General features: G+C 36.8%; 1 long non-coding RNA gene and 1 pseudogene across 1 annotated transcript; one reads left to right on the top strand and one right to left on the bottom strand.

The window, feature by feature from the left end:
• The first annotated feature begins 28,127 nt into the window (after window positions 1-28,127).
• Window positions 28,128-35,224, top strand: LOC132488156 (ethanolaminephosphotransferase 1-like; annotated as a pseudogene).
• A 13,916-nt stretch (window positions 35,225-49,140) lies between these two features.
• Window positions 49,141-65,250, bottom strand: LOC132479812 (uncharacterized). The gene is made up of 3 exons (XR_009530578.1): window positions 65,032-65,250; window positions 50,901-50,990; window positions 49,141-49,610 (listed from the first exon to the last, which is right to left on the bottom strand). It is a non-coding gene; the product is annotated as an uncharacterized LOC132479812 (long non-coding RNA).
• Between the last annotated feature and the right edge of the window lie 6,839 nt (window positions 65,251-72,089).

Here is a 72,089-nt window from a genome sequence, read left to right as displayed (position 1 = left end):
TTTTTTTTATTAGTATACTATCAGCGCTTATTACAATAGGTGGATTTGTTTTTTTTCATTTGGTTGTTCTCTCATTCTTTCTTTTTTTCTTTTTTATTTTGAAAGAAAATATTTTTTGCTTTTTATTTTAATCACTTTAAAAAATCTTATTTTATGTTATTTTATTTTATCTTTTTTCTTTCTTCCTTTTGTCCTCCCTTTTATTCTGAGCCGTGTGGATGACAGGCTCTTGGTGCTACAGCCAGGCATCAGGGCTATGCCTCTGAGGTGGGAGAGCCAAGTTCAGGACATTGGCCTACCAGAGACACCCCAGCTCCAAGTAATATCAAATGAGGAAAATCTCCCAGAGATCTCCATCTCAACGCCAAGACCCAGTTCCACTCAACGACCAGCAAGCTACAGTGCTGGTCACCCTATGCCAAACAACTGGCAAGAAAGGAACACAATCCCACCCATTAGCAGAAAGGCTACCTAAACTCATAAGGCTACATAAACTCAAGGTGACAGACACCCCAAAACACACCATCAGACGTGGACCTGCCCACCAGAAAGACAAGATCCAGCCTCATCCACCAGAGCACAGGCACTAGTCCCCACCACCAGGAGGCCTACACAACCCACTGAACCAACATTAGCCACTGGGGGCAGACACCAAAAACAATGGGAACAACGAAACTGCAGCCTGCTAAAAGGAGACCCCAAACACAGTAAGATAAGCAAAATGAGAAGACAGAAAAACATAGCTGATGAAGGAGAAAGGTAAAAAAGCAAACCTAACAAATGAAGAGGAAATAGGCAGTCTACCTGGAAAAGAATTCAGAATAATGATAGTAAAGATATCCAACATCTTGGAAATAGAATGGAGAAAATACAAGAAACTTTTAACAAGGACATAGAAGAACTAAAGAGCACACAAACAATGATGAACAGTACAATAAATGAAATTAAAAATTCTCTAGATGGAATCAACAGAAGAATAACTGGCAGAAGGATGGATAAGTGACCAGGAACATAAAATAGTGGAAATAACTACCACAGAGCACAATAAGAAAGAAGAATGAAAAGAACTGAAGACAGTCTCAGAGACCTCTGGGACAACATTAACTGCACCAATATTCTAATTATAGGGGTCCCAGAAGAAGAAGAGAAAAAGAAAGTGACTGAGAAAATATTTGAAGAGATTACATATGAAAACTTTCCTAATGTGGGAAAGGAAATAGTTAATCAAGTCCAGGAAGCACAGAGAGTCCCATACAGGATAAATCCAAGGAGAAACATGCCAGGACACATATTAATCAAACTATCAAAAACTAAATACAAAGAAAAAATACTAAAAACAATGAGGGAAAAACAACAAACAACATACAAGGGAATCCCCATAAGGTTAACAGCTGATATTTCAGCAGAAAATCTGCAAGCCAGAAGTGAGTGGCAGGACATATTTAAACTGATGAAAGAGAAAAACCAACAGCCAAGATTACTGTATCCAGCAAGGATCTCATTCAGTTTTGACAGAGAAATTAAAAACTTTACAGACAAGCAAAAGCTAAGAGAATTCAGCACCACCAAACCAGCTTTACAACAAATGCTAAAGGACCTTTTCTAGGCAGGAAACACAAGGGAAGGAAAAGACTTACAATAACAAACCCAAAACAATTAAGAAAATGGTAATAGGAACATACATATTGATAACTACCTTAAATATAAATGGATGAAATGCTCCAACAAAAAGACATAGACTGGCTGAATGTATACAAAACCAACACCCATCTATATGCTGTCTACAAGAGACCCACTTCAGACCTAGGGACACATACAGACTGAAAGTAAGGGGATGGAAAAATATATTCCATGCAAATGGAAATCAAAAGAAAACTGGAGTACAAATTCTCATATCAGACAAACTAGACTTAAAAACAAAGATTATTACAAGAGACAAAGAAGGACACGAAATAATGATCAAGGGCTCAATCCAAGAAGAAGCTATAACAATTGTGAATATTTATGTACCCAACATTGGAGCATCACAATACATAAGGCAAATTCTAACAGCCATAAAACTGGAAATCGACAGTAACACAATCATAGTAGGGGGCTTTAACACCTCACTTTCAACAATGGACAGATCACCCAAAATGAAAATAAATAAGGAAACACAAGCTTTACATGATACATTAAATAAGATGGACTTAATTGATATTTATAGGACATTCCAGCCAAAAACAACAGAATACATATTCTTCTCAAGTGCTCATGGAGAATTCTCCAGGATAGATCATATTTTGGGTTACAAGTCAAGCCTTGGTAAATTTAAGAAAATTGAAATCATATCATGTATCCTTTCTGACCACAACACTATGAGACTAGATATCAATTACAGGAAAAAATCTGTAAAAAATACAAACACATGGAGGCTAAACAATATACTACTTAAAAACTAAGAGATCACTAAAGAAATCAAAGAGGAAATCAAAAAATAACTAGAAAAAAATTACAATGAAAACACGACGACGCAAATCCTATGCTATTCAACAAAAGCAGTTCTAAAAAGGAAGATTACAGCAAAACAATCCTGCCTTAAGAAACAAGAAGCATCTCAAATAAACAATCTAACCTTGGGGGTTTCCCTGGTGGGGCATTAGTTGAGAATCTGCCTGCTAACGCAGGGGACATGGGTTCAAGCCCTGTTCTTGGAAGATCCCACATGCCGCAGAGTACCTGGGCCCATGAGCCACAACTGCTGAGCCTGCGCGTCTGGAGACTGTGCTCTGCAACAAGAGAGGCCGCAATAGTGAGAGGCCCGTGCACTGTGTTGAAGAGTGGCCACAACTTGCCGCAACTAGAGAGAGCCCCTGCACAGAGATGAAGACCCAACACAGCTAAAAATAAATAAATTAATTAATTAATAATAAAACACAACCTAGCCTTACACCTAAAGCAATTAGGGAAGAAGAACAAAGAAAACCCCAAAGTTAGCAGAAGGAAAGAAATCATAAAGATCAGATCACAAATAAATGAAAAAGAAATGAAGGAAACTATAGCAAAGATCGATAGAACTAAAAGCTGGTTCTTTGAGAAAATAAACAAAATTGATAAACTATTAACCAGATTCATCAAGAAAAAAAGGGAGAAGACTCAAATCAATAGAATTAGAAATGAAAAAGAGGAAGAAACAACTGACACTGTAGAAATACAAAGGATCATGAGAGATTACTACAAGTAACAGTAGGCCAATAAAATGGACAATCTGGAAGAAATGGACAAATTCTTAGAAATGCACAACCTTCCAAGACTGAACCAGGAATAAATAGAAAACACAAACTGACCAATCACAAGCACTGAAATTGAAATTGTGATTAAAAATCTTCCAACAAACAAAAGCCCAGGACCAGATGGCTTCACAGGTCAATTCTATCATAAATTTAGAGAAGGACTGACATCTATCCTTCTCAAACTCTTCCAATATAAAACAGAGGGAAGAACACTTCCAAACTCATTCTACGAGGCCACCTTCATCCTGATAGCAAAACCAGACAACGATGTCACAAAGAAAGAAAACTACAGGCTAATATCACTGATGAACAGAGATGCAAAAATCCTCAACAAAATACTAGCAAACAGAATCCAACAGCACATTAAAAGGATAAGACAGCATGATCAACTGGGGTTTATCCCAGGAATGCAAGGATTCTTCAATATATGCAAATTAACCAATCTGATACACCATATTAACAAATTGAAAGAGAAAAATCATATGATCTTCCCAATAGATCCAGAGAAAGGTTTGGACAAAATTCAACACCCATTTATAATAAAAAGTCTCCAGAAAGTAGGCATAGAGGGAACTTTCCTCAACATAATAAAGGCCACATATGACAAACCCACAGCCAATATTATCCTCAATGGTGAAAAACTGAAACCATTTCCACTAAGATCAAGAAAAAGACAAGGTTGCCCACTCTCACCTAAACTATTATTCAACATAGTTTTGGAAGTTTTAGCCACAGCAATCAGAGATGAAAAAGAAATAAAAGGAATCCAAATTGGAAAAGAAGAAGTTAAGCAGTCACTGTTTGCAGATGAGATGATACTATACATAGAGAATCCTAAAGATGCTACCAGAAAACTACTAGAGCTAATCAATGCATTCAGTAAATTAGCAGGATACAAAGTTAATGCACAGAAATCTCTTGCATTCCTATACACTAATGATGAAAAATATGAAAGTGTAATTAAGAAAACACTCCCATTTACCATTCCAACAAAGAGAATAAAACACCTAGGAATAAACCTACCTAAGGAGACAGACCTGTATGCAGAAAATTATGACACTGATGAAAGAAATTAAAGATGATACAAATAGATAGAGATATATACTATGTTCTTGGATTGGATGTATCAACTTTGTGAAAATGATTCTACTACCCAAAGCAATCTACAGATTCAATGCAATCCCTATCAAACTACCACTGGCATTTTTCACAAAACTAGAACACAAAATTTTACAATTTGCATGGAAACACAAAAGACCCTGAATAGGAAAAGCAATCTTGAGAAAGAAAAATGGAGCTGGAAGAGTCAGGCTTCTGGACACCAGACTATACTACAAAGCCACAGTAACCAAGACAGTACGTCATTGTCACAAAAACAGAAATATAGATCAATGGAACAGGAGAGAAAGAACAGAGATAAACCCACACACATATGGTCACCTTATCTTTGATAAAGGAGGCAAGAATATACAATGGAGAAAAGACAGCCTCTTCAATAAGTGGTGCTGGGAAAACTGGACAGCTACATGTAAAAAAGTGAAATTAGAACACTTCCTAACACCATACACAAAAATAAGCTCAAAATGGATTAAAGACCTAAATGTAAGGCCAGACACTATCAAACTCTTAGAGGAAAACATAGGCAGACCACGCTATGACATAAATCACAGCAAGATCCTTTTTGACCCACCTCCTAGAGAAATAGAAATAAAAACAAAAATAAATAAATTGGACTTAATGAAACTTAAAATGTTTCACGCAGCAAAGGAAATCATAAACAAGATGAAAAGACAACCCTCAGAATGGGAGAAAATACTTGTAAATGAAGCTACTGACAGAGGATTAATCTCCAAAATTTACAAGCAGCTCATTCAGCTCAATATCAAAAAAACAAATCCACAAATGGGCAGAAGATCTAAATAGACATTTCTACAAAGAAGATATACAGATTGCCAACAAACACATCAAAGAATGCTCAACATCATTAATCATTAGAGCAATGTAAATCAAAACTAAAATGCGATATCATCTCAAACCGCTGAGAATGGCCATCATCAAAAAATCTACAAACAATAAATGCTGGAGAGGGTGTGGTAAAAAGGGAACCCTCATACACTGTTGGTGGGAATGTAAATTGATACAGCCACTATGGAGACCAGTATGGAGCTTCCTTAAAAAACTAAAAATAGAACTACCATACAACACAGCAATCCCACTACTGGGCATATACCTTGAGAAAACCATAATTCAAAAAGAGTCGTGGACCGCAATGTTCATTGCAGCTCTATTTACAATAGCCAGGGCATGGAAGCAACCTAAGTGTCCATCAACAGATGAATGGATAAAGAAGATGTGGCACATATATATAATCAAATATTACTCAGCCATAAAAATGAACAAAATTTATTTATTCGTAGTGAGGTGGATGGACCTAGTGTCTGTCATACAGAGTGAAGTTAGTCAGAAAGAGAAAAACAAATACCGTATGCTAACACATATATATGGAACCCCCTCCCCCCAAAAAATAAAATGGTCGTGAAGAACCTAGAGGTAAGATGAGAATAGAGATGCAGACCTACTAGAGAATGGACTCGAGGACACGGGGAGGAGGAAGGGTAAGCTGGGACAAAGTGAGAGAGTGGTAATGTATATACGGACGTATATACAGTACCAAATGTAAAATAGATAGCTAGTGGGAAGCAGTCACATAGCAGAGGGAGATCAGCTCAGTGCTTTGTGACCAGCTAGAAGAGTGAGAGGGAGGGACACGCAAGCGGGAAGAGATATGGGGATATATGTATATGTATAACTGATTCACTTTGTTATAAAGCAGAAAATAATACACCATTGTAAAGCAATTATACTCTAATAAAAACGTTAAAAAATAAATAAAATTGATAACCAAGAAGGACCTACTCTATAGCACAGGGAACTCTACTCAATACTCTGTAATAATCAAAATGGGAAAAGAGGGGCTTCCCTGGTGGCGCAGTGGTTGAGAGTCCGCCTGCCGATGCAGGGGACACAGGTTCGTGCCCCGGTCCGGGAAGACCCCACATGCCGCAGAGCGGCTGGGCCCGTGAGCCATGGCCGCTGAGCCTGTGCGTCCGGAGCCTGTGCTCCGCAACGGGAGAGGCCACAATGGTGAGAGGCCCGCGTACCGCAAAAAAAAAAAAAAAATGGGAAAAGAATTTCAAAAAGAATAGTACATGTATATGTATAACTGAATTACTTTGTTGTGCACCTAAAACTAACACAACGTTGTTAATCAACTGTACTCCAATATAAAATAAAAGTTAAAAGAAAGATATCATAAAGTGTCTTTCACATGACATCTACTAAATAAACATGACTTTTTTTTTTTTTTTGCAGTATGCGGGTCTCTCACTGTTGTGGCCTCTCCTGTTGCAGAGCACAGGCTCCGGATGCGCAGGCTCAATGGCCATGGCTCATGGGCCCAGCCGCTCTGCAGCATGTGGGATCTTCCCGGACCGGCGCACGAACCCATGTCCCCTGCATCAGCAGGCGGACTCTCAACCACTACGCCACCAGGGAAGCCCTAAACATGACTTTTTTATGAAAAAGAAAGAAAAGGGAACACTCTTGCACTGTTGATGGGAATGCAAATTGATACAGCCACTATGGAGAACAGTATGGAGCTTCCTTAAAAAACTAAAAATAGAACTACCATACGACCCAGCAATCCCACTACTGGGCATATACCCTGAGAAAACCATAATTCAAAAAGAGTCATGTACCACAATGTTCATTGCAGCTCTATTTACAATAACCAGGAAACAGAAGCAACCTATGTGTCCATCAACAGATGAATGGATAAAGAAGATGTGCCACATATATACAATGGAATATTACTGAGCCATAAAAGGAAATGAAATTGAGTTATTTGTAGTGAGGTGGATGGACCTAGAGTCTGTCATACAGAGTGAAGTAAGTCAGAAAGAGAAAAACAAATACTGTATGCTAATACATATATATGGAAGCTAAGAAAAAATTAAAAAAAAGGTCATGAAGAACCTAGGGGTAAGACGGGAATAAAGACACAGACCTACTAGAGAATGGACTTGAGGATATGGGGGGTGAAGGGTAAGCTGGGACAAAGTGAGAGAGTGGCATGGACATATATACACTACCAAACATAAAATAGCTAGTGGGAAGCAGCTGCATAGTCCAGGGAGATCAGCTCAGTGCTTTGTGACCACCTAGAGGGGTGGGATAGGGAGGGTGGGAGGGAGGGAGATGTAAGAGGGAAGAGATATGGGAACATATGTGTATGTATAACTGATTCAGTTTGTTATAAAGCAGAAAGTAACACACCATTGTAAAGCAATTATACTCCGATAAAGATGTTAAAAAAAAAGAAAAGAAAAGAAAAGAAATTGAAGCGAAGTTTCAGGCTTTATTTAGCTCCCACACACAAAAATATGTAATATCCTTGATGATGATGTAGCATTATTATCTTTGAAAGGAGCGATATTTTTATGATAGAGGCTCCAAAATGTATGAAGTAATTGCCGTATATTGATATATTGAAATGAGTCCTTGGTGCTTTTGTCTTGGTGTCTGTTGAAACAGTTTATTATCTGAGTTCTAATTGCATTCTTTCTGGGTAAATGAACTTTTGCAGATGACCTACATGCCTAGAAAAGTAATGATGGTATGAAGTCGGATTTCTTTCTTGCCCAGGTATATGTAGCCTCATAACACTGTGCTTATACCCATGTAACATTCTTACTCTTGCTTAGAATCTGAAATTCAGTTGCTCAACAGTTAAAATTCACAGTACAAGGTCAATCACTATGGATGATACTAGCTTGGAGCTAAGCCTCCTTCTTGTCTTTGTTTGTATGTCAGTGGGATTTCACTGTGAGCGCAAACCCTATCAATATCCATCCAAGGAAACTAGCTTGAAGAATAATTGAGAGTGCATGCAGGCAATGATCAAACAAAGGTTTTTGTACTTTCAGAATAAATTTCAGGGAATGCAAAGTAAATATCCCATTTCAGCAACTAAATGCAAATGTTTATATAGTAGGGTAGACTACAAATATGGACTCTTTCATCAAATGTCAGTAACGGTGGTTATAATAGCTGTCGTTCCCCAGGAGAAGCAATATAGTATAGTTGTTATAAGCATAGGTAGCTCAGTGGTTTCTCTCACAATTCTGCCTCTGCTATTTTTTTTTGGGGGGGGGCAAGTTTTCTTAACCTCTTTCTGACTCAGTTTACTTTCCTAATGAATGCAGATGATGAAAATCATGCATGATCGTAATGAGACTTAAATATGAAAATGGATTTAAATGTCTTAGCCACAGTGAACAGAATATATTGAGTTCTCAGTAAATATTAAGTTTAAATCTTATCCTGTAATGCATTGTAAAATGCAGTTTTCTAGCAGATCTGAAATATAGCATAGAGGTCAAGTAATATTCTGGACTCCTTGTATTGAACACCAAGTTTCACATTATCCTGAGTCTTATTACAAGAGTCCTGAGTTTTACTTCATTCATATGTTATTGCCATGAATGGAAATTTCCCCCAGGGGCATTACAGTTGGGCAACATTTGAGCATCCACAGCACAGAAAAGCAGGGGAGATATGCTTTTCCACAGGTTCCATTCCATTTATCATTTTCATTAATTTACAAGAAACAATGGTTCCATTTATCATTTTCATTAATTTACAAGAAAATTATTTGGCATATTTTCTATTTGCTCTTTTTTCCTTTACCAATCTTACATATAGACAGCTGTTTGAAAAAGAAATAAAAAATTAGTTCTTGTTAATTATTGTCAAATTATCACAGATGTGTTCAATACTATGATGACATCTTAATAGTATCTAAGTGAGATGCGCTTTTGACTTAAAAAATGGTGCCCAACAATTAATAATAATAATAATAATAATGAGAGAGAGAAGCAGACAGAGAGTGGAAGAAAAGGAGGAAGGGGAGGAAAAGAAGAAGAAGGAGAAAACGTGGGAGAAGAGGTGGAGGACGTGGGGAAGAAGAAGAAGAACAACCAGAAAGAGGAAGAGAAAAGGATGGGAAGAGAGATAAGAGAAGATAAATGCCCCAAGTCTGATATTTGGAAGTTCAAAGTAAGAATATGTTTAAACATCTTTTCCTCTCACCTGGAATTTGATTTGGTGAAAGTCAAATCATCATCTTCTTCAGGAAGCTATTATGTTAAAAATGCTTATATAATTAGAAAAGATTCAATTAAATTCCATTCTTCAGATAATTAATGAAACATGTATTCAATTTCCTGTGAGATTTAAAGAAAAATTGTATTTTTGTTTATCGTAAAATTAAAGTAAAGTGGGTTTTGAGTCACATTTAGGTTCAAATCCCAGCTCCAACATATGTGACTTGCCCTTGGGAAAGTAACTCTCTGTTTCTTCTTGTACATAATGGAGGTAAAGTATTCTATTTTAAAAACTTGTTTTAAAGAAAAGTCAAACGATGTACTTGAAGTACTGAGAAGACCAAATACACACCAGATTTGTAATGTATTTTAGTTTTCTGTCTGCCTGCCTTCAAGAAACTTGTATTTTCCTTGATGTGATACAGCATGAGCATCTGATACTTTTAATCCACTACCAGGTTGTATGTGGTTATGGAGCTAGATAAGCCACTCAGTAAGGTATGCAGAGAACATAGGAAAAGGACCATGCTGGAGCCTCAGGGACCAGAAGGGTTGGTGGCTGAAAGGAAAAGAGGGGGAGTCTTTGCAGAAAAGGAGATTGGTGTTTAAGCAGGGCAGTGAAATCAGAGGCAGCTAGGAAAGATGAAGCAGAGGCTAACATTTCTTAATCTCCTGTGGCTGAAAAGCATCATACATAACTTCTTTGGCAGAATTTTTGGTTCAGATGATGACAAGATGACAATGCTCCTCTGATGCAGTAAAATCACCAAATACGAACCTAGGAAAACAATGTCATTGTTAATAGCTCCTGCAGGAGGCTTTCTTCCTGGGACCAGATTATGACATCTATAATTGGGGAATCTGGAAAAAGGGCAAAGGAAGCTATGTTAATTTTCCTTTTAAGACAATGAACAGTATTCATAACCATTTATTGAGTGTTTCTATTTTTCAGCCATGGTACTGAGCACATCACAGAATTTACCATTAATTCTTACATTTTTAATTAATTGTTAATTAAAGAGAGAAAACTGAAGCTATAAGAGTTTAAGCAACTTGATCAAGGACCACTGTTGTAAGTGGAGTGACCAAGTCTTGAATCATGACTCTTTTTCCCCCACGAGTATTAAAATTTTATTTTTTAAGTATGATAGTGCAGTAAAATTGACTTTTTCACTTTTATAAAATTAATTGACTATACATTTTTAAAGATGTACAGATTTGTGTGACTACCACTATAAACAAGATTCAGAATAATTCCATCACCCTCAAAATTTCACTTGACCTACATCCTTATAGTAATCCACTAGTCCTACTCCTAACCTCTGGTACAAAATCATACAGTAAATAACTGTTTGATACTGGTTTCTTTTACTACATACGGTTCCTTTGTGACTCACACAAATTGTTGTGTGTATCAACAGTTTGTCCTTTTTTGTTACTGAATGGTATTCCAAAGTATGGATATACCACTGTTTTTTTTTTTTAATCCAGTCACTCACTGAGCAGCATGAATTCAGATTTATTTGATATTTTCTATCACAAATCTAAGGGGACTTTTCTATAAGCCTTTAGGAAAATTTTTATCTCATTAATAATTCAGAATGTTGATTTTTCTTAATCTTACTTCCTTTGATAGCACTCTATCTCTTCTTTCTCATCTTAACGTACATAAGTCAGTAATAGTGTAGTGGTTGGAAGTATATATCCTCTAGCCAGAATTCTCATGTTTAAATATGTGCTCTGCAATTTACTTGCTATGCAACATTGGTAAGTTAATTAATCTTTATTGGCCTCAGTTTCTCTATCTGTAATTTAGGAATAATAATGCCTACGTCATCAGTGTCTTGTTAAGATTAAAAGAAATAATACACACAAAATTCTTTGAAAAATGCCTGCCACAAAGTTATTACTGTAAAATATCAGCTGTCTCCAGACACCTATACTTGGGTGTAGTGAAAATATTACACCATCAAATTTTAAAAGTGTTTTATATGTGTATGCATATAGGGAATCAACAGGTTTAAGTTGAATTTCTAATGTTAAGTACTGACCATGAGGTTAAAAAAATTAGACATGATACCATATATCAAGCTTTTAAAGTAGGTAGAGTATATGACAATTCATCAACACTACCTATGTCTTTTGAAGAACAGCTCTGAAAACTGAAAGTGAGAAATGGATCAGATTTTATGATTGAATTATGTTTCTACATTCAACTGCTTTTCAAGCAGCAAAATAAATGTGCTGTTCTTTGCTGCAGGTTGACAAAATGGCATTGACTCTACTTCCATTTCTTATGTTATCCCCATTCCTTAATTTCTTAAAAGAGAATAGCAAAGAGAGAAGATTGTAAAAGCAAAGACCTCCTTTTTTTTTTTGCTCTTTGTTGTAAAAAAATATTTTTTGGCATCGATCTTTTAAAAGTGTTTATATTTCCTTTCTTCCTAATTCAGAAGGCTAAAAGTGGGCTTGTGTTTTGTATACAAAGAATATTCACTTTTTGTATTTCACTAAAGCTTATATAAATCTATTTGGATCAGTAATATATCGTAATTACATTGAAAATCTGTTAAAATATCGATTTTCCTTGAAAGTTCAAGTGCCTCTGGTTTACAAATAAAGCCAAAACATTTAACCTGAACACTTTTGGACTAGGACAGAACATGACAAATTTACTTTCCTCATGAAAAAAAACAAAACCAAAAGTATCTTTCATCATATCCATAAAGAAAGAAAATAAATACAGATAAAAAATAGAGTGACACATGCTTACAACACAAAAATCATAATCCATGCTGGTTCTTCCCCATAAAGGGAAATGTATATATGTTCTTTTCTCCTTTATCCATTAATTACTAAAACCATTTACATAGCACTTTTCATATACTTTTACAAATTCCTCATTTCTGAAAAAATCTCCATTTATCTGTCCCTGACTATAGAACACTTGACATTGTCTTTATGTCTAACTTCATAAACTATAACCATGTTTTCCAAATAATATGACTCTTTGACATTTGACATTTGACTTTGTCTTCTTTGAAGTTTTCTTTGATTTACACATTTTTTTTCTGCCATCCATTCTGAAACTACTCTTAAGAAGGCGAGATTTATCTTATAAATGGATTCTAATTATAGTCTTTCAGTAATCTTCCTGTTTTTAATGTCTCCTGTTTGCTTATCCTACTTACAGTCCCAAATACATTCCTAAATCTCTCCTTTCTCACCTCTCTCTTCAAAAGCTTATTCTTTCCCCATGCTTCCTCAAACTATAGTCACCCAACAATTCATTTGATAGCAATTCTCACCCACCTCTCTATTGTTTGGGTCAAACATTGTGTAGTCATACTTAATTTTTGCTTTTTCTCAATTTCACTTGCACATCAATCACTGAGATGATCCATTATGCTCTCATCAACTGTATTGAGACTCCAAACTATTCTCTCTCCTCTACTGCTACTTCCTTATGGATTAAGCAATAGCTTACACTTTATTTATCTATAACTTCATAGATTGCTCCAAATTACTTCAAAACTTTTTTGTGATTTAAAGCAATATTTTACTTTTCTCCATTGTTCTCTGGGTTGAGTGGGCTCAGCAGAGTGATTCTCACTTGAGGTCTTTCATGCATTCACAGCCGGATAACACATAAAGACTGGATATCCAAGACAGTTTACTCACTTGCCAGGCTGTAGATCCTGGCTATTGACTAGAGCTCATCTGGGTCTGTCAACTGGATGATCTACATATGGATTTCCCATGTAGTTTGTGTTTCTCACAGCATGGAGACTAAGTTCTAAGCTGGAGCTTCTCGACAGTGAGATTTAAGAAAATTATTTCAAAGCTGTGGGACTTATGAAGACCTTCTACTACTCCCATATCATTTAATTACTCAGACAAGTCATTAAGTCAGCCCCAGATTCAAGAGAAGGGGGATGAATGAGCCTCCAGCTCTTAAAGTTGAGAAGCAGCAAGTGCATAAATCAGGGAGGGGAGGAATTAATCTAGATTACCTTGGGGACTCCTGATCATAGCTTCTTACTTGTCTTTGTTTCCATCTTTGCCCCCCTTCACTTAATGGTTGCTGAATCATCAAGAGTAGTTCTAAATGTTTGTCAGAACATACTAGTCCTCTGCTCAAAACCCTGTAATGGTTCCCAATATAAGTCAGAGTAAAAGCCAAAGTCCTTACAATGACCAACAAAACCCTACACATTGGCTCTCTGTTACCTCTTTAAACTTAGATTCTATAACCATTCTATTGCTACTTTTCTTTAGTCACACTGGTTTCCTTATAGTTTTTCTTAAACACTCCAGGCATTTTCCTGACTTAGGGCATTTGCACTGGCTATTCCCACTGCCTAAAATATTCTTCACTCACATACCTACATGGTTACAACCCTCGTGTGTTTCCAATCTTCGTTTAAACCTCAGTTTCTCAGTGAGGTCTAAAGTGAATATCTAATTTAGAATTACAGCTGCATCCCAGTTTAGGGCTCCTCAGTAAGGTAAGTGTCTTCATTAATTTCTGTTTTGATAGAGATCTTGATTTGTTAAACAGTTTGGTGCACTCTTACTTCTATACAATCTATAGGAAATGAGTTTTGGAGAACATTTTTCTTATTTGGAAGTATATATACCTGGTATGTATCTCCAAGTATCTATACATGTCTTAGACGTGCTGCATCAGCATTACCACATTTGAAGAGGCCTGGGTCTTCTAGAACAAGTACTTTAGTTAAATACTTTCTTTTCTACCTTAGTCAAGTACTTTATTTTCTCCATTCATTTTCTCTTTCTTTTCCTGGTATAAGAAATGTCTTTGACCATTTTCAGCAATTTACTCATTGTCAAATATCAGCTTCTAACCCTGCTTGACCTCTTCCATGTATATCCATGCTCCAAATTCTTATTGTAAACATAGTTATTTTCAGGAGAATATCTTTTAATTCGATGGTTTTCAAAGCATGGTCCCTGGTGGTTTCTGAAGCTCTTTCAAGAGGTCTTTTGGATCAAAACACTTCAAAATAAAACTAAAATCTTATTTGTCTGATTCATCCTCTTGCTCTGCAATAAAGCAGCATTAAACCCATACCTATTGATGAATTAGTTTCTGCAATACAGCTCAGAATATCATATCCTGTGGCTTTAAATGGGTAGAAAAAAGAAAAAAAAACACATCCATGTTTTCCAAATAGAATGAGCAGAAGAAGAAAAAGTGTAATTGTAAAACTGGGTTAAAAAAGTGCAATTTCAAAGTCAGATAAAAATGTAAATTGACACAGCCACTATGGAGAACAGCATGGAGGTTCCTTAAAAAACAAAAAATAGAACTACCATACGACCCAGCAATCCCACTACTGGGCATTTACCCTGAGAAAACCATAATTCAAAAAGAGTCGTGGACCGCAATGTTCATTGCAGCTCTATTTACAATAGCCAGGGCATGGAAGCAACCTAAGTGTCCATCAACAGATGAATGGATAAAGAAGATGTGGCACATATATACAATGGAATATTACTCAGCCATAAAAAGAAATGAAACTGAGTTATTTGTAGTGAGGTGGATGGACTTAGAGTCTGTCATACAGAGTAAAGTAAGTCAGAAAGAGAAAAACAAATACTGTATGCTAACACATATATATGGAATCTTAAAAAAAAATGGTCATGAAGAACCTAGGGACAAGACAGGAATAAAGACACAGACCTACTAGAGAATGGACTTGAGGATACAGGGAGGGGGAAGGGTAAGCTGGGACAAAGTGAGAGAGTGGCATGAACATATATATACTACCAAACATAAAATAGATAGCTAGTGGGAAGCAGCAGCATAGCACAGGGAGATCAGCTTGGTGCTTTGTGACCACCTAGAGGTGTGGGATAGGGAGAGTGGGAGGGAGGGAGACGCAAGAGGGAAGAGACATGGGGACATATGTATATGTATAACTGATTCACTTTGTTGTAAAGCAGAAACTAACACACCATTGTAAAGCAATTATACTCCAATAAAGATGTTTAAAAAAAAGTCAGATAAAAAAAGATCTAGTGTAAAACTTTGAGAAATAGATTACCAAAATGTTTGTTTCAGTCAGAGGAGTTCCTGTCCTAATTATTAACACCTAATCGTGATACTTCTGTCTTTGACTATGTTTCCTGATTGCCCCATTGTCAATGATACATGGGGTGTTAGAATGAGAACAAAGTTAAGGCAAGGTGTCAACTACCTCATCTGGAATGGATTGTACCCATCTTCTACCCCTATTGTTAGCACCCTCTTTACACCTTTCTTTTGTTACTGCTTAGGCCAGAAAGGGGTAAATTGGTGGACAGGTAAGACTGTACAGCTGGAAGTCCTTGTCTATTGTATGTATAACCTTCTTGATGGGAAGAATTATTCTATACTATGGATAGAATTGATTCCTGCTTCTGTGGACAGTTTCATCTACTTAATTGTCAGCCCACTCTCCTTTGCCACATGTATCCCCAAATAATTCAATGGGACAACTGAATCAAATAAAATACATTGAGTCCCTGTTTTATAGATAAAATGAGAGATCTTATATCAAAAAATATATTGAGAGATTAAACAAACACAGGGACTAGATTTTGAACAGCTTTCCAGAAAGATAATGGGATTATACTGAGTCACATTTTCTTTTAAAGTTCTCCTTATACATCACCTGTTCATACTTGCAAGGCAGCTTGAGTGGTGTAAGAGGGAGACTGTAATCTAAAAAGAAAAAAAAAAAAAAACCTCCACTCACACCAAGGATGTACTTAGGATTCCAGCTGTGCTGGTCCAGAGCTGTAAAAAATGTAACATTAAGGGACTATGGAGAGAGCCTTGTTTCTATGGGTACTGAGAGCCAGCAGATATAAGTTGTCCCAGTCATGACATTTACCAGGCAAAAGTGCTCCTTCATTTCTGTAGGTGCCTTTTTCTTTGAGTATAAAGTAAGAAGGATTCTAAGCTCCTATGCTGATCTGAAAATCCTATAACCATAAGTAAGTATGTACTTTTAAGCCCATGGATATGGTGGAAATGCCAGCTACAGGCACTTGTCTTCTGAAGCACATCAGTCTGTGATGATGGGTCTGTTTTGAGCTAAGCTGTCACTCTGATTTCTGTCTCCCAGTCCCTGTCCCTGCAGCCACTCAAAGGACTGACCCACTCAACTGTGCAACATAAACCAAAGAGAAGTGACAGTCATGCAGAGGTCTCAGCCACCAACACGTGTCTTGCAGGACATTGCCATAAGCATTCAACCCTTGGAGCCACAAGGGCAATAAACTAAGTCAAAAGAGGCAAATGCATCTACTTAATAATATGGCTGGATGACACTTTATCGTGTATCTTGAAAGAAAAGGAGAAATTCAGTGATCTAAAATGATGGCAAAATGGATACCTAAAAGATCATATATTCTTTGGATACTTTTGGTTTCACCATAGGACAATAGTATTTCCAAATAAGAGGAATATAATTGATATTTACTTCCTTTGTCATTCAGAGGTTTCATATTAATCAAATAAATTCTTCAGAATACATTGTGACATAACCCGACTCCATAGAAACTTTATTGCAACTTAGCCTTCTTTTAAATGTTTGCATGCAATATGTGACTGATATTTTTAATCAAAACCACATTCATTTGTGTACCCTAAATCCCCTACAGCCCTCATTAAAAATGAAAAGTCTTCTGTCTTATAACTCCTGAGGTCATTGAATTTTGCAAACTCACCCTTACCCCTTCCTGAATTTTATTTTACTACTTGGTCAACAGGAACTGTTTGCTGTGTTTGGAGATTTTAGGTCTTATTTGTCCAGTGTAAAAGTTGGCACTGAATCCTAAACTAGATTTGCCACATGGGCTTTATGGGGAGATTCTAGGTGAAATGTAATATTTTGCAAAGCTAATAATACTCTCATAGTCTCCATGTAGTAAATTGTCAAGTGTAGTGACAGTCTTTAATAGAATTTGCTCCTTTCAGTTTTTTAGCAGTGAGCAATAAATTTTTTCTCCTTCTCCCAGCACACACGTAAGTTGACCATTATTTTCTGATGAGAGGGATTTGTTTTGCTTAGACACATAAAGCCTTTTAAAAATAAATATATATATATACACACACACACAAGGCATATGAAAAGGCATATCTCTATGTGATGGTATAAATTGGCTGACTACTTTAATCGTCTGTATTTTCCAATTTTCTCTTATTATACATTATTTACAAAGTTCCTCTAGAGAAGATTCTTCAGATGTTGTACACATTTATAAACATCTATTGCTGAAAATTTCTCCCAATAACAATGGACGATGCTAGGATATTTTTGCTTGTTGGTGTAGATCTTCACAAGAAGCTGAGAGTGGATGGAAGAATTTGGGATTCAGAGGTAAAAGTATTGGCATCTAAAAGCAACACAGAGGATGTTTTCTTAGATGCCCATGATTAGGAATACTTTCTCCCTTCCTTTACCTTCCAAATCATAGCAGGTTAATGACATTGCCTCCATAGGGAAACATGTGCCTGCCATCTCAACAGTTGGAAGAATTAACTTGATTTCCAAGGGAAGCTGAACAGTAGTACCAAGCAATAAAGAGCCTGGAGCCCAGGAATGAGAAACAATTAGACATCACTTTATTAATGCTTAATGATGCAGAGCAGGCATACAGCAGAGCTGATTTGTGTTCTGTCTTGGCCAATGATTCCCACATAATGCCAGTGTGCTATTATAAATGTCTCTGCTCTGTTGGCTATGGATCAAAGAAACCAGGAGATGAAATTATCTGGGGAACCTTAGTATGACATATTGGAGAAAAACCAGAAAATGAGCAGTGTGGATCCCACTGTCGATCTCAGTGCAGGTTGGGGAGATGTTATATACTTTTTATATTTGGCTTCCTAAGCCTAATTCTTAATAGGTATGGTTAAATCCCACTGAGAATTCCTGTTCCTAATAATGCATTAAACATCTCAGTTGGAAGTTTCCATAAAACATTTTCCCCTCCTTTTTTCCCTATCATACTGCAGTGAAAAAGGATTAAGAATATACTGCACAGGTGCAAGTTGCAGCTGTTGAGGGTAAACTCTGTTCTACTATATTAATTCATATCCCACCAGGGGAAATGGAGAATAGTTTAGTTCCCATAAAAAGAAAAAAAAGTTGTCTTCATCAAGAAAGAAAGAAATTTCCTATCCAGAGTATAACACTCTTTGTGGCCAGAGGGGTCCTTATAAATACAATTTCCTAACCCAGTCAAACAATCATAGAAATAAAAACTCCTTGGTTTTGGTTAAAAATTATTTATTTAAAGTTATATATGTGTGTGTGTGTGTGTGTGTATGGGTGTATGTGTACACATATACAGTATGCTGTACATATATGGTATACTGACACATACACACAAAACCTCAAGAAGCTACATTTTAATAAAATGTTTAGTGATCAAGGCCAAGTAAGCAGAATCACATAATCAGAGCCTTTTATTGTGCTTAATTCCTGGGACAAAAAAAAAAAAAGATCAATGACAAAATATACATTTACATTACATATTCATTTACAAAGTAGATTATATATCAAGGCATCCTTTCCATAAAAATATGGTTCCATCTTCTTTATTTCCTGTAGTCTCATGTATAACTGTGTATGTTTATTGCTTGTGTTCACAGCCATGACCTCCAATGTATAAGCTTTGAACTATTAAATGAAGGTTCACATATGCTCAGTCTGGTAGTAAAGAAAGAAAGAGAAAGAGAGGGGGAAGGAGGAGAGAAGGAAGGAAGGAAGGAAGGGAGAAAGGAAGGAAGGAAAGGAAAGGAAATAAAGGGAAAAAGAGAAGAGGAAGAGGAGGAGGGAGGGGGAGGGGAAACGGAAATGGAGAGGTCTTGCAGCACATTCTCCTTCCCAGACTCGCTGGCTCCAGGGTGATTTTTAACTTCTAGGAGCCTCAGTTACTTCAGACTTGATAATAGTTCCTGACCTGCTTGTCTTCCAGAATAGTCATAAGAATCCAACAAAATCATGATCAAAGATCTACTGTAATCTATAAAGATGTATATAATCATATTATGCACTTTGCAACCCATATCATCCTGTGCTGTGATATTTTCATAAAGTCTTCTTGGCTTTCCTATCATGTTTCAGAAGAATACATTGCCTCTCCAAGATTTGTGTAAATTTTACGTTTTTATGGTCACTTTCAGCTCTGTTTTCCTCACAACTATTCTAAACTCTCTAACCTACGGGAGCCATTTTATCTCGTGGCCATTCTCTTCTCTCACCTGACTCAGATTTTAGTTGAAATCCCTTGAGTTCATGAAACAGCAGTCACACAGGGCAGGTTTGCCACAGAAGTTGACATTCAGTGTCTGTACATCCTTTGACCTTCTCTGTCAGTGACAGTTCTTACACTTCATATTTCTTTGTCCATCTCCCCTGAGTCACCTTCCATTCCCCCTCTCTTTCACTTTTCTCCTTTCTCATCTTTCAACAACTCCCAAGTTCATGTTTATTTTTATAGAGCCATATATCTGCCACTGATTTCTTATCTCATCTAAATAAGGACATGTGAGAAGATGAAGGGCATCCCAATTTTAGCACCCAACATAGCAAATAGAAAAAAGACCATGCATTCTAGAAAGAAAGGGTAACAGTCCATTTTGGATATGAAAACTGATTTAAAGAACTGTTTTATAAAATGTTTTATTTTATTTTCATATTTTATATTCCCAAGTCTAAAAATCACAAGTATGTGGTGCATATGTCCTCATTTCCTCTCTACTAAACCCACAGCAGATGTTCCTAAACAAACATGACCTTCTGTCTAGAATTCAGAAATGACATTAGAATTCTTGTGAATAGAGAGCTTCTGACCAACTCTGGTACTCTATAGATTGTACCTCTTTTCCATCCATACCTTAGAACATCTGTACCAAGGCAGGAATGAGAAGCACTGCATTAATTCTTTCAATAAGTATATACTTATATGTTGGGTACTTTGATAATTGCTCAGAATACACAGGTAATGTTTTCACAAAGATGATAGTCTAGTGGAGGAAACACCAATGCCAATAAATAAGTGGCAGGAAATTTAACAGATGATATGATTGAAGTATGGTTGAGGCCTTGTAAAGGCACACAAGAAGGGGTGAACAGTGTACAACTGAGATTAGGAAAAAACTCACAATGGAAGAAGTACTTTATATCTGCCTTGAGAGTAAATGGAAGTTTAAAAGATGAATAGGTTAAGAGACCAGGAAAGACATTCTGGGAAAGATAAATAATATGAAAAGTGTACACACACACACACACATACACAAACACACACACATATATGCATATTACCTCTACATATATAAACAAATGCAATGATAGTGATTTTAAAAATAGATATTTTACAAATAAAACTCGAACAGTATTTTTGCTATTCAATATTTTAATTAAATTATATGGTAAGTATGCTCACACCATATTCTTCTCAATGATAGTGATTTTTTTTTTTTTTTTTTTTTTTTTTTTTTTTTTTTTTTTTGCTGTGCACGGCCTTCTCACTGTTTTGGCCTCTCCCGTTGCGGAGCACAGGCTCTGGACGCGCAGGCTCAGCTGCCATGGCTCACAGGTCCAGCCACTCTGCGGCACGTGGGATCTTCTCGGACCAGGGCACGAACCCGTGTCCACTGCATCGGCAGGCGGACTCTCAACCACTGTGCCACCAGGGAAGCCCGATAGTGATTTTTTAATATTGTGTACCAATGCATCTTTAACATCAAAAAGAGTAATTGGTACAGAGAGGGTGCTTAATAAATATCTGATTAATTTAATTGAGAGATATATGAAGAAATGTCCTCTTTCTTTGTAGGCTCTACTTACCTAGTTCTTATACCACTCCAATTGGAAACTATTTTGTGTTCTATGTATATCCTCACAGAAGTTTTAGGTAGCCAAATGCAAAGTATAATGCTTTTTTATCTGTTTGATTTTTTGCCAGCTTTATTAAGATATAATTGGCATATAGTAAATAACAAGTATTTAACATGCATAATTTCATAACTTATAAACACACCCAAGAAACCATCTTCAAATCAAGGGAGAGAAAATATTTATCACCTTCAAAAGCTTCCTTGCAGCCCTCTGTTATTTCTCTTTCCCCCAATCCCTGCCACCCCTACCTCTATCCCCAGGCAACCACTGATCTGCTTTCACTATAGATTAGTTTGTATTTTCCAAATTTTATATAAATGAACATACAACATATATTCTTTTTTTTTTCCTGGCTTCTTCCATTCAGCATAATTATTTGAGCTTCATCCATGGTGGTACATGTTCCTTTCTTTTAACTGCTGAGTAGTGTTCTGTAGTACTGGAGACCCATTTGTGAGTTTTAAGCAATTGGATGAAATTGTCATTTTACATGCATTAAATTCAAAATGAGCTAAATCTAATCCTATTGCTAGGCTACTTTTCTACTACTCTCTGCTCTTCTTTGTAAGAATACTATATATATATTTTTTCCCATGAACTGACTGTTTTGGTTAAAGGCCTTTAATCTATCCGTATGCCAATCACTAGGTTAGAAAAACATCCCCTTGACTGTTCATGTAGTGAAAGCCTATTTATCATTAGGAGCTCTGCACTTGAACATCTCTAAAATACACTCTATCTGATGGGAGTGTTCAATTTCTGTTCTTCTTTGTTATTTCAGGAACTTGTGAAGATGCTGGAATTACCCAAGTTATCCAGTTCTGTGGCTATGCCACTTAGGAATTTCTGTGCATTTCTTCCTTACAGAGCTGCAGCAATGCTAAGGTTTTATAGGACTCCAGAGATTTTGGCAAGAAAGAGAACTACTGAATTTTCTTAATTTTAAGATATATTTTAAATATATAATTCTCTAAATATTTAAAATATTTAAATATTCTTTAAAATATGTCTTTAAAATATTTCTTTCAGTATTTCATATTTACACTTATGGAGTAGTATTTCTGTCCCTTGCCAAAATATTTTAAAAAGCTATCACTAGGGGCTTCCCTGGTGGTGCAGTGGTTGAGAGTCCTCCTGCTGATGCAGGGGACACGGGTTTGTGCCCCGGTCCGGGAAGATCCCACATGCCACAGAGTGGCTAGTCCCGTGAGCCATGGCTGCTGAGCCTGTGCGTCTGGAGCCTGTGCTCCGCAACGGGAGAGGCCACAGCAGTGAGAGGCCCGCGTATCGCAAAAAAACAAAACAAAACAAACAAACAAACAAACAAACAAAAAGCTATCACTAAATTTATGTTTGTCATAAAATGGGTTGCATTTGAGAATTAGAGAACTTCACTACATCAGGATCCAGTACTGCTTATAAGAACATTCCTTTTAACCTTAGGACTTCGGATGTAGTTCCTTGAATGGTCATCTATAGCAGATATGATTCAAAACTGTGCACTTAGTATTTGCAGAGACTTTGCTGTTTTAAATATTTTTGAGTGTAAACCCCACGTGATAATTTTATGAGCATGGATTTTGTAGGCAGACAGACTTAGGTTCTAATTTCCAGCTCCAAGATTTACCAGTTGTGTGTCACCACATATCTGACATGTATGTATATATGCAAGTATGTACATGTGTATGTATGCACAATATGTATGTGTGTGTCCAAGGGTTAGCTCAGTACCTGCTATATATTAAGTACTCCATACTTGATAACTATTATTAAGTGTATCCAGGTTTTGGCCTCGCATCCTCCTTCTGTCATGCATACTTATGTATGTAAGCAGAGGGTTTAGACCAACTGAGACTCTGGAGAGCTTCCCCAGTGCTGTGTCTTTCTGCTCCTCTCCTAGCTCTGACTCTACCTATTCTCTTGGACCATTCAGCACCACAGGGAACTCAGACAAATATATCTAATGCATGCAATGACAGCAGAGTCTCCCCAGAAACTGCTTGGAGACAAAGCTGGAAATGTCTTCCTTCCCCCTGGCATATTTTCCCTTCCTTCTCTCCAAGCCAAAACACCAGCTGTACGAAGTATAGACAGAATTACATACTGAAAGTTCGGGCTATGGTATTCAAAAAACCCGAAACCAAAACAAAAAACAGTGAGATTTTGTGTACAGTGCAGATGGAATTCAGGAAAACTTCCAGCTTAGGCATAGATTCTTCCACCATGATTTTTTGTTCACTGGTCCTCGAACGGACTGGTTCCATTATTACAGATGTCGTAACAAGAGATTTGTAGTCCAAATCCAGTCTGAAAAATAAAGAGCTTGAACACAAATTGAATTACTGATAACTATTATTTTTAAGATTAGAAGAGCTGACATAAAAATCTGAAATTCTAGTCTATGTTTAGATATCAGGAGACCTGTCAGTCATGAGCTTTATTGTTGCTTGACAACAATCACCTATAGCTTAGTAGGGACTGCTGTGTTTTAATTAGCTACATTCCTCATCAGTGTCTATGGTTTTATATCAGGTATTTTTCATTTGTTTACATCATCATTTATCTGCTTGCTCCTCTCAATAGAAGGTGACAATGAATAGTCCAGACTAAAACCTGTTTTTGCAAAGGAAATGTTTCTTAATTAGTAAGGTAACTCAGCTTTCTTCAGATTCTGTGCTCCCATTATCCATTTTTTTTTTACATTTTTATTTAATATTGGAGTATGGTTGATTAACAATGTGTTACATTGTTACAGTGTACAGTAAAGTGATTCAGTTATACATATACATGTACCTATTCTTTTTCAAATTCTTTTCCCATTTGGATTATAACAATGTTGAGCAGAGTTCCTGCTATATTATCCATTCTTAAGAGCAGTATTTCCCAAGGGGCAGCACATAACTACATCAAAAGTACCTGGAGTGCTTATTAAAATGCTATTTCCTTGGCTCCTAGCTGGGCCTACTAAATCAAAATAACTGAGATTAAGGCCCAGGAATATGAATGTTTAATAAATTCCTAAGATAAGCGTACATAAATTTAAAGACTGTTGTCATCCCCAACACTTTAGAAAATTGATTCTTCTGGACTGACATTAGGCATGAGTAGTCTGTTATGTTGGAAAGACTCTGGAATTAACAAATTTCTGGGCTTTCTGGTGTAAGAGCATTTCAAGGTCTTTTAGATAAATTATTATGAATCATTTTATTTGCATCATGATTACCATTATCATTTTCATCATCATCTTTATCATAACATGTACTCGGAGTTGACACACTCAATACTTTAGAAGAATTCCCTATACAACCTGAGCACCAAGGACATAGGTGAGAACAACCCCAAGGATCAAATGACAACCAGAGTATATATTTTAGTTTAGAAATATTTTAGTACAGTGGTTCTCAACCGGGGACAACGTTGTCCCTCAGAAAACATTTGGCAATGTATGGAGATATTTTTGATTGTCTTATTTTATGTAAGTGATGTTAGTGGCATTTGGTGGGTAGAGAGGCCAGGGATACTGTTGAATATCCTACAGGGATGCTGTTAAACATCCTAACACACAGAGGAAAGCTTCCCAAAGCAAAGAATTATCAAGCCGCAAAATGTCAAAATTGTTGCACTTGAGACATCCTGCTTTAGAATTTTCTCTCAGATTGAAATGCACTAAATGCCAAGAGTATTTACTTTGGATCATAGCTCCACTTCGGCTCATAGTTCCACTTCTAAGTGACGGCAGCAGAAATTTTTCCTGGTTCCTGGGGCACAGGAGCATGGGAACTTAAGTGGGGTTTAGGACTGGAAAATACCTACCATGGTACTTAATTACATATAATGTATAATCCAAACTATTTGGCCTTGTGGTTCAAAATCATTAGCACACATCAGAACTGCCTGGAGGATCATTAAAACCCGGATTTCTGAGCCTCATCCTCAGAGGTTCCAATTGAGTAGGGCTGCAGTGTTGCCAATACTTTGCACTTCTTACATGCTCCCTGGAAGTGCTGATACTTCTGATCCAGGGACCACCCTTTGAGTTCTACTGTGTGTCACTTTCTGTCTGTCTGGTCCCAGTCTGTCTTTGGAACCTTATTAACTGTCACCAGTCAAGCATTTGCAGCAAAATGAGGCGGAAATCCTCCTTGATTCCTCTTACATATGCCATTTATTTCTTTATTTATTTGCAAATTTTTACATAGGTACTTTAATTCTGTTTTTATTTTTCTCAGAATGGCCTTTATTGTCATGTTTCACAGCATCTCCTTTTAAGAAAATAGTGCCAGGAAAAAAACAAAACACAAATCAATAAACAGCTAACAAAACAATCCTTTTCCTTCCCCTTTAACAGACTTAATAATTATTGCTATAATAACTGACAGTAGTTTTCTCTTCATTTGGTTAGAGGCAAATTTACATCCAACTTCCTAAACAAAAATTAACTGAAAACTGTGAATTCCAATTTGCTAATGTTATGCCTTTCTTACTTCCTTTTTCTTTTTCACTCATTTTTCTCTAACTCCTGTTTTCTGCTCCTTGTTATTTTAAAATTTTGTTTTATAACATGTTTATAGGAATTTTATATCTTTTGAAAAACAGGGCAAGGTATGAATTATGAATAATACAGCCTTCAGGGTGTCTTAAAATGCTACCACACACAAGAATTTCACGATCTTAAAATAATATTGTAATGATGCTCTCTTCTGAATGTTCATAGAATGTTACTTATACCCCTTGTATGTCATGTTTTTTAATGTTTTAATGTGTTATATTATTCACTATTTGATAACTTAGTAGAAAATATGTAACATAAACATAAGTCAAGATATAGCAATAAGACAGAAGCCCCTGAACTCACCTTCTAACTTAGGTAATCTATTGGTACAAGCACTTCTGGGATCAGCCTTGACATGTGACCTTGTCCTGTAAGCAGGTGCTTCTCTAGGACTGATTTTAACTTTATAGCTGAATAGAATTGCCAGATTACAGCGTATGTGTATGATCAATTTTGTGACATACTCTGTATTGTTTTCCAAAATGGTGGTGCCACTTTCCACATCTCACAGCACCAGATGAGAATTATTCTTTCTTTAAGGCTTTAGCAATACATTGGTAGGGTCATATTTCTTAAATTTTGCCAATTCATTCAGAAGGAGTAAAATATCAATAGTAAAATAGTAAAATATCAATAAAATATCAGTATGGTCTTGAGTTGTCTTTCTGCGATTGAAATTGGAAATTAATTTATCTTTATTTTATTTTTATTTTTTGCCTATCTTATTTCTTTCTTTTAAAGAGACTAAAAACAGTTTATTATTTTTTTGTGATAACTTAAGTACAACAAATACAACATTTGTTTCACAAGACATTAAATGATGTCACCAACACACTCTTTTTTGCTCTGGTCCAGGCTACTGGTTTCAGAGGAAATAAGCAACACTTATTGCACAATCATTTTATTGCAGGGAAATGATTTTAAAAATGGCAGAATTAGAAGGGCAAGGCATTCCTTTAAGCCCTGGTTTCCCAATCTCAGTTGGCCATCTCCTACATTCTCTTAAGATTATAAACACCAGATACAACTCTAATTGTCATGGACATAAAATGAAAATAATTTTATTTCCAAGGTCAATTTATGTTAAAATTATCTTCTAATTAAGAAGGATCTGCCAAGCCCATTTCTTCTTTCTTAACCCTGTTTTGTAAGAGATCTTGGGCCTCACAACCATGTTTCTACTACAGGATCCTGTTTAACCTGTTTCTAAATCTGATTGTATCTGAATGACCCAAGATCTATAATCACACTATCTCTTCCTGATACTTGGGAGTGGGCTTGAGGGACACTGAAGAGTCTGGACTGTTTTCATGAACAGAGGACACAGAAGCTCAAGAGAGACAGGGCAGCAAAGTAAGACATGCATTCAGAAGGAGGGCAAACCATTCTGCAAAGACAGGGGGAAGATTAAAGTAGACACACAGAGAGAAGCTGAGAGGAAGACAGGGAGCAGTTGCCTGGGTTCATAATGGTTTTCCTTGGGTTGAAAATAATCACTATTAGTAATGATACTTTTTGAGAATTTGCTATATGCTGGCAAGAGTTCCAACCATTTTACCCATGATATACTGACTCTTTCAACCCTTACAGCAGTAAGATGACTAAATACTCTTAGCAACCCTAAAAATGGAAGGAGAGTTTATCTACCTATGGTCTCAGAGCTTGCAATGAGAAGAGCAACCATCTGAACTCAGGCTGAATGACTCCAGAGCCTAAGTTTGCTCTCTCTTTCCCTCTCTCTTTTAACTTTTATTTTAACTCTGTTTCTTTTTTCCCAACAACTTTTATTTTGAAAAGTCCTTCTTGGTCCATAATATTTTCTTTCTTTCTTTTTTTTTTTTTTTTTTACATCTTTATTGGAGTATAATTGCTTTACAATGGTGTGTTAGTTTCTGCTTTATAACAAAGTGAATCAGCCATATATATACATATATCTCCATATCCCCTCCCTCCCATCCTCCCTATCCCACCCATCTAGGTGGACACAAAGCACTGAGCTGATCTCCCTGTGCTATGTGGCTACTTCCCACTAACTATCTATTTTACATTAGGTAGTGTATATATGTCCATGTTACTCTCCCACTTTGTCCCAGCTTCCCCTCCACCTCCCATGTCCTCAGCCCCTTCTCTACATCTACATCTTTATTCCTGTCCTGCCCCTAGGTTCATTAGAACCTTTTTTTTTTTTTTTTTAGATTCCATATATGTGTGTTAGCATATGGTATTTGTTTTTCTCTTCCTGACTTACTTCACTCTGTTTGAAACTCTCTAGGTCCATCCACCTCACTACAAATAACTCAATTTTTTTTTATGGCTGAGTAATATTCCAATGCATATATGTGCCAAATCTTTATCCATTCATCTGTCGATGGACACTTAGGTTGCATCCAAGTCTGGCTATTGTAAATAGTGCTGCAATGAACATTGTGGTACATGTCTCTTTTAGAATTATGCTTTTATCAGGGTATATGCCCAGTAGCGTGATTGCTGGTTCATATGGTAGTTCGATTTTTAGTTTTTCAAGGAAGCTCTATAATGTTCTCCATAGTGGCTGTATCAGCTTACATTTCCACCTAGAGTGCAAGAGGGTTCCCTTTTCTCAACACCCTCTCCAGAATTTATCACTTGTAGATTTTTTGATGATGGACATTCTGACCGGTGTGAGGTGATACCTCATTGTGGTTTTGATTTGCATTTCTCTAATAATTAGTGATATTGAGCATCCTTTCATGTGTTTGTTGGCAATCTGTATATCTTCCTTGGAGAAATGTCTACTTAGGTCTTCTGCCCATTTTTTGATGGCTTGTATGCTTTTTTGATATTGAGCTGAATGAGCTGCTTGTATATTTTGGAGATTAATCCTTTGTCAGTTGGCTCGTTGGCAAATATTTTCTACCATTCTGAGAGTTCTCTTTTCATTTTGTTTATGTTCTCCTTTGCTGGGCAAAAGCTTTTAAGTTTCATTAGGTCCCATTTCTTTGTTTTGTTTTTATGTCCATTTCTCTAGGAGGTGAGTCAAAAAGGATTTGGCTGTGATTTATATCAGAGAGTTCTGCCTATGTTTTCCTCTAACAGTTTTATAGTGTCTGGACTTGCATTTAGGTCTTTAATCCATTTTGAGTTTATTTTTGTGTATGGTGTAAGGAAGTGTTTTAATTTCATTCTTTTACATGTAGCTGTTCAGTTTTCCCAACACTGCTTACTGAAGAGACTGTCTTTACTCCATTGTATATTCTTGCCTCCTTTATCAAAGATAAGGTGAACATATGTGTGTAGGTTTATCTCTGGGCTTTCTATCCTGTTCCATTGATCTATATTTCTGTTTTTGTGCCAGCACCATACAATCTTGATTACTGTAGCTTTGTAGGATAGTTTGAAGTAAAGGAGCCTGATTCCTCCAGCTCCATTTTTCATTCTCAAGATTGCTTTGGCTATTCGGGGTCTTTTGTGTTTCCACACAAATTGTAAAACTGTTGTTCTAGTTCTGTGAAAAATGCCATTGGTGGTTTGATAGGGTTTGCACTTAATCTGTAGATTGCTTTGGGTAGTAGAGTCATTTTCACAAAGTTAATTCTTCCAATCCAAGAACATGGTATATCTCTCCATCTGTTTGTGTCATCTTTAATTTCTTTCATCAGTGTCTTATAGTTTTCTTCATAAAGGTCTTTTGTCTCCTTAGGTACATTTATTCCTATATATTTTATTCTTTTTGTTGCAGTGGTAAATGGGAGTGTTTCCTGAATCTCTCTTTCAGACTTTTCATCATTAGTGTATAGGAATGCAAGAGATTTCTGTGCATTAATTTTGTATCCTGCTAATTTACCAAATTCATTGATTAGCTCTGGTAGTTTTCTGGTAACATCTCTAGGATTCTCTCTATATAGTATCGTGTCATCTGCAAACAGTGACAGTTTTACTTCTTCTTTTCTGATTTAGATTCATTTTATTTCTTTTTCTTCTCTGATTGACGTGGCTAAAACTTCCAAAATTATGTTGAATAATAGTGGTGAGAGTGAGACTTGTTCCTGATCTTAGAGGAAATGGTTTCAGTTTTTCACCACTGGCAATGTTGTTGGCTGTGGGTTTATCATATATGGCCTTTACTAGGTTGAGGTAGTTTCCCTCTATGCCTACTGTCTGGAGGGTTTTTATCATAACTGGGTGTTGAATTTTGTTGAAAGCTTTTTCTGCATCTATTGAGATGATCATATGTTTTTTATCCTTCAAATTGTGACTCTGATATATCACATTGATTGATTTGTGTATACTGAATAATCCTTGCATTCCTGGGATAAACCTCACTTGGTCATGGTGTATGATCCTTTTAATGTGCTGTTGGATTGTGTTTGCTAGTATTTTGTTGAGGATTTTTGCACCTATGTTCATCAGGGAAATTGGTCTGCAGTTTTCTTTTTTTGTGACATCTTTGTCTGCTTTTGGTATAAGGGTGATGGTGGCCTCATAGGATGAGTTTGAGAGTGTTCCTCCCTCTGTTATATTTTGGAAGAGTTTGAGAAGGATAGGTGTCAGCTCTTCTCTAAATGTTTGATAGAATTTACCTGTGAAACCATCTGGTCCTGGGCTTTAGTTTGTTGGAAAATTTTTAATTACAGTTTCAATTTCAATGCTTGTGATTGGTCTGTTTATATTTTCTATTTTTTTCTGGTTCAGTCTTGGAAGGTTGTGCTTTTTTAAGAACTTGTCCATTTCTTCCAGGTTGTCCATTTTACTGGCATAGAGTTGATTGTAGTAGTCTCTCATAATCCTTTGTATTTCTGCAGTGTCAGTTGTTACTTCTCCTTTTTCATTTCTAATTCTGTTGATTTGAGTCTTCTCCCTCTTTTTTCCTGATGACTCTGTCTAATGGTTTATTAATTTTGTTTATCTTTTCAAAGAACCAGCTTTTAGGATTTTTATTAGTTTTTTTTTTTTTTTTCCTGTACATGGGCCTCTCATTGTTGTGGTCTCTTCCGTTGCAGAGCACAGGCTCCAGACATGCAGGCTCAGCAGCCATGGCTCATGGGCCCAGCTGTTCTGTGGCATGTGGGATATTCCCAGACCGGGGCATGAACCTGTGTCCCCTGCACCGGCAGATGGACTCTCAACCACTGTGTCACCAGGGAAGCCCCCAGTTTTTAGTTTTATTGATCTTTGCCATTGTTTCCTTCATTTCTTTTTCATTTATTTCTGATCTGATATTTATGATTTCTTTTCTTCTGCTAACTTTGGGTTTTTTTGCTCTTCTTTCTCTAATTACTTTAGGTGTAAGGTTAGGTTGTTTATTTGAGATTTTTCTTGTTTCTTGAGGGAGGATTGTTTGGCTATTAACTTCCCTCTTAGAACTGCTTTTGCTGCATCCCATAGGTTTTGGGTCATTGTGTTTTCATTGTCATTTGTTTCTAGGTATTTTTTGATTTCCTGTTTGATTTCTTCAGTGATCTCTTCGTTATCTAGTAGCATATTGTTTTGCCTTCATGTATTTGTGTTTTTTACAGTTTTTTTCCCCTATAATTGATATCTAGTCTCATAGCATTGAGGTCAGAAAAAATATTTGATATGATATCAATTTTCTTATATTTACCAAGGCTTGATTTGTGACACATGATATGATCTATCCTGGAGAATGTTCCATGTGCACTTGAGATGAAAGTATATTCTGTTGTTTTGGGTTGGATTGTCCTATAAATATCAATTAAGTCCATCTGCTCTAATGTGTCATTTAAAATTTGTGTTTCCTTATTTATTTGCATTTTGAATAATCTGTCCATTGGTGTAAGTGTGGTGTTAAATCCCCTTACTATGATTGTGTTACTATCAATTTCCCCTTTTATGGCTGTTATGGCTGTTAAAATTTGTCTTATGTATTGAGTTGCTCCTGTGTTAGGTGCATAAATATTTTCAATTGTTATAGCTTCTTCTTGGATTGATTCTTTTATCTTTTTGTAGTGTCCTTCTTTGTCTCTTGTAATAGTCTTTATTTTAAAGTCCATTTTGTCTGATACGAGAATTGCTACTCCAGCATTCTTTTGATTTCCATTTGCATGGAATATCTTTTTCCATTCCCTCACTTTCAGTCTGTATGTGTCCCTAGGTCTGAAGTGGGTCTCTTATAGACAACATATATATGGGTCTTATTTTTGTGTCCATTCAGCCAGTCTGTGTCTTTTGGTTGGAGAATTTAATCCATTTACCTTTAAGATAATTATTGATATGTAAGTTTCTATTACCATTTTCTTAATTTTGGGGGGTTTGTTATTGTGGGTCTTTTCCTTCTCTTGTGTTTCCTGCCTAGAGAAGTTCCTTTAGCATTTGTTGTAAAGCTGCTTTGGTGGTGCTGAATTCTCTTAGCTTTTGCTTGCCTGTAAAAGTTTTAATTTCTCTGTCAAATCTGAATGAGATCCTTACTGTGAAAAGTGATCTTGTTTGTAGATTTTTCTCCTTCATCACTTTAAATATGTCCTGCCACTCCCTTCTGGCTTGCAGAGTTTCTGCTGAAAGTTCAGCTGTTAACCTTATGGGGATTCCCTTGTGTGTTATTTGTTGTTTTTCCCTTGTTGCTTTTAATAATTATTCTTTGTATTTAATTTTTGATAGTTTGATTAATATGTGTCTTGGCATGTTTCTCCTTGGATTTAACCTGGATGGGAGTCTCTGTGCTTCCTGGACTTGCTTGACTATTTCCTTTCCCATGTTAGGGAAGTTTTCATATATAATCTCTTCAAATATTTTCTCAGTCCCTTCCTTTTTCTCTTCTTCTTCTGGGAACCCTGTAATTTGAATATTGGTGCATTTAATATTGTCCCGTAGGTCTCTGAGATTGTCCTCAATTGTTTTCAACTTTTTTCTTTACTCTGGTCTTTGGCAGTTATTTCCAGTTTCTCTCTTCTGGGACACTTATCTGTTCTTTTGCTATTGATTCCTTCTAGAGAATTTTTAATTTCATTTATTGTGTTGTTCATCATTGTTTGTTTGCTTTAGTTCTTCTAGGTCATTTTGTTAAACGTTTCTTGTATTTTCTCCATTCTATTTCCAAGATTCTGGGTCATCTTTACTATCATTACTCTGAATTCTTTTTCAGGTAGACTGCCTATTTCCTCTTCATTTGTTTTGTCTGGTGGGTTCTTACCTTGCTCCTTTATCTGCTGCGTATTTGTCTCTCTTCTCATTTTGTTTAACTTACTGTGTTTGGGGTCTCCTTTTCACAGGCTGCATGTTCGTAGTTCCTCTTATTTCTGGTTTCTGCCCCCAGTGGGTGAGTTTGGTTCAGTGAGTTGATTATGTTTCCTGGTGGGGGGACAGGTGTCTGTGTTCTGGTGGATGGGGCTGAACCTTGTCCCTCTGGTGGGCAGGGTGCATCCAGTGGTTTGTTTGGGGGTGTCTGTGAACTTAGTATGACTTTAGGCCACCCATCTGCTAATGAGTGAGGTTGTGTTCCTGTCTTGCTAGTTGTTTGTCATGGGGCATCCAGCACTGGTGCTTGATGGCCTTTGGGTGGAGGTGGTTCTTAGTTTTGAGATGGAGATCTCAGGGAGAGCTCCCAGCAATTAATATTACATAGGGCTGGGAGGTTTCTGGTGGTCCAGTGTCCTGGACTCAGCTCTCCCTCCTCAGTGGCTCAGGCCTGACACCCGGTCAGAGCACCTAAACCCTACCAGCCACATGCCAAGAAGAAAAGGAAGGGAAAAAAAAAAGAATAGACAGAACCCCAAGACAAATGGTAAAAGCAACACTAAGCAGACAAAATCACAGAAAGAAAACTATACACACACAGTCACAAAAAGAGGAAAAATAGAAAGGAAGAGAGCAATGAAATCAATAAACCAACTACAAATGAAAACAATCACTAAAAACTAAACTAATATAAACATTAATCCAAAACCAAATCAAACACAGAAGACAAACCCCAAGTCTACACTTACTCCCAAAGTCCACTGCCTCAATTTTGGGAACACTCATTGTATTCAGGTATTCCAGACATGCAGGGTTTATCAAGCGAATTGTGGCATTTAGTCCACTGCTCCTGAGGCTGCACAGAGAAATTCCCCTTTTTCTTCTTTGTTCAAACGGCTCCTGGAGTTCAGCTTTGCTTTTGCTCCCACCTTTGCCTGTAGGTAACCCTCAGGCATCTGTTACCCACACAGACAGGAGGGGGTTAAAGCAGCAGCTGATTAGGGCTCTCTTGCTCACTCAGCCCAGGGAGAAGGAGGGGTAAGGTAGTCATAATTTTGATGTGGGGACAGCCTTCGGTGGCAGCTGTCAGCACATAGTTGCAACAGCTTGAGGTATGCCATGTGTTCTCCCAGGGAATTTGGCCTTAGATCATGAGACCCTGGCAGTGGCATGTTGCACAGGATCTTGGTAGGGTGTGGGTAGTGACCTGTGTTTGCACACAAGACTCTTGGTGGCAGCAGCGGCAGTAGTAGCTCTCCTTTGCCCACCTCTGGGGTCCGAGATGATAGCTGCAGCTCACACCCATCTCTGGAGCTCACTTAGGCAGTGCTCTGCCATCTGTGAGTGCATGAAGCAGGAAGCCCCTCTCCTCACGCACCCCAAAACAACTTTTATGCTGATTTTTATGCTTCAGTACCAGGTCACAAGCATGTACCTGATTGGGTTTGGATTGTAGTGGGCATCCTCAACTTTGTAGCCAACACTCTAGATGGTGCAGATGGAAAGCAAGCCTGGAGCACCAATTCCAGCAGCCCATTAGGGGAGCTTTTTGGCCATGGCCTGGATAGTTGGTCATGTGTTTACCTTGCTGTAACTGTGTATTCCATTTTTGGATGAGGATCATCTGGTGTCAGTGTTTTTGTTCTTTATCTCCTGCTATGGGTAGTTTTATTTTATTTTATCCTGTCCCACTGGGAAAAGTATAACACAGGGATTCTTTTCCTGCCATGGGGATATGACATTAGAGAGGTGACTATTTCTTTTGTCTACATAATGACTGTGATTGTGGGAGTTGATGCCTGGTATGAACATTTCCCATTTAATTTCTTTTATAGAGACCTATTCACTGCAATGATCATTGGTTGTACATTATGTGTGACTCTTCCAATGAGTTTATTAAACTTTTTCAGAAGCTATAAAAATAACACCTTGAAACACAATTCAGTCTATGAAGCTGATGCTAGTGACCCAAGCTTAGCTGATAAAAAAGGACCATGTTGGTTTTGTTTTTGTTTTTAAAAGGAATATGTATGTAATCTAAGTTGGCCAAATGAAGTTCAGTTTTTTGATTTTCTTAGCACTATTAAGATATAAAACTCTCCTTGTAAATTTGAAGGTAATTTGAAAGGAGTTGCTGGAGTTTAGCATAAGAAATCTGAAAACTCTAACCAACCTACTAGAAAGCATAACTGAGAAAAGTAGAGAGAAAAAGGAAGGAAGGAAGGAAGGAAGGGAGGGAGGGAGGGAGGGAAAGAAAGGGCTAGGTGGGATGATATTGAGTAATATATGATTATATACTTTTTGCACCTAGGTACACCCATTCCCAAAGGAAGCTATATCTCCTAAGCTTTTCATTTATAAGTGCTTCCTGTTTTATTAAGGCTGTTTGATCTTCTTTAATTTGCATTTTAAGGAATCTTAATTTCTTGGAAAAGACTGGAAAACTGAGTTGAAACTGGAATGCATTTGTTTGAGACAGGGAAATATTCCAAAGTGAAACAGATAATAACTGATATGAAGAGATTTTACCAACAATGTTCTCATGCTGAAACCCATTACACTTTGGAATTTGGGGTCAAACAAAATTGTGTGCAAATCTTAAATCCATTACTTACAGGCTATGCAGTCCAGCTCAGAGTCTAGCAGCACATAGAAGGTGCTTAATTAATTATATTGAATAAACTAATAAATAAGTGGGTGAATAAATTTGGCAAAGTTACCTAACTCTCTTGTAGAAAAAAAGGCTATGGGACTATAATGTTGCATTGTAATCTAAATGTTAAGTTCTGTGCAATTCCTGAGCACAATACAAAATCTACAATAGCTTCCCTTCACTACTTCTTAGTGATAAAATTGAGTGAAAATGAACATATCCAGGACAAACTTAAAGAAAAAAAAGAGAGAGAACGAAAGAGAAAGAGAGAAGGGGAGAAATAGAAACAGAAAGAAAGAGAGAGGGAGGAACGGAGGGGAGAGAGAGAGAGAAGGAGAGAGAGAGAGAGGTAAATCCATTGCAATTTAACTAAATTTCTGAAAGAGGTTTGCATATAACCCTTACATTGAGTTTTACAACGTTCTAGAAATGCCTTTTACCCACTTTATCTTCAGTCACTGACTATCTCTGGGCATTGGTTTCTATAGGTAGTATTCAGAAAAGAAACCACTTTATGATATGAGTAGGATTCATATCCTTTGCCATAAAGGAAGTTGATATGATGTTTTGTCAAGAGAATTCATCTGTATGCACCATCACTATTCTCCAAGGGAGTGATTGCTGTGCTGCATAGCAAATTATACAGGCTACAGACTGACAAGATCAGAAGGAAAGTGCCAAAATGGAAATGGTTATCATAGGTAACAAATAAGATATCACCCTGATTAACATATACACAGGTTTGTGATACATTTACAGAAAATATTGCACTTGGGGAGTTGCTTCGTGTGAAAATTTCTGCAACAACCTGGTTTCATCATTTTCTGCTGGCAACCCATATTTATAAATTATTTTTCACAGAACAGTTGTAATATTGCAAAGTGTACATGTCTCAATTGTGCTTTTAAAATAACTAGTGTTGGAATTGGAACTATACAATTAAAAATAAAACTAGGATTTTAATAGAGTGAAGTTAATTTAGAAGATTTTAACCAGCAGCCTGGGATAGGCAAGAATTGGTCACATTTCAGTTTTTATAATTGACATAAAGGAAGAATAAAGAACTTCATACCTGAAGTGGCAGGCCAAGTCTTGATGCATTCCTTTGATTTCTGGAAGTATATGTATGCATGTGTGTGTGTGTGTGTGTGTATGCTTTTTGAAGACTTGGGAGGATTCCAGGGGCTATGTAGGACCCCAGGTTCAGCACTTATATGTATATATATACATGTGATTCTACCTGCAACAGCAATAAGTGTCACTAAAACTCATCACAGTAGCTTTGCATTCCCACAAGTGGCCATTCTTTGCTTTAGCAGAGTGTTTCTTCAAGTATAATCCCAGGACAGCCCTCTTCACTATCACTTGGAGTGTCTGTTTAAATTGTGTTTCCTGAGCCCCACCATAAACCCATGTCATTTCTGGTAGGGCACTGGAAGAATGTGCAGTGGAAAATTTGCAGTTTGAAAATCCCTACCATAAACAACACAAAGTAGTATACTGCAGTGACTAAGGGAAGATATTAGAGCCCAATTGCCTGGTTTCAAATTTATTTTCCACCAGCTAGTTATCAGTTGTGAAACACTGAGCAAGTTACTTATCTTCCTTGTACCTCAATTTCTTCATCTTTAAAATAGTCACAGATACATATTATATAACAATACCTAAATTACATATACATTATTAAAATTAAATAAATCGATAGTGTAAACAGCTTAGAGAAATGCTAAGCTCCAATGTTAATCAATATTATTTTAGAGGTTACCAGGTATAGAAATGATCTTAACTCATAACTGTTTCCCCAAATTCCCGCACTATTTCACAGTATCGCCTTTGTTTTGATTTCTCAGCTCCATGAATGTGAAGATTATGTTAATTTGCTCACCTCTTTGCCCAGTGCCTACGATATTGTACTCTGAATAATTTTTTAAATTTGAGTTAATTTGACACTGTCCTCTGTTTCCTTATTAGAACCAATGGCAAAGGAATAATGGTTAACAGCTTACTGTCTCTTAGGAAATTAAATTTAATATTTTAGGATTGAGAAAAGTGTGTGGACTCTTCAAACCCAGAAAATTTCTGGACTTTAGCAAAACTTTCCTCAGAAAAGACTGGCTTGCACCCCTTTATCTTGTTGCTTTTGTTTTTTCCTTCTCCTTTTCTCACAAAATGCCCTCCGTAGTCTTCTGCTCGACTCCCACCTTCGTCTACTCTTATTTTCCCCCATCTGTTGCTCAGCTCTGGGTCCGGACACATGGTTTACCTGTTTTACCAAGAACCAAAACTCTTTTAGCTAAGAATTACCACACCTGCTGCATTTTCTGCCTGAAAAGTTTCTCGAAACCTTCTCCATCTCTATTCAAAATTGTTTGTCAATGGATCTCTGTCTCCCTCTGTTCAGTGAGTATCTAGTTGTGAGGGACCTTGTCTTATTCATCCTTACATCACCAGGGCCTGACACTGGGCATCAAACACACTCCCACTGAAAAAAGGAGGGAACCCAGAACATGACAGCGTAAGATTCTCCCATTTGCTTATGTTCTCCTCTCAAACATCTTCATGGACATCAATCTAGTTTATGCTTATCTTAGGAGAAACTTGGCATTGAACCTATTAAGGGTCAGACTGACCAGCTAGAAAGAGAATGATCAGGCTGAGGAACCCTCAGAAGAACCATTCCATAAAGCCCTTTTGACGCTGCAAGCCTTCTTCTAAGCTGGTATCAGAAGCCACTCAATCCAATTCTGTTGTGTTTTCTTAGTCACAGGCTAATGGTAGGGGTCTTCTCAGATTCGAGGAAATAGGACTAATAAGAACATGCATTTCTATGGGGGACTTGATTCATCAATTGGAAGGCTGAAGTTCTTTCAAGGCAAGCCTGATCTTTTTCTGCCTCCTCAGATAAATTATGAATAAGTATGTTATCATGAACACTGCAGAAACGTTTAGATCTGCTACACTTGGTTTCAAAGCCCAAATCCATAATATACCAGGCACCTGATATTATCTATGAAAGCTAACTAAAAAATATCATACCTATATTATAGGGTTATGGTGAAAAGTAAGAAAATATGGGCACAACTTCTGCTGAAATTAGGTGCTTAGTAAGTGGTAGCTGTTGTTAATATTATTTTGATAATTTAATAAATATGTATTTATTAAACATTTGAAAGAGATAAAGTACAAGATTTATGATTTTTCCTCTAAAAAATATCTCTAAATCAACCCCATTCTGAATGTCATTAAACAATATAAGATTATATATTTTCAGCTCGGTTTCAGTGTATTTTATATACAGGTCACCCTTAAATTTGAAATGAAATCAATAACATTTAAATGCTCTATTGATTTCAATCTACCAACGACAGTGTGTAGTCCAAAGCTTGTAAATATTCTTTAACCAGAAGAATTGTTGATAACACAGTGTTCCAAAATACTTGGCCTATTATTAAATTAAATATCTTTTTCTAACTAATGAAAGTAACCTGCATATCAAGAACATGCAAACCTATCAGTTTTCACAATTTCCTTATGAGAAAATATTGTTATTCCAACTTCTTCCTTTATTTTTTTAGGAAAGTTAGGCAGAGGGGTTAAGTGACATGACCAAATCCATTCCATAAGTTCAGGATAGAGAGAGGATTGGTGTTGTGTCTCTAACTCTGAGTCTGTGGCATTGTTACTAAGTACAAACTGCTGTATTGGTTCCCTACCAGATGCTACTAAAAGTAAAAAAGACTGCCTTTCAAAACATTATTCTACTTTGACTGTCAAGGTGTTATATTTTGATTAGAGAAACAAAAGTAAAAACCTTGATAAAACAAATGGCAAGAGTGTGTTCTGATTAAAATCAGAAACACTGACCCCTGAAGATGATTCGTTTTTAGAATTATAGCAAAATGAATTTCCAATAATTCAGTGTTCCTTAAGACTTCAAGGCTGCCCAAGATATTTAGAGGGCAATGAATGCAGCCACCTATTGCTAAGCAAGACCCAAATACACTTCAATGAAACAAGAATGGACCTTTCCCTTCTTAAAATTGCCAGCCCCAAATTTCTCTTAGCTCTGTTCACAACATAGATAATAAAGCATCTGATCTTTTATCCAGAAAACACTTTCTCATCCATCTTTTCCACTTTTCTTATTCTGAAAATGAAGGACAGAAGTTCAGAGTCCTCGTCCACTGTTCTTGTCCAGTGCCAACTTTGTCATTTCACCACACCTCCTGACTGTGCTATGGACAACATCTGACACTTCTTACATCTGCAATTTAGGCAATTTAAGTTAATAACAGAAATTTAGGATTTATATTATCAATATGAAATATCAATTTCAAAAATAGCTGAGAGTTTCATAAGGACAAGGACCATCTTTTCATTTTTAATTCCCAGTTTTCCTCACATTGTTTGAGAGATAGAAGGCATTCAAAATATACATGGTAAATGAAAGAATGGAGGGATACATGAATTAATTACCTCAATCTTACTACTATTCAGATAGGCAGATAGTACTATCTGTACTTCTCTAATTTTTGCATATTAAGTCATCACCTGAGGAGCTGACTAGAATCTCAGGCAGAATAAAGAAACCTTTTGGCAAAATAGGTCATCACTATCAAGAAATTTCTCCTTTTATCCCAGCATTGTTTTTTCTGGAGTATGTCAACCTAGTGGTCTCTTCCATAACTCAGCTACCTTTAACTTCATGTACAATGTGTGTCAAGGACTATGCAAAAACCCTTATATATTACTTAATTTAATCTTTACAACAACTTCATTGAACAGACTTTCAGAATAAGGTTTTCAGAACTGAGTCTTATTGACTTGTTTAACATGACGTGAAAGGTAATGATGGGATTAGCTAACGATTCTACATTTTCTTGCTCCAAAACCCATATCTTTATACATGATACTCTTCTGTCTTAAAGTAGTATTGAAAGATGCTTTTCTCTGTTTCTGGACTGAATCTGTATCTACTTTCTTACCAAGTCCTCTTAAGGGAGACAATATTGCCGGACTGGTTGATCTAAACCAGAGACATTTGTGGGAACATACTGAATAAGTGGGTTGAGTTCCTGTGTCTTAAAGGTAGTAGAGCAGTGAGATTTCCTCCACTCTTCACCTTTGTGGTCATAGATCAGTGAGAGACCTAGATTCACTTCTGTAAGAAAGGAAGAACCACATCTTCCTTCTGCTTTCTCCTGAGGCATGCTCAGGGCTTAGTGGTCTGTCAGGGGTAATGCTTCACTTGGGTTTGCTCCACCTTACCCCTTTCCCTCTGGTACTGGTGAGTATGTTCTTATCACATTACCATAGGAAGATTGTACCCTGAGGTCAGAGAAAATAGAGAGAACAAGAAAGAAAGAACTTCCCTTTTGTCTTCTAATTTAAACCAGTGAGAAAGTGGAAAACAACCCTGTTAACAATCAGAGTGCTGTGTTCCCAGTAGAATATAAATAATGCTCAAACAAGGACAACACTTAGGCCACTCTGCCCATGTTTGGATAGATGTAGACAAGACTCCTCATGACCAAAGAAATGACTAAACATCCTCATCTCTTGATATACACCACCTTTCTTTGAGTGATTGCTGCGTCTTTACTATGGCAATTCTAACTCTATTCTACTTGCTTACAAATTTAAATTTATTATAATATCTAGTTGCCCTCACATTTTAAATTTTGCTTTTTAATTGCTATTTACTATATTTTATTTATTTATTTATTTATTTATTTATTTATGTTTTTAATTTTTGGCCGCACTGCACAGTGTGTGGGATCTTAGTTCCCTGACCAGGGACTGAACCCATGCCCCCTGCATTGGAAGGCGGACTCTTAACCACTGGACCACTGGGGAAGTCCCTGCCCTCACTTTTTGATAACATCGGAACCCAAACTGGTTCCTGCTTAGAATTCTCTAACACAAACACAAATCCTATAGTAAGCTACTCCTGATTCACTCTTCCCACCTTGGTTCCCCTTGGGTAAACCATTTCTCTCTGCAGCAAGCTAAATAACCTAACCATTCTTCTGATTGGAGAGATGTTCCTGGTGGGCTTTCACTATCTGTTCCTCAAGCCACACCACATTCTCCAAATGTTATAGCAGCTCTGTATTTGGGGATTCTGGGTCCTTGCCTAGCTATAACTCGAAGTTATAAATGGTTTTCTATGAGATTGCTGTGCTCCATGGTAAAGCTCTCTCAGTCAAGAAGTTGATCAGGAAAAAAAAAATGTGAGTAATATTCAAGAACAGAACAGCATTCTGAATCATACAAGTTGGCAGTTTCTTTCCATCTGCCTTGCCCTGTTTTGTCTGTTTTTGGTCGGCAGGACCAGATTAAGATCTTTAGAGCTGGAAAGCTTTAAAAAATATTACTGTTTCCTTTTGTTTATTTTTGCCACTACTCAGTTCTTCCCATAAGCATTTACTGAGTCTGGGTATTAGTTAATTAGCCCATTCTGCTTTATGCAGTTGTGGAGGACCTTTGCTAGGACTGCTGTCATAAAGTCACACCCTCCAAATAAGGGAAAAATCAACAGGAAGGAGTAAAAAGGCTCCACTTACCTTAAGCCTAAACTACTGTTTCTTTTTAACTGAAAAACACTGTTTAGGGTGAGATGTGTGTGTGTGTGTGTGTTTGTGTGTGTGTGTATGGGCATGTGCAGGGGGCAGAGGGATTATCTGTTACTTGTTTAGCCACAAATAAAAATAATTAAATTGTAAATAGAAGGGAAAGGGAATTTAATATAAAATTCTAGAAATAAAACCTATGGTCTTGCAGCTAGATGCTGGAAAACACTTCTCAGAGGAGTTTTTGTATATCAGCAAGGGCAAACATTAACCAAGGTTTTACAGTAACATGTGATTAGTGCTTTGATGGGGAAATACCAGAGGCTTGGGAGCTTAGAGAAAAGGGACTTAATTTAGGGTCCCTAAGAGACTTTGCGGCTGAGATCTGAAGAATGGGTAGAAGCTTGCTAGGGAATCATATATGCGAAAGAAGCTCAGGGCACACACAGTCTATATGAAAGTCAGGAAGCAAGGACGGACTTTGAGTGGAGGAACAGAAAGAAGTTCCATTGCATAAGGAATGAGGGGAGTGCTATGGGATGAGGGTGAGCAATGATAAAGGGTGTGGACTCAGTGGCTATCTTCGTTGTTCCAGCCTAAATATGACGACCTTCTGGGGAGAGGAGGAGACTTTTTGTTCATTCTCATTTGTACCCTATCTAAAAAAGGTGTTTTACCTGAGGTCTCTCTCTCTTTATGCTAGCCAGCTTTCAGATATCTGCTTTTCTTACCTACAGTGTTATTCTCGCTTTTCATTCCTGAGCTGCCCTCTGGCTGCTCAACAGCCAGCCTGGTGTGTCCCTGAATAATAGGTTTGCATTCTCACCTGGTAAGTCTTTCTGGTCTCATCTTGCTAGGCCACAATCATGCTCAGATGCTCAGAATATGTGAGCAAGGCAGTATTCCATTTGTGACTTGGGAGAAAGTTACTTAGCTGCTCTGTGCCCCATAAAAAATAATAATAGTTCTTTCACATAAGGTTGTTATAAAGATTAGCTGAATTATTTTATGTAAAGCAATTACAAATAGCTAGTACATAGTAAGCACTCAATAACTATTGTATCTAGTTATCTGTGGAGCATATGCATTGGTTTGTGCCTGCTCAACATCCATTCCCACTTCTTCTAATAATAGTACTGAAGTGTACTTTGGAGGATTATTTCTCCCCACTTTAATTCCATGGCTTGGCTTTACACCCTGGCTCCAGGTGTTAGCACATGTTCTAGACCCAGGCCAATCCCAATCAGTGATTCATTCATTAATGGACTGTGACATACTCCAAGTCAACGAACCTTGATCCTATGTTTTTTTGCCAGAATTGCAAGGAAGGAGAATCTCTTTTTATACTGGAATTGTTAGATAGAATGGAAAATAAACCAGGAGTGCTCACTAAGATGGAATTTCCTTCCTGAGAAAGAAGACAACACAGAGAAAATCAGGCCCAAATTATGGAGACCAACAGATTCCTCACAACAGTTTTTGAGCACTGGATTCAGCCACAACTTGAGCAAACATCTTATTTACATTTTTTGTTAAATTAGTAAAATAATTGTATCTGATTCTACTGTCAGTTTGAACAAGGTGACTTCTGTCCAAAAGAGCCCTAACCTGCTGACTTCACCCAAACATTTTCTGATTTGCAAGCTGCTCAAGGAGGAATGGAAGTGCTGAGTTCACAAGCTGACCCAGGGGAACACTGCTGAGCATAGTTATTACTAATGCATGTATTTCATATTCCTTCACAAATTTTCAATCTCTTTCTCTCCTCAAGTCAACTTGGATCTATGGACCCAACAACTCAAAACACTTGCAACTTACCAGAGGCTTCTGATCCAATTTTCCTTCACAACCTGGGCCCTTTTGTTTTCCTCTGTTATGTCAGACTCTCTAAGTATTTTTTTTTTACCCTTCCTCTTCAAGTAAACAAATTTATACCATGTGTCCATTTATACCCCTTCTAAATTATCTTTCTTTCTCATTCTTCCTTGCTGCCCTACCCCCATTACAATCTTTCTCAGATCAGGGAAATGTTTTATCCAAACTTCAACTAGGACATCAAGGAGATGAGTGTTGGCTAACATACAGGTTCAGAATAGAACCAAAGGGCAAAGGGGAGCTTAAAGAAATGTGTAAATAGCAACCTGAATCTGTGAGAAGAAGCAACTGATAATAAGTGAAATGGGGATTGGGATGGAGAAGGAGGTCAGTGCCTCATTGAAAATTAAATGAGAAATCCACGCTATAGTTTTCTACTATGGCAGAAATAGAAGAGAATACAGCTAGCCTTTGCATCAAAGGGCAGGAGTACTTGAACATGGGTAGATGTGTCCAGAAGCTATGAGCACTGAAATCAGAATCAGTCAAATTAGCTATTATATTTTGGTCAGCTCTGTTAACAGACTAGTGAGGAGAAAGGACATGTTTTTTTTTATATAATTTCTAAAAATATGTACACAAGTTATCTGTTTTTTCCTTCCTTAAGAACTCCAGGTTTGATTCTCAGCTCTTCTACCTACAATTGCATCACCTTGGAAAATGTTCTAAACCTCCCTGACCATCTATATATATAACATAGAAATGATTATCATCATTTCCCCAACTCGGAGGACTATTGTCAGAACTAAACAAGACACTGAATATAAAGACATTTTACAAACAACAAAGTACTACAAAAATAATAATTATGCCTATTAATAGTATTATCATCATTGCTATTATTTTGTGGATCAAAAATTCAAGCAGAGAGTCAAAAGAGTACAGTGGACCTCTAACATGCAGATTGTTTCATAACTCTCTGTATCAGTGGGCACATTCTTTTCAAAATGACAAAAGTGATACATCAGAAATTAGAATAATTCTTCTCCCAAGAGAAAGGTACTGAGTTTATGATGATTGATTGTGACATTGAAAATTAATTATTTCAATGATACTGAAAATGCAATTTATTCTTTTCTGTATTTAGGTCAGGTGGAGGAATTTCACATTGACCTGTAGAAATGGTGGTAATGCTCTTGCAATTCAAAATACACAAGGGAGCATTGTAGACCCATAGAACCAATCTTCAAATGATGCTTTGCAAATGGGTTTGTTTATGAATTTTTAAAATCCCCATATTTTTAAACATATAGTTTATTTATTATTAAATATTGGCAAATCAATAAAGTAAGAGGAAAAATCAAATCATAGGTATCAGCTATGCCTAAGTATTTCCAGCTAGGCTTGACGTGTTCTACAATAGATCTAGATTTCAGGCTCCAAGAGACTGAGAAAACATATGGAAATTTGCATTATTTACCCTGACTCTATAATATAAATAGACGGTTTCAGACACTTTGGGATAGAAAGCTTAGATTCAATATTTACTACCTTTGTTTCCTCAAACTTACCAACTGCTTTGGGTCTCAGTTTTCTTATCTGTAACTTGGGGACTCTAATAGTCTTTTTTTTTTTTTTTTTTTGTGGTACTCGGGCCTCTCACTGTTGTGGCCTCTCCCGTTGCGGAGCACAGGCTCCGGATGTGTAGGCTCAGCGGCCATGGCTCACGGGCCCAGCCGCTCCGCAGCATGTGGGATCTTCCCGGACCGGTGCACGAACCTGTGTCCTCTGCATCGGCAGACGGACTCTCAACCACTGCACCACCACGGAAGCCCCATAACTCAATTTTAAGAAAGATAATTTATTTTCATTTGCTGGGTCTTTGGTATTTTCCTCCTCCTCTCGGGTAACCACAATGATGAACTCTGGTTACATTTCAATAGATATATTTTACATAGTGCCTATAGTGGCCCATAGGAAGAATGTACAGAAGCAGAAAACATAAGGTGATGAAATGAAGATTTCATCTCTTCTAAAATTATGAAGAAGTTTCTCACTAAGTTGTTTGAATATAAATTAGTGAGAACTTTTTTAACATCAATAGAGAACAGTGGTTAGTACCATGAGTTCATATTACAATTCAGATTCCCAATCCAGGCCCCTTCACTTACAAGCTTTGTGACTTTGGGCAAGTTACTTAACCTCTCATCTAGCAAATGGAACCAATGCAAATGCAAGTAGTTTCATAGGATTGTGTTATCTTTTATAGGAGCTTAAATGAAAAGCATTTACCACAGTGCCCAGTACATAGAAAGTGTTCAGTTCAGATGAGGTATAATGATTAATTTTATATATCAATTTTACTGGGCCGCCAGGTGCTCAGATATTTAGTCAAACATTTTTCTAAGTATCTCTGATTTTGGATGAGACTAACATTTAAATAGGTAGTAAAATAGGTTGCCCTCCCCAATGTGACTGGACCTCATCCAGTCAGTTGAGAGCCTGAATAAGACAAAATGCCTGACCCTTCCCCCAATTAAAATAAAATTCTTCCTACTTGGTACATCCTGCATTTGAACCCTAACTGAAACATCAGCCTTTCCTGGGTCTCTAGCCTGTCTGCTTTTGGACAAGAACTATACCATCCACTCTCCTGGTTGCAGCCCTTTGGACTCAGGCTGAATCTGCACCATCAGCTCTCCTGGGTCTCCAGCTTGCAGACTTACTCTGTAGATCTTGGTACTTTTCAGCCTCCATAATCATGTGAGCAAATTTCTCAAAATAAATCTCTTAAAGGGTAAAATAGAGGGGGAAAAAAAAGCTGAGGTTTTAAAAAAGTCCAAGTGTGCTAATTTCTATGATGTTCTCTTCAGTTGTCATTCTTCCCTCCTATGTTGACCTGTCAGTGTCACACAGTCATTAAAGTGCAGGCAGTATTGGTGTAAATTTATAATTGGCATAATCCTTATTGCTGACATGTCAATATTTAACTTGCATTAACCTTTCCTTTGAGGCTGACAAATTGTGCATCTGTGGCTTGTTCAGTCTAATTTTTCATGTCATTGCCTTGCAAAGCATACAGATTTATAATGTCACTGTGTGATAGATGCAGGTCTCTCCTCTGCCTTGGAGAAGGGTTTCAACCCACTTAGATTATCCATTGGTTTATTTATTTATTTTCACTTCCACCCACCACCTATTTTAACAGGCTTTCAGTTAATTTACCTCCCCAAGGCCCATATTTTGAGGACGAATGGAGAGGTACCCCTGTCAGGAGTCATTAACATGCTGCTGCTAAGGCACCTACACATTGTTCTGTCCTGTCTCACACAAAGCAGCCTTCATCTGTGTGTGCATGTTGTCGCTAAGAATTTGTTGACAGAAAATGAAGACAGGTGAAAGAAAATTAGGTCAGAATAGTGTGTGGGAGACAAAGTGACATTCTTGTCAGTTTTACCTAATCTCCTAGAACAGAACGACCAGAGTTATAATTTCTCTAGGATGTGGGCAGCTGAGACTTAAACTCAATCGTTTCTGTCTCTTTTAAAAAAAAATAATGTTATTCCCTTTCCCCACTCCCCACAGGCTTTGACTGAAAGAAGTGGACAAGTATCCAAGAATTCTTATTTGAAACTCTGGGATCTGAATGCTAAGAATTTGGGACTAAAGGGGATTTGGAAGGCTGAGTCATCCCATAGGTGTTCAAAGACGGGTTTATGTAAAGATCAAAAAGGATGGCTTGCTAGCAAACATTTCCTCCAAGTTTCACAATACTATATAATGTTAAGCCACTCTCTCCACTTCACTGGAGTATTTTAGAACAGTGGAGTTATCCAATCACCCTCCAGCAAGTCTAGTACATTTATTTAAAGCTATCTAGGATAAAGATGGGATATACCCAGACCGTATATTTAGGAATGGATAGTTATTTTAATTTACATTTTATAGAATGTTTGAAGAAAACCCAAAGGAACTGACACCGAAATTTCATCTCAGTTCAGCAAAGTATTATTTACACAAGTGCTAGTAAAATGTAGCAATCATTGGTCTATTTCTTGGATCCTCAATTAAATTCTCACATATTTAGAATATCTTGAATGATTTATGGATATTAAAATGGTTAATACGTGTGCTTGAAATAACACTCCTTCTAATTGATCACTTACATGTGGGTCCCTCTTGGTCTTAAGAACCCCAAAGCAAAACTGATGTCATGTCTTTAATTATTGCTTAAAATGTTATTTTTGTACCTCAATTTCCAAGCAACCACACATCACATAAACAAAGCTAATAAATTCAAAGACACAAAGAGTGGCCCCAGATTAATCCTTGCCAATGCTAAGACTATGTCAACAATCATAGTTACAGTTAGGTTTTATTTTATCATAATGAATCATGATACATTTGTTTACTAAACAGAGACAGCCATTCCAAGCAAGGAAGCAAACACATAAACAAATTAGAACTATGTTTTTATATTTTTTACCTTCTTAGTCATGAAATCAGCTCTTCAAATATTGACACTAGTGTCTATGGAAGCCCAATACATAAAATAGGTAAAAACAGGAAAACTTTAGCTGCAGTAAGGACTATGTTCTAAGCCCAACTCATAAACATGCCCTGTGTCCAACCAAGTTCTTCCATGGTCTCTATATCATGCAGAATTTAAAAACTCCAAATTCCATAAGTGAGAAATTTGTGACTAGAGAATGTTGAGTTGCCTGATATATACTTTAACTAGCAGAACTAGAACTAGAAATCAGATCTCCTAACTTCTAATCTATTAGTATTTTCAGTAGAACAGGTCAGGAAACTTTCATGCTGTCACAAGTTCTTTTATTTATTCAACCCAAAATTTAATATGCATCTTTTATGTATTAGACACTATTTTAGGGGCCAAGGATATGAAAATTTTCAATAGAAAATTCTTACCTTCATAAAGTTTACATTTTAGTAAAAGAAACGAGCAATAAATACATCATTAAGCAATATAATGTTATTGCTTTATAACACAAAGTAAGAAAAATGGAAAAGGTAACAAGGCATATAACTTTTTGATAAGGTTGCAAGGGAAGGCGTTTCAGAAGCAGAAGTATTTGAGCAGAAACTTGAATGGGCTAAGAGAATGAGTTATGGGGACAATATTTAAGGCATAATGAATAACTGATGCAAATGTCCTCAGTTAGGTGTGTTTTGGGCACACTTAAGAGCAGCCAAAAGGGCAGAGGGTCTAGAATGCAATGAGTCAGGGGTGAGGAGTAGGGAGGAGACTAGATTGGAGAGGGAGCTCTGGAGGTCATGGAGATAATTTCAGATCTATTTGAATCTGTTGGAAAACCATTTGATCATTTGAATTGTGTCTGTGGCACGTCGTGGCTTTTGTTCTTGAAAATAATTATTCTCTACTTTCATTCTTCTGCCATGTAGCTGTTCAGTTTTCCCAGCAGTACTAATTGAAGAGACTGTCTTTTCTCCATTGTGTATCTCTCTACTGGATAAAGGATGAAACATAGGGAAGTAAAATCAGAAACACTTTTATGTACTAACAAAGAATAATGCCACATTTTTAGTGTTTATATAATATCTTCTCCCTAAAGTCATTCTACACTGTTAATTGAATTCCTACAATTATTCTGAGATATAAGAAAACACAGAGTATTATTTCCATTTAACAGATTGGAAGCTGAGATTGTAAAGTAAGACATCAAGTAGTCATATTTCAAGAACAGAGCTTTATCAGCCACACAATAATGACTATTTTACACTGCATTGGAGGTTGGGGGGGTAGGCAAGAGAGAGCGATAAGCTTTTACTTAGAAGAGAAAGGGAAGATCAGTTGCTTTTTAATTCATTCAATACTTATTTATCATATATCATGTGTCAGGCACTGCATTAGACACTGGGGATACAGAGGTGGAAAAAGTCAATTCCTGACCTAACAAAGTCTGCTCTAGGATACAATAATGACCTTCAGTCTTTTTGCCTTTTATTATATGCTCACCAATTTAGAAGTATCTCATGCTTCAATCTCCTAATAATCCATAGATAATGAAATTAAAGAGCAGAAAGACTAAACAATTTATACAAGGTCACTCAATGTGAAATTTGTGAGCTTCTGTAGGATTCAAGCCCAGGTTTAACCCCAAAGTCTGTTCTCTTAACTATATGCTTCTTCACCTCTTTTAAACACTCTACATGTTTAAATGTCTCTTGCATTCCCCCCTTAGTTGTTTTTTCCTTTTTTTGTTGTTTATAGTTATTTTATTATCTTGCTGCTTCTCTATTAATAACACAGATCTCAATTAATGTTTAGCATACTTAATTTACTATCACTCTAGCTACAAAGTATTTGTGCATTGGGCCAGCATAATAATTTTTACATTTTTTAAATTTCAAAATAAGTATTTTTCCTCCCTTGATAAACCTTTATAAAAATCCAAACAATTCAGGGAGCATGAAAGACTCTCTTTAATCCCATCATCCAGGGTAACCACTGTCCACTTCTTAAGGCACATCATCATAGAATATTAAAATATACTCCCTCAGTTTTTTAAAATTTATTTTCTTATTTTTTGCTTATCTTGGCATGTGAACTGTTGACACCTATCAAATGAGTTAGTGGATACAGAACTTCAATGGCCTTGAGCTAATGTAGGTAAATTAGACACAGAGCACTGCATATACTGAGTATACTGAGCAGTCATCAAAGCCAAAATCATACACTCACATGCACACACACACACACATACACACACACTGGTGTATTGTTAATAGTACTGACCCTATCCAAATCAATAGCTTTTCTTCAATTTCATAGGTAGTCCTTTTCTCACAATCTCCTGCTTCTATGTCTCCAGAAGTTTTAGAAAACCTGAGAGTAAAGTAATGTCAGTTCCCCAGTTCTCTAGTTTTCTGAAGTACACAGAGGATACATTAGTATATACTGGCAGGACAAAGTCAAGTTTCAAATTTAGTCAAAGTCTTCATAACTCAGAGTATGTAACTTCCCTTCTCACCTAGATGTAAGGACTGGGCTGTTGAGAATTCTATATGGCTTTTGGGAGACACGCATTTAAGAACATAAACTCTGAACGTGAGTTTAAATACCAGGTACACTGCTTGTAGGTGAACAATTTAACATTACTGTGCTTCACTTTCATCATTGGTCAATAGAAATAATAATAGTGACTAACTTACAAAGCTGTTTTGAAAACTTAGTGAGTTAATAAAGTGAAATAGTAAGTGCTGTTTAAACGATTACTATTATTTAATCTCAAACCTCAAAGGTCTTGTCAAAAAATTGAGTTGTTTTAGTCATGGAATTTTTTTTTTAACATCTTTATTGGAGTATAATTGCTTTACACTGACATGTTAGTTTCTGCTCTATAACAAAGTGAATCAGCTGTACATATATATATATATTCCCATATACCCTCCCTTTGGCGTCTTCCTCCAACTATCCTTATCCCACCCCTCTAGGTGGTCACAAAGCAGTGAGCTGATCTCCCTGTGCTTCCCACTAGCTACCTATTTTACATTTGGTAGAGTATATATGTCCATGCTACTCTCTCACTTCGTCCCAGCTTACCCTTCTCCCTCCTCATGTCCTCAAGCCCACTCTCGAAGTCTTCATCTTTATACCTGTCCTGCCCCTAGTTTCTTCAGAACCATTTTTTTTCTTTTTTTTTTTTTTTAGATTCCATATATATATGCTAGCATACGGTATTTGTTTTTCTCTTTGTGACTCACTACACCCTATACGACAGTCTCTAGGTCCATCCACCTCACCACAAATAACTCAATTTCATTTCTATATATGGCTGAGTAATATTCCATTGTATATATGTGCCACATCTTCTTTATCTATTCATCTGTCAATGGACATTTACGTTGCTTCCATGTCCAGGCTATGGTAAACAGAGCATAAATGAACATTTTGGTACATGACTATTTTTGAATTATGGTTTTCTCAGGGTATATGCCCAGTAATGGGATTGCTTGGTCATATGGTAGTTCTATTTGTAGTTTTTTAAGGATCCTCCATACTGTTCTCCATAGTAGCTGTATCAATTTACATTCCCACCAATAGTGCAGGAGAGTTCTCTTTTCTCCACACCCTCTCCAGCATTTATTGTTTGTAAATTTTTTGATGATGGCCATTCTGGTCATCATCTGGTGTGAGGTGATACCTCATTGTAGTTTTGATTTGCACTTCTCTAATGATTAGTGATGTTGAGCATCCTTTCATGTGTTTGTTGGCAATCTGTATATCTTCTTTGTAGAAATGTCTATTTAGGTCTTCTGTCCATTTTTGGATTGGGTTGTTTGTTTTTTTGTTATTGAGCTGTGTGAGCAGCTTATAAACTTTGCAGCTTAATTCTTTGTCAGTTGCTTCATTTGCAAATATTTTCTCCCATTCTGAGGTCTGTCTTTTCCTCTTGTTTATGTTTTCCTTTGCTGTGCAAAATCTTTTGTTTCATTAGGACCTATTTGTTTATTTTTGTATTTATTTCCATTTCTCTAGGAGGTGGGTCAAAACGATCTTGCTGTGATTTACGTCATAGAGTGTTCTAAGTTTTCCTCCAATAGTTTTACAGTGTCTGGCCTTACATTTAGGTCATTAATCCATTTTGAGTTTATTTTTGTGTATGGTGTTAGGGAGTGTTATAATTTCATTCTTTTACATGTAGCTGTCCAGTTTTCCCAGCACCATTTATTGAAGAGGCTGTCCTTTCTCCATGGTATATTCCTGCCTCCTTTATCAAAGATAAGGTGACCATATGTGTTTGGGTTTATCTCTGGGCTTTGTATCCTGTTCCATTGATCTATATTTCTGTTTTTGTGTCAGTACCATACTGTCTTGATTACAGTAGCTTTGTAGTATAGTCTGAAGTCAGGGAGCCTGATTCCTCCAGCTCCATTTTTCTTTCTCAAGTTTGCTTTGGCTATTCGGGGTCTTTTGTGTTTCCATAGAAATTGGGAATTTTTTTGATCTAGTTCAGTGAAAAATGCCAGTGGTATTTTGATAGGGATTGAATTGAATCTGTAGATTGCTTTGGATAGTATAGTCTTTTTCACAATGTTGATTCTTCCAATCCAAGAACATGGTAAATCTCTCCATCTGTTTGTATCATCTTTAATTTCTTTCATCTGTGTCTTATAGTTTTCTGCATACATGTATTTTGTCTCCTTAGGTAGGTTTATTCCTAGGTATTTTATTCTGTTTGTTGCAGTGGTAAATAGGAGTATTTCCTTAATTTCTCTCCCAGATTTTGCATCATTAGTGTATAGTAATGCAAGGGATTTCTTGCATTAATTTTGTATCCTGCTACTTTACCAAATTCATTGATTAGCTCTAGTACTTTTCTGGTAGCATCTTTAGGATACACTACGTATAGTATCATGTCATCTGCAAAGACTGATAGCTTTACTTCTTCTTTTCCGATTTGGATTCATTTTATTTCTTTTACCTCACAGGTTGCTGTGGCTAAAACATCCAAAACTATGTTGAATAATAGTGGCAAGAGTGGACAACCTTGTCCTGTTCCTGATCTTAGAGGAAATGGTTTCAGTTTTTTACCATTGAGACTGATGTTGGTTGTGGGTTTGTCATATATGGCCTTTATCATGTTGAGGTAAGTTCCCTCTATGTCTACTTTCTGGAGGGTTTTTATCATAAATTTGTTTTAAATTTTATTGAAAGCTTTTTCTGAATCTATTGAGATGATGATATAGATTTTGTCCTTCAATTTGTTAATATGGTGTATCACATTGATTGATTTGCGTGTATTGAAGAATCCTTGCATTCTTAGGATAAACCCCACTTGATCATGGTGTATGATCCTTTTAATGTACTGTTAGATTCTGTTTGCTTGTATTTTGTTGAGGATTTTTGCATCTCTTCATCAGTGATATTGTCTTGTAGTTTTCTTTCTTTGTGACATCTTTGTCTGGTTTTGGTATCAGGGTGATGGTGGCCTTGTAGAATGAGTTTGGGAGTGTTCCTCCCTCTGCTATATTTTGGAAGATTTTGAGAATTATAGGTGTTAGCTCATCTCTAAATGTTTCATGGAATTTGCCTGTGAAGCCATCTGGTCCTGGGCTTTTGTTTATTGGAAGATTTTTATCATAGTCTCAATTTCTGTGCTTGTGATTGGTCTGTTTATATTTTCTATTTCTTCCTGGTTCAGTCTTGGGAGGTTGCACTTTTCTAAGAATTTGTCGTTTTCTTTGTGGTTGTTGATTTTATTGGCATATAGTTGCTTGTAGTAATCTCTCATGATCCATTGTATTTCTGCAGTGTCAGTTGTTACTTCTCCTTTCATAATTCTAATTCTATTGATTTGAGTCTTCTCCCATTTCTTCTTGAAGAGTCTGGCTAATGGTTTATCAATTTTGTTTATCTTCTCAAAGAACCAGCTTTTAGTTTTATTGATCTTTGCTATCATTTCCTTCATTTCTTTTTCATTTATTTCTGATCTGATCTTTATGATTTCTTTCCTTCTCCTAACTTTGTGAGTCTTTTGTTCTTCTTTCTCTAATTGCTTTAGGTGTAAGGTTAGGTTGTTTATTTTAGCTGTTTCTTGTTCTTGAGGTAGGATCATATTGCTATAAACTTCCCTCTTAGAACTGCTTTTGCTGCATCCCATAGGTTTGGGGTCATATGTTTTCAGTGTCATTTCCTTCTAAGTATTTTTTGATTTCCTCTTTAATTCCTTCAGTGATCACTTCGTTATTAAGTAGTGTATTGTTTAGCCTCCATGTGTTTGTATTTTTTACAGGTTTTTTCTTGTAATTGATATATAGTCTCCTAGTGTTGTGTTCAGAAAAGATACTTGATACGATTTCAATTTTCTTAAATTTACCAAGGCTTGATTTGTGACCCAAGATATGATCTATCCTGGAGAATATTCCATGAACACTTGAGGAGAAAGTGTATTCTGTTGTATTTTGATGGAATGTCCTATAAATATCATTTAAGTCCATCCTGTTTAATGTATCATTTATAGCTTGTGTTTCATTATTTATTTTCATTTTGGATGATCTGTCCACTGTTGAAAGTGGGGTGTTATAGTCCCCTACTATGATTGTGTTACTGTCAATTTCCCCTTTTATGGCTGTTATTTTTTCCTTATGTATTGAGGTGCTCCTATCTTGGGTGCATAAATATTTACAATTGTTATATCTTCTTCTTGGATTGATCCCTGTATCATTATGTAGTGTCTTTCTTTATGTCTTGTAATAGTCTTTGTTTCAAAGTCATTTTGTCTGATAATAGTATTGCTACTCCAGCTTTCTTTTGATTTCCATTTGCATAGAATATCTTTTTCTATCCCCTCACTTTCTGTCTGTATGTGTTCCTAGGTCTGAAGTGGATCTCTTGTAGACAGCATATACACAGGTCTTGTTTTTGTATCCATTCAGCCAGTCTATGTCTTTAAGTTGGAACATTTAATCCATTTATATTTAAAGTAGTTATTGACATGTATGTTCCTATTACCATTTTCTTAATTGTTTTGGGTTTGTTTTTGTAGGTGTTTTCCTTCTCTTGTGTTTCTTGCCCAGAGAAATTCCTTCAGCATTTGTTGTAAAGCTGGTTTGGTGGTGCTGAATTCTCTTAGCTTTTGCTTGTCTGTAAAGGTTTTAATTTCTCAATCGAATCTGAATGAGATCCTTGCTGTGTAGAATAGTCTTGGTTGTAGGTTTTTCTCTTTCATCACTTTAAATATGGCTTGCCACTCCCTTCTGGCTTACAGAGTTTCTGCTGAAAGATCAACTGTTAACCTTATGGAGATTGCCTTGTATTGTGTTTGTTGTTTTTCCCTTGTTGCTTTTAATATTTTTTCTTTGTATTTAATTTTTGATAGTTTGATTTATATGCATCCTGTTGTGTTTCTCCTTGGAGTTATCCGTATGGGAGTCTCTCTGCTTCCTGGACTTGATTGACTCTTTCTTCTCCCATATTAGGGAAGTATACAACTTAATCTGTTCAAATATTTTCTCAGTTGTTTCTTTTTTTCTTCTTCTGGGATCCCTATTATTTGAATGTTGGTGCATTTAATGTGATCCCAGAGGTCTTTGAGACTGTATTCAATTCTTTTCATTCTTTTTTCTTTATTCTGCTCTGTGGTAATTATTTCCACTATTTTATCTTCCAGGTCACTTATCCATTCTTCTGCCACAGTTATTCTGCTATTGATTTCTTCTAGAGAATTTTTAATTTCATTTGTTGTGGTGTTCACCATTGTTTGTTTGCTCTTTAGCTCTTCTAAGTCCTTGTTAAATGTTTCTTTTAGTTTCTCCATTCTATTTCCAAGATTTTAGATCATCTTTACTATCATTACTCTGAATTCTTTTTCAAGTAGACTGACTATTTCCTCTTCATTTGTTTGGTTTGGTGGGATTTTACCTTTCTCCTTCAACTGCTACGTGTTTCTCTTTCTTCTCATTTTGCTTAACTTACTGTGTTTGGGGTCTCCTTTTCACAGGCTGAAGATTCATACTTCCTGTTGTTTTGGTGTCTGCCCCCAGTGGCTAAAGTTTGTTTAGTGGGTTGTGTAGGCTTCCTGGTGGAGGGGACTAGTGCCTGTGTTCTGGTGGATGAGGCTGGATATTGTCTTTCTGGTGGGCAGGACCGAGTCCGGTGGTGTGTTTTGGGGTGTCTGTGACCTTATTATGATTTTAGGCAGCCTCTCTGCTAAGGGGTTGTGTTGTTTTCCTGTCTTGCTAGTTGTTTGGCATAGGGTGTCCAGCAGTGTAGCTTGCTGGTCCTTGCTTGGAGCTGGGTCTTAGCTTTGAGATGGAGATCTCTGGGAGTACTTTTGCCATTTGATATTATGTGGAGCTGGGAGGTGTCTGGTGGACCAGTGTCCTGAGCTCATCTCTCCCACCTCAGAAGCAATATCCTGACACCTGGCCAGAGCACCAAGACCTTGTCAGCCACTTAGCTCAGAAAAAAGGAAAGAAGGAAGGAAAAAAAGAAAATAAATAATTTATTAAAAAATAAAAAAGTTACTAAAAATAAAAAAAAATTAAAAAGTAATAAAAAGAAAAAGAAAGAAAGAAGAGAGCAACCAAGCCAAAAAACAAATCCACCAATCATAACAAGTGCTAAAAAAAAAAAAAAAAGGACAGACTGAACCCTAGCACCAATGATAAAAGCAAAGGTATACAGACAAAAATCACACAAAGTCCATGGTCTCAATTTTGGGATGATACATTGTCTATTCAGGTATTCTAGATATGGAAGCGTTCATTAAGTTGATTGTGGAGATCTAATCCACTCCTCTTGAGGATTAAATTTCTCCTGAGCAGAAATTACTCTTTCTCTTCTTTGTTCACACAGCTCTTGGGGTTCAGCTTTGGTTTTGGCCCTGCATCTGTGTGTAGGTCACCTGAGGGCATCTGTTCCCTGCCCAGACAGGACGGAGTTGAAGGAGCTGCTGATTAGGGGGCTCTTCTCACTCAGGCCAGGGGGAGGGAGGGGTATGGATGCAGGGCGAGCCTGCGGCACTTCTTGTGTTCTCTCAGGGAAGTTGTCTCTGGATCACGGGACCCTGGCAGTATTGGGCTGCAGAGGTTCCTGGGAGGGGAGGTGTGGATTGTGACCTGTGCTTGCACATAGGTTTCTTGGTGGCAGCAACAGCAGCCTTAGCATCTCATGCCCGTCTTGGGGGTCTGTGCTGATAGCCACGTCTCATGCTGGTCTGTGGAGCTCGTTTAGGCAGTGCTCTGAATCCCTTCTCCTCGCGCACCCCAAAACAATTTTCTCTTGCCTCTTAGGAAGTTCCAGATCTTTTCCGGGACTCCCTCCTGGCTAGCTGTGGTGCACTAGCCCCTTCAGGCTGTGTTCACACAGCCAACCCCAGTCCTCTCCCTGGGATCTGACCTCCGAAGCCCAAGCCTCAGCTCCCATCCCCTGCCCGCCCCGGCGCATGAGCAGACAAGCCTCTCGGGCTGGTGAGTGTAGGTCGGCACTGCTCCTCTATGCAGGAATCTCTCTGCTTTGCCCTCTGCACCCCTGTTGCTGTGCTCTCTTCTGTGGCCCCGAAGCACCTCCCTCTGCCACCTGCAGTCTCCACCCATGAAGGGGCTTCCTAGTGTGTGGAAACCTTTCCTCCTTCACAGCCCCCTCCCACTGGTGCAGATCCCATCCCTATCCTTTTGTCTCTGTTTTTTCTCTTTTCTTTTGCCTACCCAGGTACATGGGGAGTTTTTTGCCTTTTGGGAGGTCTGAGATCTTCTGCCAGCGTTCAGTAGGTGTTCTGTAGGAGTTGTTCCACATGTAGATGTACTTCTGGTGTATTTGTGGGGAGGAAGGTGATCTCCATGTCTTACTCCTCCGCTATCTTGAAGGTCTCCCTCTATGCAATGTTTTTTGACTAATGAAAATAGCCACTATTTTGTACTTCACAGGTCAGGAAACTTTATACTGTAAAGGGCCAGAGAGTAAGTTATTTTAGGTTTTGCAGGTAGTACTCAACTCTGCTACTGTAGGACAATGCAGCTGCAGGCAATACCTTAAAAAATGGATGTGCTTGTGCTCTAATGAAACTTTCTTTACAACAGATCAGCAAAGTTTTGCCAACTCCTGGAGTATAAAATTTGCTAGGTGCTCTGCCAGGGGCATTATATATTTTACCTTCTTTAAGAAGGTGTTCTTAACATCTTCATATTATTTACATATGAAAAAATAATCCTTACCTTCTGAAAAATGAATTGATTTCAGCCAAAGTTTTATTACATGTTCAAGCCAGCTTTTAACTTTGGTCTGTGTGACTACCAAGCCCGAACCCATTCAATTAATTATCTCTGCAAGTGGTAAAATATTATATCTTTGTATCTTATATGGAGTTTATTGATCATTTTAGCACTAAGAAAACAAAATTTTCTGAAAAAGAGGAAGCATTGAATTAGTTTGTACTGATATGGAAAAGAATGGCCCATGGATTGGAACTCCATGTGATTAGTACTATTGTTGCCAATAATATTTAGACAGTTGTTTAGATATTTCACTGGCATGATTACTGATTAACCCCATAATCAGCTAAGCACAAAATTTTGACTAAAAATGGAAATTTTCTACATTTTTCTCCATCTGTAAAATAGGCCTAATATAAAGTAGAGGAATAGACTTCTTTTTATTAGACATAGCTATAAATGGTGAGAATACAGCAGGGACTAGATTGCTGCATTTAAGAGTTTATAGAAGATCAAATTTATAGATAAAAGCAATAAAATATACACACAATAATATATCCTCTGTCTTATGTGACACAGTCTATAAAGGAAAATAAAACTGCATAAGCATGATAGAGAAAAAAGATAGATCACTCTTATTTTACATAGGCTGGCCAAGAAAGTCCTACTTAAAAGGTGACACTATGGAGAAATCTGGAATAATTGAGGCAGCAAGCCATGAAGATATGTTAGGCAAGAGTGTTGTAAGCAGAGAGAACAGCAAATATAGACATTCTACAGTGAAATTGTGTTTGAAGAGTTCTCAGAATAGCAAGGTGGCAAAAGAGAGAGAATGGTAAGAAAGTCAGAGACATAGCAGAGACCAGGGTAAGGAATTTGTAAGCAAAGTGTGACACATTCTGATTTAAGTTAAAAAGAAAGAAAAAAAGAAAGAGATGAGAGAGGGGGAGGGAGGGAGGAGAGAGGGAGAGAGGGAGTGAAAGGGAGAATGAATGGATGAATGAAGGAAATTTTGCTGTTGTGGGGAAGAGAAAGGAAAATAGATGAGGCAGGTAGAAAGTAGAAGCAGGAGATGAGTATTAGATGAGTACTTAGAAGAATGGAATTTCTATTTATGGGAAGATCAGTGCAGGAGCATGTATGAGGGTAGGGGGCATTCTAATTTTGAGATGCACATTAAATATTCAAGTGGCAATATTATATGCTATTGGATATGAGTTTGGAATTCAGGATTTGGGGAGATGTGGGCATATTTGCCATTTGAAGTTATTAGATATGATGAGATTACCGAGCATATGTGACACAACAATTTAAGTCCAAGGACCAAACCTGGAGGCAGAGGATGGTATTTGGAGGTCATTCTCCAGTTCCTTGGGAAAGAAGCCAACTAAGAATACTAAGGAGATGTAAGGGATATAAGATTAGCATTGTGACAGAGTGATTCCCCAAAAGCAAAGTATATAAAGTATTTCAAAGAGGATAGAATATTAAAATACAATACATCTAATATCACTAAGTCAAGTGAAATAAGAACAGATAAATGACTATTAAATTTAGCAAATTGATGTCACTGATAACTGACAAAATAAATTATGATGGATGTAGTAGGGGTAAAAGCTCCCTTGTCTTAAGAAAGAATGGGAGGAGAGGATATGAAGGCAGGAAATAGAAACCACATATTTTTGTTTGTTTGTTTGTCTTTTGGCAGTCACAGCAAGCTTATTGTTGTCAATAGAGCACTGGTATGCTTCTCCAAGGGGGCATAGGCAGAGGCCGTTAGAAAAGTGAGTTGGATGGTGGCAGGGAGAGAGACAGGTGCTGAGGTTGATTCCTGGTCTCCTGGAGTCCATGTTTCCATCCCTCTTATCTGGGTCCAATGAGCATAGTCCACCTGGGCATGGGCCATCCTAAGGTGGTTTCTGGCTGGGTATGCCCTGGGCAGGAGAGGAAGGATACACACACACACACACACACACACACACACACATATTTGTGTGTGTGTGTGTGTGTGTGTGCGTGTATGTGTGTATATATATATATATATATATATATATATATATATATATATATATATATATATATGGAGAGAGAGAGAGAGAGAAGTTGATCTAAGGAGATTGGGAGTCAGGAGGGAAGAATTGCTTTTGTTTGCTTGTGTCTTTGTTATATGGAGATATGAGTGATCCAGTAGACAGGGATATGTTATGATGCAGGAAAGGGAGGGGCACTTTCAAGAGTGATTCTTTGAGTAGGGGTTCTTCACACAGGTGGTTGAATTGCCTTTAGGAGTACAGTGGGTTCATCCATCAGAATAGGAGGGGAGTCAGAGCAATGGTCCAGGCTGGTAGCTTGATCATAGGATTCTGTGCAAGTCCTCTTCAGATTTTCTCTATATTTTCTGAATTACGAAGCAGTCAAAAATTGAGAAGGAGAAAGCATGTGTTGGAGGATTGTAGATTTCACACCTTCTTGATACACAGGAGACTGAAGGACAGGAAAATTAACCAGTGCTAAACAGCTACCTCGTTTGAATAGTCACGGATGTAAAATGAGATATATTAGTACACATATGCATTTTTCTCCAATTACATTCAGCTGCTCCTATGCAGGTACTTACTGGGGAGAGGAGTTGGAATTTAATGAGAGTTAGGGGCTCATCAGATGAAGAAAAGAGGGGAAATGGAGTTGAAGGTCTATGTAAAGTATTGCTTTTATTGATGAATTATGAAGGGAGATGTAAAGGAGATAAGGGACAATGAGAAAGTAGATTGGTGATTTCAAGTGGGTATAGAAATCGATGGTGACAAACAAGCCAGAGGAAGAGAAATGGAAATATAGGAGGTGATAGTTGAAGAATGAAATCATTAAAAGTTTAGTGTGGAGAGGTCAAAATTATTGGTAATAACAACATCTGGGTTATGAACATGAGAATAGATGACTATTCCCCTTACTTCCTTAAAGCATTTAAAATTTCACAGTCTTCATAGAATTTCAAGCCCTATAAGAATTAGTTGGGCAGCTTTTTTTTTAAAAATTTTTTTTGCACAGTGCTTTTTAAGAATTTTTCAAATTTCAGTATAAAAATTGTCACTTTTCCAATCAGTCAAGAGATTCATTATTCAGTATGGTAGTCAATGGCAACACGTGGCTATCTAAATTTTAATTTTAATTGATTAAAATTAAACACAATTTAAAATTCACTTCCCCAGTCTCATTAACCACATTTGAAAGTCTCCAGAGCCACATGTGGCTAATCACTACTCTTTATTTTTTATTTTTATTTTTTTGTGGTACACAGGCCTCTGACTCTTGTGGCCTCTCCCGTTGCGGAGCACAGGCTCCGGACACGCAGGCTCAGTGGCCATGGCTCACAGGTCCAGCCGCTCCACGGCATGTGGGATCTTCCCAGACTGGGGCACGAACCTGTGTCCCCTGCATCGGCAGGTGGACTCTCAACCACTGCGCCACCAGGGAAGCCCTGGCTAATCACTACTATTTTGGACTATGCAAATAAGAAAGATTTTCATCATCATGGAAAGTTCTATTGAAAGATGCTATTCTAAAGCTTTGCTTCATACTATTCCAAAGTTAAACAATTCTGGGACAGAACAGAAATTAAATTTTGCCTTGAAACCACCTGATCAGTTTTGCTAGACACAGAAATTATCTGACAACTACTATGTTACCATAACTGCCTAGATACCATATGTTTTATGGCATCTATGAAATAGGTAGATAATTGTCATGGCTACTGAATCACATAATATGAGCTAATGAGAAGTAACTCACTGGTAAAAGGCAACACAAAAGATGTGTTTGATTAAAGCAACTGTTTTCCATATGTTCTCTTTTGTCAAAGATCCTAGTTATTTTGGAGTATGGGGAGTTTGTGATTCAAGCCACTAACCCTTATTATAATGGTGTGCCTTCTAACATTCAAATCAAACTCATGACATGGCTCATAATGGGGACTAATATACAGATGGGGAAAACCAATGATTCTTTTAAAATCTTGAAGCTAGCAATTTACTTCCAGGCTTACTTCTTTTGGAAGAAAATGGATGAACAAATAAGCAATCATTTTCTCATGAGTGAAGGTAAGGTCAGCTAAACATCTGCTTTATTCTAGCCACGTGGCACAATTTTCAGAGGAAATTACTATGGCTGTAACCAGAATGTCAGAAAGGCTCACTGTTCAGCTTCAGTGGATGTTGTGTTCATCTGATGGAATTTTGCTTTCTGTGGCATCTAAGCATATATTAAAAACATACACCAGGGAAGGAAAGGGAAGGGAAGATCAAGAGCTAGGAAATAAATATGGATGAACTCTTATTCTGTATCATATCTGCATGGGATGGTTAAATTATATCAGGTTGCTTAAGGTTCACACCAATTATTTGGTGTATGTTTTGTTTTCGCCTCAGTTTTACAGAGGAAGGTACTCAGAAACATTAAGATCAAGTAACTAGCTCATGTTCTCAGAATTGATGATGGTTGGAGGATGGAGATCTTTCTGGCTCTAAAAAGCTGTCATTATGTAAAACAAAGTTAAATATCACTTGCTGAATTTTCTGAGTATCTCTGGGAACACTCTGAGTAGATTGCTTCATTTGACCATTTAGACCAAGAACCAACCACATTAGAAATGTTGTGAAAATGCTCCTAGTCATGTATCAGATTGTTTTCCTTAAAAAAAAGATTTTTTTGAAATTCTATTTAATTTGATGAGTTAGATATTTTAACCAACATTTTGATAAATTATAGTATTTGCCTCTCAGGGAGGTTAAGGCAAAATACGGTTACACTAAATTAGTACCTATTACTATAAAATGGTTTTAGAATAGAATCAACTCTGTCAACTTTTATAACTGTTAAAAAATTCCTTGTATAACAATTGCTACTTGTTTTTTGCAAAAGTGTTTTTTTCCCTATCAATGTAACTAAAGTTTTGTCAGTTTTGTTCTTTTGAAATAACCAATTTTTGTTTGTAGATTTTTGTCTACTATTTTTCTATTCTATATTTCACTCCTTTTTATCTCATCTTTTTAAAATTTTCTTCCTTCTGATTGTTTTGACTTCAATTTGCTCTTAGTTTCTAGTTTCTTGAGTCTGAAGTTTAGGCTATTGATCTGAGATATTTCTTCTTTTTATATGTGGACATTTACAGTTATAAGTTTCCCTCCAAGTTCTGTTTTAGCTGGACTCCATACATTTGGTATATTGTAATTTCTTCTTTGACTATTGATTATTTAGGAGTGTAATGTTTAATTTCCATATATTTGTGAATTTCTGAAATTTATTTCTGTTATTTATTTCTAATCTTATTCCTTTGTGGTCAGAGCACATAAAAACTATTCCAAAACACAGAAGAGGCAGAAATCCTACAAAACTCATTTTATCAAGCTAGTATAAGTTTTATACCAAAAACAGGAAAAGATAGCACAGGAAAACTACAAACCATTTCTGTTATGAATATAATATAAATATCCTTAATACACCAAATATAGCAACATATAACAGTGATAATATATTAAAATAAGTTAGTGTTTACACCAAGAATTCAAGGTTGGTAAAACATTAAAAAAGTGGGGCAGTGTAATATGGTATATTAACAGAATCAAGGTCAAAAACAAGATGATCATCTAAATAGATGCACGAAATCATTTCACAATATCCAAAACCTTTCATAATAAAAACACTCAACAGATTATGAATAGAAGAAAATTTCCACAATCTGATAAAGATCATCTCTGAAAACACCAGAGCTAACATTACACTTAATGGAGAAAGTCTAAATGCTGTCCCCTAATGTCAGGAACAAGACAAAGATGTCTGCTGTGGTCACTTCAAAAATATATGGGAGGTTATAGGTAAGGCAATTAGACAAAAATGAAATAAAAGACATTCGGATTTGAAAAGAAGTAAAACTATCTCTATTCGCAGATGCCACATGTAGTATATAGGAAATCCTAAGAAATGATCATAGATCTAAATGTAACAGCTAAAACTATAAAACACTTAAAACACAGGAATAAGTCTTTTGGCATTGGATTTGGTAGTTCTTTCTCAGATATGACACCAAAAGCACAAGCAACAAAAGAAAAAAATAAATCAGACTTTATCAAAATTAATAATTTTCAAATTCACAGAACACTATCAAGAAAATTAAAAGAAAACAACAGAATTGTAGAAAATATTTACAAATTACATACCTGATAAGTATCCAGTATCCTTGTTATACAGAAAATTATTATAGATGCACAAATAACCCAGTTTAAAAATGAACAAAAGATTTGAATACATATTTTTCCAAAGAAGATACAAAATAACAAAAAAACACATAAAAAGGTGCTCAAAATTATTAGCCACTAAGAAAATGTAAAACAAAACCACAATGAGATATCACTTCCCACCCAGTAGGAAATCTCTTGGAAGACTCATACATTCCTGGTGAGGATGTATAGCAGTGCAGCTGTTTGATAAACAGTTTGGCATTTCCTCTAAAATGATAAAAATAGTTTCCATATGACTCAGATATTCCATTTTTAGATGTATACTCAATAAAATTGGAAACATAGGTCCACACAAAAACTTGTACATGAATGTTCATATCAGCATTGCTCATATTAGCTAAAAATGGAAGCAACTCAAAAGTCCATCAGCTGATTAATAAATAAGTGAAATGTGGCATATTTATACAATGGAATATTATTTGACCATAAAAAAGAATGAAACACTGATAGATAATAAAACAGGTATAAACCTTGAAATATTATGCTAAATGGATGAAGCCAGACAGAAAGGCCACTTACTGTATGATATCATTTATGAACTGTCCAGAATAGGTAAATGTAAAGTAAGATTCATTAGATTAGTAATTATCAGGGACTGTGGGAAAGAAAAATGAGGATTAACTACTAAAGAATACAGTGTTTCTTTTGGAGTGATGAAAATATTCTAAAGTTAGATGGTGAAGATCCTTGCACAATTCTGTGGATATACTAATTTACCTCTGAACTATATAGGATAAATTTATAAGGTTAAATAAATTTATTCCAATAAAACTGCTACTAAAAATAAAAGAAGTTTGAGCTCATACTTTTTTTGTCAAGGGATAATTTCCTGAAAAATTCCTACTGGATCTTTCTGCATGGAGCAATTCAAAATACCCTGCTTCTTTGTGTATACTTCTTCTAACACTCAGCATTGGTTTTCTCAACTTTATGAGCTAATTTTTATTGCACTTGTGAAAGTATAAAACTATTAGTTGTTCAAAGGTTCATTGACCCTCCTGGAAGTTGGGAGTTATATTTCATGAGTATTACTATCACAGAATCCATGTTTTGCATGTTGAATACATGAATGGAGATGGGGACTATAGGGAAGGTGCAGATGAAACAAAAAGAATAGTTTCTTAACAGCACAGGTAACAAGAGACTTTGATATCATATATGCAGATATAAAATGAAACATGATAAATCCCAACAAGTTTGATTACTGATCAGTGAGTAAGGCTATTGAATGTCCAGGTGAAAAATAACAGATAAGATCAGAATTTAAAGGACATCAAAGGAATAAATCCTGGGAAAAGATAAGAAAGAAAATCAAAGAAAGAGAAATGTGTTGAGCTTTTTCATCTGACAGGAGTGCAGGGCCATTTGGAAACACTAATGCCACATGAGGACAATTTATTTTGTTGGCAGAAAAGCTTGTTATCTTCTGCTCCGTGTGACCCATTGAAGTTGCAGGATTTCAGTAGCTACACACTTAGGGCAATCCATCATTTTCAACCCAGCAGCTCCATCCTTACTAGCAAAGTGGGTGGTAAATTGTAAAAGAAACAAATAGCTCACTTGTGCAATGAGGTACTTTTTCCCAAATGTTCCCTGAGATGACAATTTCTTTGGTGTATCAACCTGGCTGTTCCATTGCTCCTTAGAAGTGGGATATAGATATATCAACAAATATTTCCAGTGTTTCTGGAAGCAATCAACATAAACACTGCAGAAGACATGACTCTCTTCTTTTGTTCCTAAACCATGCAGAAGAGCTGATAGGTTCATTTCTATTACAGCAGAGAGGAAGAGAAAAGATTGAAAGTCATTTTTGTGAGTTCACTGTGGTGGGTGTATATACATAATTCCACAATTAAGCTATATTGTGGCAGATTCCAGTTTTCATAGTCCTAGTGATGACTGGTGAGACCCTTACAAACTGCATACACAATCAGAACTTTATTTCAAGTCCAAAAAACATGGTCCTAAGTATTTAAAGCCCACAGGATGGTAGAGTTTCAGGAGAGAATTTTGTCAACTCTTTAATTTGCATCCCTAAATCCTTTCACTTGTGCTTCATCCTACTTTGCAGTAGCTTTGTTCAAGGTTTGGAGACACCTTCACCCTCACCCCCCATGGGTCTCCTCTCACACTCAATCTCATTTCTTCACCCTCCACAAGGTTGTTCATAATTTTCTCTAGGAGATAAAGGTTAGAGTTTTGGATCCTGATAGTGGAAAAAATGTGGGTGCTCTCAAAGTCTCATAGTAGCCTGGTTTCCAGGAGGCAAAGTCTATTATGCTATCAGATAATACTGTTTTTCATGATGAATACTAATTCACTTCCAGCCTGTCTTCTGCCCTTTATCATGCTCAGAGATGACTATGTCCCCTCATGCTTTAAGGTCCTTCACCAAAATCCCTCTTCTACTATTTCAGGAGATGCCAAAGAGCCATCTATTCTAGATGCAGGTAAAAAGGTGATGCACCATCTGTAGACAATTTAACAATATAATAAAATTTACTGAAAGTTAGTCTCCTTTTCACTGTTGCCCTGAGCCAGCAATTCTAAACAATGCCAGTAATGAAATACTCTTTCCTTTGGAGCAGACTTTCCCACTACCTACACCCTCACCCCTCACATCACTATTGAAGAGTGCATAGAACTTCCTCAGAAAGAGGACACGATTCCATCAAGAAAGGTACATGCCTGATTGGTCCAAGCTGTGTAACTCACAGTATCTTGTATAATAGCTGCCACATAGTAGGTGCTCAATAAAATTTATTAAATTAAATGTTTATTTTATATGCAAGGATACCATGAGCAAAGGGAAGAAAATATGCAAAATAATTAAGGTTAAATTATGTTCAGAGAAATATACAAAATTGGAATCCAGATGCATAGGAGAGTGTAGGAAGGGCAAGACAGGAAAAGATGGTTGGAGTCTTTCAAGGGGCTTCTGAAGGCTCAAACTATTGATGAAGTCCTGACAAGAAAAAAAAAGCCATTTGTTAAAAATAAATAAATAAATTGGGTAAAATCAAAACCTAACATTTTGAGGCCTCCTACAAAATAAATGTATATTTCTGGCATTTTCTCTTTATATTTGATTTCCTTGAAATCCTGGCTTACTGACATACAATGGAAAAATAGAAGAATATTTGGCCTAGTTCCATGAAGATTGCTTGAGACCTCAAGTTGTCTTGGTTTATTAATATTATAAAATGTATTCCCAGAGATTCAAGTAGATTCACTCCCTCAGTCAAACAGAAACTACTTTTTAAAAAGACAAAAAATCATAACTTAATACAGTTATGCAAGTCCCCACTGCTGCATATATAAAAAAGCACACATGTATATATGTATATTCATGCATACTAGTATATACATACATACATAAATGTGTGCATATATCTCACCTGTTTAGTTTCTACAACTTCACAATGAAATATCAAATGAACAGAACGATAAGAAAAAGGGTTGTATTTTACCCTATGTCAAATAGTCAGAACTGCTATATATTTTAAATGGATTTCTTAGCATTTATATACAACTCAAAGTTACTATGAAAGACTTGAGCCTCTTAAATATACACCCATCCTAACTGTCTTTTTATGAGGGTGTATATGCAACACATTAGTGAATTACTTTCACATATTCAAAATTCTGTTGTATTTGAATCACAGTGAGGAGGATTTGAGGATTTTTGAGTTCACTCCCAAGGTATTTCCTTTGTTTTCACTGGTATTTGATGTTTAGTTCTCTGGGGTGATGCAGGAAGAAAGGGCAGTTTAGAAAGACCCAACAGAAGCAGGCCTGTTTTATGTTAAAAAGCCAAGTCAATTTTGCACTTATGTTTCTGTCTGTGTTTTATCCTGGGGCCTTGGGGATGAGAACTATTTCAGGGCACTCTTCTGTTCTCTGTGCTGGGGTCACAGAAGACCTTCAAATCAGAAATTCAGGGCTCCAGCAGTCTCACAGTAAATTTGATTAACCTTTACAGATTACTAGATAAATTAGATCATACTTTTAATAGATTATTTTAGGGTTTGTATATCATTTAGTAGAATTGAGCCCAATCATTTTGGAAACATACTCAAGCCCCCCACCTTCTGTCTTATATTGGAGCTCAGATACCACTAAGAAAAATTGGGTGGCAAAAAAGATAATTACTTCTTTATAATTGAATCGATGTTTTCTTCTGCCTTATAAGCCTAACTTGAAATGGATTTTATTTTTCTCAATTCAAATATTGTCCATGAATATATTTTTCTTCATGATAAAGAATATATCAACAAAATTTTAAATCATTAGATAACTCAGATTTATTGTTTTAGAGAATGTCTACCAAGCTTACAAACACATTTCCCCATTATGAAGAGTGAGAAACTGAAACTTGAACAGTTAGAAACTTCTCAGAGTTGTCAAAGAGTACTCTATATTTCCTATGCATGAACAGTCTTTGAGATCTGCAATGCTTTACAATAAAATCCACTTTTGAATTAACTGAAACAAAACCATTCTTCTATGCACACTCATAAATAAATTTCCCAGATGTCTTAATCAGGGCTCTTTTATTGTTGCTGTCATTTTGATCAAAATGACAATTCAGTCTAAACTGGCCTAAACACACACACTCATACACACAATCAATTAATCACAAATGAAAGGCTTAAAAGAAGAAAAGGGAAGATGAAATTATTAGCTCAATTAACCAAAGCTCAGGAAGGCAGGAGTCTCATTCACGAGTAGAAGTGGTACTTTCTCCTTCTGTCCACTCAGAATTTTTCCTCTAAGACTGGCTTTTCCCACGGGAATACTTATTCCTGTCCATGGATACCTCCTGGTCTCATGCACCCTCAGTTTTGTCATGTAAGAGAAAATGACTTGCCATCCACCATTTCCACCTTGAAAACTTGCAAATTAGGTATGTCCCTGATTGGCCCATCATGAGTCGTGTAAATATACTTTCCTAGACCCATTACTTAGGCCAGGTTGGTAAGAACGCATAAGAGAATGGCAGCTCCTGTGGGATAATTTTCAAAATAGGGAGGGAAGAACGAGTTTTCCAGAAGAGGTGAGATAAGTGACAATAGGACCAAACAGGATAGAAATTCTGTGTTGGGAGCTATTTCAGTTTGGGTCTTCTAGCACAGGAAATTAATTGCATGAAATTGTTATTCTTGGCCCATTTGTGTCCTCTAGGAATCACCTAAAATTTAATCTAATAGTCTTTTTATTATTATCTCATTTTTAAAATGTAGTGGTAGGTAATTTCCACGAAAGGGAAATTGCACGGTTCCTACCCACAGCTGGAGTGGGCATCAAATTTAGAAACCCTAAGTATAGCGCAGAACATAAATTGGTTTCTAACACAGACACCACAATCTGTGTAGCAGTGCTAATTGTTATTATGTGGTGATAACTCATTAAACAAAACAAACAAAAGTATTGATACCTTTGAAGCTAGCAGGTCAATGAATTCTGAAGAATATCAAAAGCAAACCAAACCAAACTTAAATAGATCTGGTTCAGAGATCTTAGTTGTAAAACCTGATGAAGCAAAATAAGTAGGAATCAGATCACAAAGTCATTCCAAAGACAGCCAGAGGTCAGCTGCCTCTGAATTAATAATTTATACCCAATGTAAATAATGGTGGATGACTGAGGCTAAGGAGGAGGTTTTTGTTCTAGGTAGCTAATGGTACAACTTATAGAGAATAGCATAATATCTGCTGAGTTTATCAGAATACACATTTAATCAATATGTGCAAATATATGTAGGTCAGTTGAGAGATAGATTTCACAAGAAAGTTCAAATTCAGTTCAAATTCCCTGTAACTCAATCCCAAAATATAGATGCCCAGCTCATTTTCTCTAATTCCTTAATTGTTGTCTCTTTTTGTCCTAAGATGAGTATTTGTCTCCTTTGGTCCTTTTAAAATGTAATGTTCCCTCCTTTAGCTTTCCAGTGTATGGAAAAAGAACACGCCTCTGAGTCACAACAGCTTTATTGTTCTCTACCTGTTACAGAGTTTCATCATATTCTCTATTTCAACAATTTGTTCATAGGTGGTCAAGAAGTTACGACCCAGTCCTTCTGGGGTGTTGTTTCTCATGAAACCACCCCAGACCCTCTTTTCCAAGCCAATCTCCAGCCCCTGAGTCATTGCTCACAGTCTGAGATCTGCTTTGACCTGCTGAGGCCTAGTTCACTTTCGTTATTTTCTTGGAGAGAGAAACGGGTTGTATGTCAAACTCATTTCTCTTTGTGTCCTGGAAGCACAGTTAGTTTGTTTCTCGAAGTCTCTGTTGCAGGAAATTGTGGCCACAGACTAAGTTCTAGCCAGGGGACTGTGAATAGGACTAATGCACTCCCACTGCTTGAATTGTCCTAATCAACCCTCCCATAATCTTATGCCTGATCCTCTCTTACCCCAGCCACCAACTGAATGGAGAATCCACTGAGTGTCATTCAAGTGGGAGGCAAAGTCACAAATGGAAGAAGCTCTGGTCCTAGAATAATTATATTGGTGGCTACCTAGCTAGAAGTAATCACCTTACACTGTGACAAGAGAAAAAATAGACTTTTTTTTTTTAAGTCACTGAGACTTTGATGGTTTATCTGTTATAGAAGTAAGTGTTTTTTTAACTAGTAAATTCTTCCTCTGTATTTAGCCAACATCATCTAGAAATAGTTATTCTTCTCATCTTTTGTGCTTGCTGATTTACTCATTAAATTCCCTCTTCAGTTCTCCAACCTCTCATAAGTCCAATGTCAGGACTTATAATAGTCAATATATAGTAACTTCTTAAAGATAGGAACCTACTTTCTTTTATATGTGCCATGGTACTTATAAAGCAAGGCACATAGCATGCAATATAAAGGTGCTTATTGATCTAGAGATCCACAAGAGAAGTGTTGGAGAATTTATTTCTTCTCCAGTCAAAAGAGGTCCATGGAATAAATAAATAAGGACAAATGTGTTACATCT

This window comes from Mesoplodon densirostris, chromosome 1 (genome assembly GCF_025265405.1).
Source record: "Mesoplodon densirostris isolate mMesDen1 chromosome 1, mMesDen1 primary haplotype, whole genome shotgun sequence".
In the NCBI taxonomy this organism is placed as follows: domain Eukaryota; kingdom Metazoa; phylum Chordata; class Mammalia; order Artiodactyla; family Ziphiidae; genus Mesoplodon; species Mesoplodon densirostris.
The sequence above is the reverse complement of the archived record's forward strand: the minus strand, read 5'-3'. Positions and strand labels throughout refer to the sequence as shown.